Raw genomic sequence first — 72,089 nt, forward strand, 5'->3', positions numbered from 1 at the left:
GCTAAGCTTACAATTCTACCATGCATGTCATGCATCAATTATTGCAGATCTTTGATAATAATTATAGACCCTTGATAAATAAAAATACAACTTAAAATAAAAATCATTCTTCATGCCCTACTCCTTTGCAATTCTATGGAATATGTCAAGGTATGCTCATTTAGGTGCTCTTTATGGCTTCCAAATTGCATCATCATCTGTGCTAACTAAAACATAAATCTGCTCAAATGCACAAAGCACACAAATGAGATACTGTGGTTTGTCATAATCAAAACAGGGATCTAATCAAAAAGTCAATAAAAACATTCTTGGATAAAAGTATATAAAATATATAAAGTCTAATGAAGATTAAAACTTGTCCAAGTGGACTTTTCTTCAAATATAAGATATCTTTATTTATGAAAACACAATTTGAAAAATCATTTGATATCTTATATACTTAGAATGTCCTTTTACAAAAATATACTTAAATTTCTTAAAACTTTAAGATATTAACCATGCTTTGACAAAATCGGGATCGAGTATAAAAATGTTCTTAAAACTAGGATTTTAAAATTTTTCCCGTTGAAAACATATTTGAGTTTAGGATTCATTTGACAAACTCTTAAGTTTAACTTTAAAAATCATGAAAGTTGAGTTTGTAATTTTAGTGCAATCCTATAAACTCATGTGTCCTAGTATGCATGTGCATTGCTCAGTCTTGCTCAGAAATCATGTAAGAAACAAAATGCAAGAGTTAAAACAAGTTCTTACCACACACACAACCCTTATTACAAATAATTCAACAATAATCTTTCTTTGGTTGTGCTTGGGTCCTTTCCAAGTATGTGTCCATTTGATCTTCCTACTCGATGTCAACTCGGTCCAATCTTTGCCTCTGATCTTAGTACTTCATGTAATTGCCACTAAACTTGTACTAAACATGATCTGCAAAGATGGAAAACACTAAAAACCACATATAGGTTAATATCATCAAAACACATAAACCATGATAGTGTAGCCACCAAGGCTAACATTCTCCCCCTTTTTTATGGTGTCTAACCTATTGTTATTTTACTTAATCTTTGCATTTGTAATTATAATAACCATGGCTTGATATGCAAAGATAAGCTTATTTAGAACCACTAATGGGTTGTTATCATCAAAACAAGACAATTAAGCTCACGTAGCCTCTACGACTAACACTGATTTATCAATGCAACTCTGAAGGTTAGAAACTTGGACCATAGAGTAATAGTGGGTTCCTTGACAATAGCTCTGCAACCTTGTGACCTCTTGAATTCCATAGAAAAGGAAACCCCAACCGACATGGGAGAGCTAATAGCGTGAGCCCAAAAATATATCAACTTGGACGAGGTTATCACCATAAAAAGAAATATATCATATTTAAAGAGAAAGCATAGCTGAGATGCTGATGTAATTGTTGAGGGAGGAGTAAGAAAGCATACCTCTAGTAAAGACTTCCTTTCCAAGCGTGGAGAATAACAAAAAAGGGGGAGAGACCATTTATAGGAGAAAAGAAGGTGGCATGGACCACAAGGCTTTGCTAGATACAAGTCATGTTAGGTAAATCTACTTAGAAAGCGGGCTTTGCTCACCAAGATATGACTTATTTGATTAGCACTACTCATAAGGCTCCAAGATGTCTATCTGATGAGCATTGCTTATGAGGCAACAAGAGACAAAAACTACTCGATATAAAATTGGCCCATATAACGAGCACAACCACCCAGAAATGTCCATTTAATGATCACCGCTCATTAGGCAGCAAGAGAGGGACAGTACTAAAAAAAAAAATTGGTCCATCTAATGAGCACCACTCATGAGGTCGAAAAATTACTTAGCTTATGAGATTTACTCATGAGACAACAAAAGACGAACACTATTCAACAAAAAATTAGCCTATTTGAGAAGCATTGCTTGTGAGGCCCAAAAATTGTCCATTTGATGAGCACCTCATAAGGCAACAAGAAATGGACACTACTCAGTAAAAACTTGACCATTTGATGAGTACCATTCATGAGCCCCAAAAATTGTCTACCTGATGAGAGATGCTTATGAGGCAACAAAAAATGAGCAATACTTGACAAAATATTGACCTATCTAATGAGCACCACTCATAAAGCCCAAAAATGTCCATCTGAAAAGCACCTCTCATAAGGCAACAAGAAATGGGAACTACTTGGTAGAGCATTAGCTCATGTGATGAGCATCGCTCATAAGCCCTCAAAATGCTCGTCTGATGACTTAATCTGAATTTCCTAATAATGGAAGGACTTATGGAAAACCTTATATGCTCTCAAATTAAGAGATAGCTCTAAGACTCGAGAGTATAGGGGCAACTAATATAACATAAAATAAAATAAAACTTCGCGTTAACCTTAATAATGCTGTGCAAAAGACCAAAAAAAAGAAGAGAAACTAACATTAACATCCCCTAGTAAATGTTCCTAGTCGAAATGTAACTTTCACCATCCTAGTAACCTAGTAAATGTTCCTAGGTGAAATATAATTTTCACCATCCTAGTAACTACCCATTAAAAAGGAAGTCAACAAGGGCACACCTCTAATGCCTATAAAAGGGATCCTAAAATAGAGGTAATAAATTCTCATTCTCATCCATATTTTTACTATTGCAAACATACAATCCTTTCAGATTCCCTAACTTGGGTGTTAGCCTTGTTGGCTACACTATCATGGTTTATGTGTTTTGATGATATTAACCTAGTTGTTGTTCCCAGTGTATTCCATCTTTGCAGATTATGTTAGTATAGGTTTAGGGGATGAATACTTGAAGTATTGGTCAAAAGGAAAAGATCGGACCGAGTTGACAATCGAAGTAGGAAAGATCAAAAGATCTCGTACTCCGATGGACCCAAGCACAACCAAAGGAAGTTTAGTGTAGAATTTTTGTAATGGATGTGTGTTTGAGGTAGTACATTTTGTAACTCTTGCGATTTTGTTTCATTCACCATTTTTGAGCAAGAGTTTAGCAAATGCATGTATACTATGACACTTGAGTTTATATGGATTTAACCTAAAGTCACAAACTCATCTTTCATGGTTTTCAAAGTTAATTCAAAGAGTTTGTCAAAACATTCATAAATTGAATTCTGTTTTCCAAAGGGATATGTTTTCAATATCTTGGTTTCATAATCATTTTCATACTTGGTCCAGATCTTATCAAATCAAGGTTAATGTCCTAAAGTTTCAAAGAAGTCAAATACTTTTTATAAAGGACATTCTAAGCATATAAGATATCAAATGATCTTTCAAAGATGTTTTCATAAATCAAGATATCTTATATTTAAGTGGAAACTCACTTGGACAAGCTTTAATCTTCATTAGACTTTATATATTTTATATACTTTTGTCCAAGAATGTTATAAATGATTAAAAGGCTTTTTGGTTGGGTTTAAAACCTCAGTTATGCATTTATCAAATTTCTTAAACACCCTTCGATATTTGGGGCATAACTTTTACTAGAAGAGTCTAAAGAGCACAATCTTGGTGTCTATGGAAAGTTAAGAAAAAATCTCACAACTTATGTGTTAATGACTTTTTATGATTTGGGGTAATCGTCGACGTACATAGGAAACCGTCGACGGTTTCAGAGAGCCCAGAAAAATCGTCGACGGTTTGGGACGATGACAAAACACCAACGAGTGAAAAACGGATAGTTTTCAAAATAGTTTTTAAATAAAACCCCCCAACGGTCATAAAATGGCTAGTAGCCCATTTTTGTCTATAAATACAAGTTCTTAAACTTGTTTAAGAATGACTTTGATTATTATTACAAGCATTTTGTGAAAAATATCTTTCAATCCAAAACCTAAGCACTTTGCATCTTAGTTCTTCATTTCAAGTGCTCAATTCTCTCTTATTCATTTATCTTGTGTGAATCATTACTTGAGAAATTAAGTGTGAGGTTTGTTTTGTATTTGCAATCAGCTCATTTGAGGAGCATCATCTTGTATAGCATTTTCTTGTAAGGTTCTTTATGAACCAAATTTGGTAAAGAATCTTGGTGAACCGAAGGCTCTTGGTAAGCGTGGTAGGGATTTGTTCTCAAGTGTAGGGTTTGGTTCTCGAGTTGCAAGACATACTCTACCGGTGAAGAAGTTTTATAGTGGATTGTGGAATCCTTGGTTTGGTGCTAAGGCGTGGATGTAGGCTTGGTGTTGAACCACATTAAAACTGTTGTTAAGCTTTTCTCTCCCAATACTCTTTACTTATGTCTTGTGCTTTTCTCAAGTGTAGGGTTTGGTTCTCGAGTTGCAAGACTTACTCTACCGGTGAAGAAGTTTTATAGTGGATTGTGGAATCCTTGGTTTGGTGCTAAGGCATGGATGTAGGCTTGGTGTTGAACCACATTAAAACTGTTGTTAAGCTTTTCTCTCCCAATACTCTTTACTTATGTCTTGTGCTTGATTTACTTTGCTTATATTGTGATATAATTGCTTGAATTTTGTCAAGTATTTTATTTTGTAGAAAAAGCTCAAATATGCAAAAAGAGTCCATTCACCCCCCTCCCCTCTTAGACTATATACTCCCAGGTGGGATGTTTAACATTAGGCATCAGATTGATCCTCCAAAATACATCCTTAGTCCTCCAAACCCACCTTTTCTTGATTCTCGTAGGTGGTTAAGGTCGTGGTCGATTTGGTTAATCTAGCCAATATTTAGCTGCAACAGTATGTTATCATAATAAAATTCCTTATGTCGTATCATTTAAAATTATTCTATTTTTGTGATTCTCACATACATAATCAAAATTGATTTTCATTTGAAATTAACTTTCCTTATGTATGGAGAGATTTTAAATTTCGATTTGTATTGAATTTAAATAAGATATACTATAAAAATTGTATTGAAATTTATCTAAATCCATGCAAATCTAAATCCAAGATCCAAAATCTATAATCTCAAATATCTTTTTTTTTTTTTTTTTAAGAACTTTCCTTTTTGAAGTTTAAAGGACAAGCCATATCTATAACAAGAGCAGAAGGTGGCAATACGTCCAAAAGCCAAAACCCTAAAATGAAATAATATTATTTAGCTTTGAGATCCTGTAATGAGTTTAGTTAGATCTGTTGACATCCTATACTATGAATCGCCTAAACAAGAAATAAGACTATTTTTAGTAACAAATTATTTTGAAATATATATATATATATATATATATATATATTTCACAACATTCTAAAAAAATATGCAAATCCCAAGGCTAGGATGTATATTTTGTGCTGCCATATGAATCTTCCCTCTAGTGAAAATATGTAAAAGAATATTGTTTCATAATTTCAGCTCAATCAATATATTATATTTATATTTCTTTGAAAACGAACTATTTTAAGACCTTGTTTGGATAGAATATTTCAAAACACTTTGAAAATTTAAATCATTGGAAATTTCCCATTGTTTAAAATTCTTTGTTTTTTGGGCTAGCATCAAAAAGAAATTACAAACTCCCATTTCACAGTTAAACTCCAACACCCAAAAAAAAAACTCAATAAGAAAGATATCCTTTTAAAATTTATTGAGATTTAAAAGTTTTATTTGTCATTTGTTAAATTGAATTTCAAATACCTCTTTTAATTCAAATTCTCTATAAAAACATTCAAACCAAATGCACTCTAAAATCACACCTCAATATTTTTGAAAAATAAAATAAAGCATCAAAATATGTACATAAATGCTTTATGCATCTATTTTTTCAAGATAGATTTTGTATGAAAAAAAAAAAAACTACTGCACAAAATGAACATGAAATGTGAAAAGTGATTTTTATTTTTCTAAAAATTTCAACACATCTTTCAATTCATGGCATCTATATTTGAAAAATAATAAAAAATTTTAGCACTATTTACTTGTGAGAAATGTTTTTATTTTTTACTTCTAATTTTTAAAAATAATTACAAAAATGTCACATTATTTTTCAATCTTTTAAATGCGCATAGAAAAGTAGAAAGCTTACTTTTATTGTTTTCTATATATTTGACTTTTTTCATGATTTTTCAAAAATTGAAAAACAAGATGTGAATTCGCAATTACTTGAAAATCTAAAATTAAAAAATAAAATTTGCTTTCCCTACTAAACAAATCATTTATTCTCTACCTTTTTAACACAAATCTTGAAAAATTGAAAGATAAGCTAACACTTGTTTTTTTTTTTGTTATTCTTTGAAAAAACAAAAATAAAAATTAAACAAGTCCTTAATTTCTAAAGAAATAAAAATTATATTAAATTATCTCCTTCTATGAGCACATGAATTATGGTAGGGTTTCCCAATTCAACTTTCCATAATACAACAAATGACTCGGACAATTGGCTTAGAAAAAAAGTAAAAAATAAAATAAAATCCATTGTCAAGAATTAAATTTCTTTTAAATATAAACAAATATGGAAAACCCAAAAATCAATAGCATTTAAAAATTCGTTTATTGAGTTAATATATATTTAAATTTAAATTTTCTCATTTTCAATTCCTAAATTATCAAACAAGAAAGAGTAAATTTCTTGATTTTCTTCATGATTTCCAGATTACAGATGGAACCAAGGTTGGCACAATAAATATAACTTGCCTTTTAGGGCATGTGATTGAGATCACAAATTTGGATCTGTGTATATATTTAGACAAATTGTATTATAAAATTATATTAAATTTATTCTCAAGCAGCATAAAGTTAAATGCAAATCCTGAAGTCCCAAAGGCTTCCTAAGAAAATACAAGTTGATCAACGACTGGCTTTATAACAACATCAGTCCCATTACTACTCAAAGTGACAATGCAATATATCAAATCTTGTCCTGCCTCCATGCGGCAAGAGGAGTCTAAGTGAATTATTTCTAGGACTTGTTTTTGTATCAAACACAGCAACAGCCTTCAAGAATTTGCCGCCGAACACCACCTTTTCTAGGGGTTTCTTCATCAGAAAACTGAAGCTTGTATGGTGCTCACAATTTCTTGAGGACTTAAGGTACCATCAACCCGAAGTATGCCTTCGGAATCATCAAGCTGAAGCAAGTCTATCTGAGATTGCAAGAGTGCAGCTGGCATGAAATGCAGCCCTTCAGCTGCTCTCTTTTCAAGTCGAGCAGCAAGAACCTTGGCTGGAACATCCAACAAAACAAACTTGACCAAGCTAGTATACTTTCCAAGTTCATAATTAGGGTCAGCAGATCGAAGAATTTCTCGGTATTTCTTCTGGAGGGCAGAACATCCAAGAATCACAACTTTCCCACTGAGTAACTTCTCACGTAATGCATCCCGCAGTGTTTCAAGCCAAGGAATCCGGTCTTCATCCAACAAAGGAATCCCCTTCCCCATCTTCTCTGTCTTATTGTACAAAAAATCATTTCTAGTGAGACTAAATAAACATTAATTCTTTTCAACTGAAATAAAAAAACTACACACACAGCCTTCATATCTAAATTTATATATATACCTTTATTTGATTTAGGATGAAAGTCATCAGCATCGAGAAAACTAGAATTAGTGGCTCTGGCTAGCAACTCACCTATTGTTCTGTTTGAGTCGCAGATTAATTCCATGAGTATGAGCAGAAATTATGGTGCTGATACCCAAAGGATCATTAAAAAAGAAAAAGAAAAAGAGAAAAATGTGTTTGATACAGACCAAAATTAAAGTAAATTTCTACAGATATATGCTAAATTATTGACATGAAATTCAAATTCATGCATACGAGTCAACTGTATTCTCAACAATGATGTAACATGTAATAAATTTAGTTTGTTCAAGAATGAAAAAAGTAAAGGGACAGAAGAAAAGGTTAATCAGTAAAACTAAGGTGCTTATATGGGGAAAAAAATCTGTGATATTGCTTTCCCAAACATGCATTGGTGCCAACAAGAATTGAAACCTCATACTATAAAAATTTATGGAAATTTTGGACTTTTAAGTGGCCTAATCTAAGAAAAATTCAGGGTATGTTTGGTATCATTGTTGTTTTCTGTTTTCTGTTTTTATTTTCATATAATAGAGAAACAAATTATGAAAATATGGTTCTTTATTTGTTAATTTTCTTTTTCTATGGTCAGTTTTCAGCTGTTCACAAAAAAATTGAAAACTGGATGTTATAATTTCAGTTGTTTCAACAACCAGTCACGACAATATTAAAATATCCAGAATTAACTTCTTTTTAACTTAATCATTCACTTTATACATACTTTTTAAATTCAAATTAAAATGAAATTATCATATTAGTTTAAAATATAATCAAATTAAACATGTCCATAAAATTTCAAAAAATAACAATAATAATAACCATTTACAAAATTTTTCTACTATTTTTCAATTGTCGTGTACAATAAGATTATTCTTGTAAAGTGAATTATGAAACATAATGATTAAGTAATTATAAAGATTTTTATTTTTATTATAGTATTTCTAATTTGTATTATTTTTGTATTTCTATGATTTTAATCATATTTTTCAACTGTTATTTGATTCAAGGACAAAAATTTACATTTGTTTAATCAAGTTTCTAATTTGTTTTAGTTTTATAAATATTAACCAAGCAAGTTGCTAGTTTTCGAAGTATTTGTTTCTGGTTTATCGTTACAATTTCTAGTTTTTAATTTTCATTTCTAGTTTTGTTTTCATAATTTTTTATAGTGATACCAAACAGCCCCTAATAAGCATTGACATGATCTCCCAACAACTAGTTTCCAAAGAAGAGAAATCCAAACCTATTGGCCATCCTATAAACGATCAATTCCTCATCTGACTACTCTAATGATAAGAAAAGAACTAAATAAAAAGACTTCCTACCTATGTATCGCTATAAATGTAATACATCTAAACATCAGCATGTACACATCCATACATGCATGTGTTTGTATGTGTCTGATGTCACAGGGTGGTAGATATCCAAGGCCACAAGGAACCACCCTTACCTTTATCTACCTAAAGTGTGATGGAGTTACGCCCATGTGGCAACAGAAGACAAAACTACTCCAAGACCTATCCAAACATACTCATCCTTGTCAATTTAAACACTCCAATATTTAACCTAGTGGTCAAGTTCCAAGGCACAACAGCCCTTGTTCCAACTCAAATTGTCATAGAGGAACCATAATTCAAACAATAAGGGAATTGAATTCGCATATTCCCATCACTAAGGGTAACTCTCATCCCATAGCACAATCCTCATAAAAAGGCACTTGCCACGCACCACCCACTAGCCAAAGTTAAGAGAAGTCGCACCATGCACTAATTGAGTTAGACATACAAACAGTCAACATCCCTTGATAATCCAATCAGCTATAAGACGACACCACCCAAAAGCATACCCAAGGGCCAATGTAAGTGTAAGTCTCAACCTCTGGGCCAAGAGTAACACATGACTCCATTCTCCAATGAATAACCTATAGGACTCCAAATCCCAAATGGAAGCCCAAGACACCACTCGAAGATGTCAAGAGCACGCCCTTGTTCACTTAGTACCCAAGAGGATACTGAGGGAGGTAGGCCGCTCCCCTGGTGTTCCCTATAAAAGTAAAGTCTTCATCGCATTTTCGTTCACGTATGAGTACCCAACCGTGGATTTAATGATCATACATTACAATCCAAGAAAACCACCATGATTACTATATGGATCCAGCACAACGTTACAAAGACATCTAGTATGTGCCATATGACATCTCCATAATCGAATTCATGATAACAGGAACACTGTAACCATCCAAGGTTGTCCAATAAGCCATTTGACATGTGTCACGGATACAAGAATGTAGCACTGTGACATCTTCCCCCACTCCATCTTATCAACATCCTCATTGATTAGAACACACATTCGTCTTCTGTAGAAGCTTCCACAAGACCCAAGTAAAAGCTCTTAGAACAACCAAGTTCCTATAACCCATCTCCTCATGGCACACCAATTCATCTCCATTACTAGCAGTAAATCTGAACCCAATCCTCTTTTAGAGACCCTTGTGGAACACATTCTTGAACACAATAAAATCACCATGTCCAAGAATATTGCTCCTACTCATTGGCCATCAACAATCCTATTAACATAAGTTCCCAAAGGTAAAACTCAATCCTCTTAGAACTCAACCTTACTAATCCTTAATAAGGATTTGTATGTCATACTTGTCCTTCAAAGTCCAAACTCCAGCTTCAAATTGAGGAAGATTCATCATCTATTTTACCAAAGCAAAATCCTTCCCCAATGTCAACCTCAACTCTTGAAATCAACCAAAACCCAAATCAGTTCAACTTCAACCTATGGAGCTTAATACCCAAAATTCCATTCTAGTTGTCATTTGACTTCTCAATGTGTTTCTATTACAGTGATTTGAAACCATCACCTAGAGGTTAACAAAACTTCATTTTGCGGTAAAGAAGTCCATTATGAACCCCTCATTCTTCCAAGATTGTACTGATTCATTGTTTTCTTGTCCACATTTTCTCCCCTATAGATAAGGTTCCCACCCCTAATACACCATCAAGGCTCAATTCCAACATTATACTTAAAAGGTAGCTCCACATCTCGAAGACTTTTCAAATATAACAATTTTACAGATCTAAGGTTGTCACCCTAAGTACAACATCAAAGATCAATTACAACATTCCACTCTAAAGATGAGTCACAGCCCTAAAGTCTCAAAATCTCGTTTCCAACATTCAACTCCAAGGATGAGTCTACACCCTAGAGTCTTTGAAAATAAGACCAATCTTGTAATCAAGGGCTCCACATCCCTAACTTCTCAAATCATACCCTATATTCTTGTGAATCGCCCAATTCAAATGTCAACCATTCGGTCTACATAGCCAAATAATCATAGAAACAACCTCTCTAAATGTAGAGACAAGAATTTTATGGTAAGCCTTCCACAAACCACTAATAGTGTGGTGTACCTTATGCAAGAGGTTTTGCATTTTTATTTGCCTTAAAAGATCCACAAAAATGAAGCATTTATACATGCAAATCAATTCTTTAGAAATCGTTGAAGTTAAAGAACATTGTGCTTTGGATGAAATTTATTGCAGAACTTTCCTAGGCGAGATTAGAGACGGCTCATTTGGTTCGCAGAGTAACTATTACTTGGAATAAGATGGAATACAGTGAAAATTTTAGAAATTTAGGTAACGGTTATTCCTTGCATATCAGCTAAGTATCTTTACAATTTAGAAACCAATTGCTTGCATATAGTTGGGTTGTGAGCTCTTTTGGGGCACTGAATTTTGTACACGACTGGTCTTAATTTAGGATTTTATACTCGAGTGCATACACGTGTCATGTGTGCCTGTGCAGTATCAACCCCCTCCTCATGTCCAAGTCCAAACCAAACTGCACAAAAGAACATGGTACTTAGAGACCAAGACTTGTTTTATAAGCATGTTATGAAACTATGTTAACCAATTATCCTAGAAGTTTAAGATGTTAGGTGCAGATATCCAACTAGACAAATCCATTGCAATTCTTACTCTTTATTGATTTAGGATTAACCAACAACTAGAAAAAAGGGTAAACTCAACCACACAAGAATCCAGTGAGAAATAGAGAAATAATTGAAACTCTAGCATTAAATTGTTTTGAGTGGAAGTGCCTGCTCTGAACTACTAAGTCAAATATATTTTAGTCTCTATACTTTTAATTAGTACAATTAAAACTCATGTTTATTAATTTTCTGCAACTAAAGTTGCATCGGTAACAATTTAACAGTGCTTATGAATTTGCTAATATATATATATTGAAATTATTGTATGCTAAATGTACACCAGTTTAAAACATAAATACTAGCCTAAATTTTCCTATCCCTTGGGAATCCCTAACCAGACAATAAACAAGTGAGTGTGCTTCCTCACTAGCCATTTCAAACTGCAACCACTAACCACACTAATGTCTCATTTCCATTTTACATATATTTCACAATTGTTGATGGAATCCCACCACAACGAACCATCAAACTAGTTGCTGGTGAGATATTTGAGCTCCCCTTTGCTATCAATGAGAAGCCATAATCACTTCACAGCTAAAACTTCTTGTTTTATTTATTCATTTATGTATTTATTTTCCTAAGACAGTCAAATCTTGGTATAATTCATTATGTTCATTGCTTTACAATATTGCGGCATAAATAGCCACTATACATAAATGGAATGCTAAACTTTAGGACTAAAATCTGTCAGCCATTAGAGCATATCTCTAATCTAGGAAACATATTTACAAACAATCTATATACGAAAGTATACCAACTTGCAAAGTCAAAACTTCTAGAATCTTCAACACTCCCCCTCAAGTTGGTGCGTAGATGTCGCTCATTCCCACTTTGTTGAGATCATCATGAAATGCTCGACTTGATACAGCCTTGGTGAGTAGATCAGCAAGTTGTTCTTGAGACGAGACATGAGGTGTTTCAATGATCCTTGCTTCTAGTTTCTCCTTGATGAAATGCCAATCAACTTCCACATGTTTGGTTCAATTGTGTTGAATTGGGTTGTGGGCAATATCACAAGCTGCCTTATTATCACAATATAGCTTTATTGGGCTGTCACGCTTAATATTCAGATCTTCTAATAAATTACGGATCCATAATAATTTACATACTGCCTTAGCCATTCCTCTAAACTCAAATTCAGCACTAGATAGAGCAACTACAGCTTGCTTCTTGCTTCACCAAGTGACCAGATTTCCTCCTACAAACATGAAATATCCTATTGTAGACCACCTATCTTTGATTGATCCAACCCAATCTACATCAGTGTATCCTTTGACATCCAAATTAGTCCCCTTTTTAAACATAATCCCTTCCCCTGGAGATGACTTCAAGTAACGCAAAATGTGGGTAACTGCATTCATATGTTCTTCGCTTAGAGAATGCATGAATTGGCTTACGACACTTAGTGCATATGCCAAGTCAGGCCGAGTATGTGCAAGAGACATCAGTCTCAGAACTAATCTTTGATACCTCTCCGTGTTTGTCGGAACTTGATCCAGATATATGTCTAGCTTCAAATTTTCTTCCATAGGAGTGCTAACTGGACTACATGTTGTCATATCAGTATCACTTAGTAAATCTAAGGGATATTTTCGCTGAGATAGAAAGATACCTTCCTTTGATCTTGACACTTCAATACCAAGGAAGTATTTCAATGGACCAAGGTCCTTCATCTCAAATTCTCGGGCTATGTTGTTCTGCAATGTGCTCCTCTCTTCTGAATCATTTCCTGTTTCTATATCATCAGCATACACAATGAGACAAGTAATCATTCCTTTATTATGCTTCACAAACAAAGTATGATATGAGTTACTCTGCTTGTATCCAAAAGCTTTCATTGACTTTGTAAACCTTCCAAACCATGCTCTTGGAGATTGCTTAAGACAGTACAGGGCCTTTTTTAATCTGCAAACATGTTTTCCATCTTTTGACTGCATATTACATCCGAGGGCAACTCCATGTATACTTCTTCTTGAAGGTCTCCATGCAAAAAGGCATTCTTCACATCAAACTGGTGCAATGGCCAGTCAAGATTCACCGCTAAGGATATAAGAATAAGGACAGTATTGATTTTTGCTACCGGTGCGAATGTCATAATGTAGTCAATTCCATAAGCTTGAGTGTACCGCTTGGCGACTAGTCTAGCTTTGAATCGTTCAATGGTTCCATCTGCTTTGTATTTGATTGTGAAAACCCACCTACATCCAACAGGTTTCTTTCCTTCAGGCAGCTCAACAATTTCCCAAGTTTAGTTCTTTTGAAGTGACTTCATTTCCTCATTCATAGCTTCCTTCCACCTAGGATCTCCCAGAGCTTCCTGAATGTTAGTAGGAATAGATACAGCAGATAATTGGTTCGCAAATGACTCACTTTCCTTTGATAGTCTATGGTAGGATACATAGTTACTCATGGAATACTTAGGAGTGGAACTAAGAACAGGTTCATAGTTAACTCTAGGTATACCTCTAGTGGCTCGATTAGGTAGTACTTTTGGAAGGAACTGAGATTCAGAATGTACTTGGGTTGTTGAAGATTCTAGAAGTTTTGACTTTGCAAGTTGGTATACTTCCGCATATAGATTAATTGTAAATATGTTTCCTAGATTAGAGGTATGCTCTAATGGCTAACAAATTTTAGTCCTAAACTTTAGCATTCCACTTATGTATAGTGGCTATTTATGCCCGCAATATTGTAAAGCAATGAACATAATGAATTATACCAAGATTTGACTTGGTATCAGAGCCTCCCGAAAACCTCCATCCAAACTACCACGAACAACTACTGCACGTTATTCCAACAAGGAGGTGTAGGCACGCCATCGCCACCGAATCGAACCACCTGCAACTCCAAATTGAACCACCTGCAGCTCCGAATCGAACCACCTGCATCTCTCTCTCTCTCTCTCTGTAAACTGTAATCACCTTGAACAACCATTGCAGCAAACAACTACCACCATATGGCTCCCGAATCCTCTACTCTCGAACATCAACCCCAGTAATCCATATCCAATCCGAAAATTTTGGCTTTCATCCTGGAGTTGTCCTCACCGAAGTTAACTATGATGTATGGTCCCAAATATTAGAGATGCAAATTGCAGAACGTGAAAAGCTCGAATATATTATGGGTAAAACTAATCCACTAAAGGAAACTGATGCTACCTATGCAAAGTAGTATGCAGAGAATCAAAAGGTCAAGGGTTGGTTGCTAACCTCCATGTCGCTGGAGATAATGAAGCGTTATCTACGACTGCGTACCGCAAGGGAAATTTGGAGTGCTCTTGCCAAAGCATTCTATGATGGATCGAATGAGACACAACTCTTTGCACTAAATCAGCATGCCGTCACCACCAAACAAGCTAGTTGACCTCTGTCAACTTATTATGATGAGCTTGTCGAAATTTTCCAAGAATTGGATTATCGTGATAAAGTTATCATGAAGGATCCCGATGATATTGTCACCTATAAGAAATCCGTTGCACGGTTGAGAGCGCACATCTTTCTTAGTGGCCTAGATGCAGAATTCAAACAGATTAGAGGTGAGGTTCTTCGAAAGGACCCCTCGATGGACCTCAATGACACCTATGCCTATGTCCGTCGAGATGCTGTACGCCGAGCTACCTTAAATGTTGAACCCGATAATCCAGAGTCTTCCGCTCTAATGGCTCGACGTGCTAAGCCCCAGCCTCAACAATCCGCTCAAAATATTGATTCTGACCAAGCACGATCTCATAAGGGGAATTATGAGATAGGTGCTGCCAAACCTGAACGTTTTTGCACTCACTATGGTGCGACAGGCCATACAAAGGCACAGTGTTATGACTTAATCGACTATCCAGAGTGGTGGGATCCAACAAAGGCACCACGCAAGCGCAATTCGAAACCAAACCACCAAGCCTCTGTTGCCGTGACCAAACCTTCCAATGATGTTGCAGAAGCTTCCTCATTGATTGCTACTTCAGGTAACATTGGTAAGGTTTTCCATACTTCTGCATCAGGTAGTAGTAGTAGTACATGGATAATTGATTCCGATGCTACGAATCACATGACCTTTGATAGTCAGCATATTCAGTCTATGAAACAGTCCACAACACATATAGTCTCTACCGCCAATGGCAATCCCTCACTTGTAATTGGAGAATGTTCAAGGTTCCCAGCAACTAATAGTTTTATACAACTAGCAATGCCAGCTCAACAATTTATGTATGCCTCAATGAGTTTCACTAACATTGTTAGTATTAATTGGATGATGAACATAAATGCATGAAAGAAGTGAATACAACTTCTTAACTGTATTAATTAAAAGTAAAGGGGCAAAAATAAGTCTCACTTAAAATTGGAGGGAGTAACTAATGATTTCACTCAATTATTTTTACTGCTTTACTTTTGGAAGGGTACTTATTTGATACTGATATTCAATCAGTACTCTCTAATGTCTACAAATGATAACACAATGCACAACAAAATGCTTCCACTGGATGAGATGCCTATGGTCTGATTTTGTTCATGAAGTTTGAACTGTGTTTAATTGCGATCTAAGGACAGAAGACTTCTCTAGCAGCGGGGGACATTGCAAGAAGAATTTTTTTCACAAACATGGTCTCAACCACCAAAATTATATTCATGTTGTTTCTCGGAATTGAGGCCATTTAACATATGTAACTGTTAAATCACCACACCATCTAAAAGCTTAATCTGTTGGATTGTGGGACAACAATGTATATCAAGCCTTCACACTCCCCCTCACATGCAGCCAGATTGCGTGTGGAGATATAACAAACAATGAATAACACCTATATTGGGAACATGATACTTTTTTAACAAACTTTCATTAAACATAGGCAACAAGACTAGAACCCAGGACCTCCTAGCAACCAAGGTCTTAAATTTTATTTCAACTAAAATTTCAAAGATCTAAAAGTATAGGAATTTCAATTTCGATGTCAATTTTGATTTCAATTTGAAAAAAAAAAAAAATGGAAATTAGTAGTAACTCATAAAATTATTTTATGAAACTTAAGAAATGGTTAATAGACATAATAATGTAAATTTTAGGACTAATAGATTACAAATTAAATACATCTATGTTTAGTATGACGTGCAATAATTGTAATTTATATGTGTATTAAACATATTTGTGATATAATTGCTGGAGATGTTTCAAATTCCAGCAGTTTTTGGTTCTTTATTTTGCGGATTAATGGCAGCAGTTTTTTTTTCTTGGTGTTAATTTTCAGCTGTTTTTTTTTTTTTTTTTTTTGTTTAATGTTTTCCAACAGCTAGATATTAGTGGTGGTATTTGAACGGTCAAATACCACTACTCTGCTGCAATAACTGGCTGGAAGTTACTCCTCTATGCAGCCTATAAAAAAGCTATCTCCAACCCTTTATAAAACACAACAAAAGAAACATATCTCTTTTCCTTCTTACAGACCTTTTCTCTCCATCATCCAGTAGTAGTCTTTAGTAAATATCTTGTTATTATTTTCTTTTCTATCATTTTATTCTTGTTTCTTTTCCTTCCTCTACGTTGGGTAACCGTATACTATAGCTCCTAAAGCTCTGGAGCTTGTGAGTGCAGACGAACTCAAGCCTAGCTTAGTAGTCCTGGAGACCATGCTTGCTGTGACTATTTGCACCAAAAGCTTTTCTTCGTAAGCGTGAATAAGGATAGTGGTCCTACCATGCCTCAGCTTCTCTTTTTGTAATTGTCTTAGTAATTTAAGTTATTATTTTTATTACATCTTAATTCTTACAATCTTAAAACCAAAATGGCTGTCTTCAATCCTACACCGGAGAAACTACTAGCTGATCTCACCTGTGTGGAATTTTTTATGGAACCAATTACAAGCATTGGAAAGAAAAAATTTATTTTGCCTTGAAAATGCTGTTATTGGTTTATGTTCTAGAAACTCCCCGACCTCAGCCAAGAGGAAATAATAACCACATCATATTAAAGTGGGAGGAAGATAACAAGAGGTCCAAGAACTACATTCTCAATAATTTAGAGAATGAGTTTTATGCTGTTTATTGTAAGTATGACACTGCCAAGAAAATATGGGAAATTTTCAACAAGAACTACATCACAAAAGACACTGAAACCAAGAAATTTGCTGCAAGCAAATTCCTGCGCTATGAGATGACAGATGAAAAAATAGTAGATCTCCAAATTCAAGAATTTCAAAAATTTTTGCACAATATGTTGGCAAAGGGAATAGAAGTAAATGATGTATTTCAGATAGCTTCTCTAATTAATAAGTTGCCACCATCCTAGAAGGAGACTAAGGGAACTTTGATGCACAAGAAGAAGGAAATGAACTTAGAACAACTTATTGTCTACCTGAGGATAGAAGAAGCGAATAGAAAAATGGCGGTTCAGAATAATGAAGTAATGGGAAAGGCAAACTTGGTGGAAGATGGCCAGGCGAAATCTAGGGGGAACTTCAAAACTAGGAAACAAGCTAAGGGGAGCTACAGCAACAGAAGGTTCGACACTAGAGGAAACAACCAAACCAATAATCAACTGCACAACCAAATCAACAACCGAGGTGACGATCAGAATGGCAACTATTTTGACAATTGACTGAGATACAACTCCTCCAACATAAAAGAGGCATGAGGTAATTGTTATGTTTGTGGTAAACCTGGACATCATGCACCTCACTGTAGGTTTCGCCAGAGGTGTGGTAATAATAGGAGTAGTAGTAGAAGATAAGGTGATCGCTGTTGTGGTATCTGAGGTGAATCTTGTGGAAAATCCACTTGACTGGGTAATGGATACCGGTGCCACTAAATATAACGGTGCTAGGAAAGGATATTATGAACCTTAAGCTCACCTCTGGAAAAACCTTAAGATTGACTAACGTACATCATGTACCAAATATTAGAAGAAACTTGATTTTTGGATTCATCCTCAATAAGGTAGGTATCAAACTGGTTTTTGAGTCAGACAAATTGATCTTGATTCATAACACTGTCTTCCTGGGTAAGGGTTACTGTAATAATGGACTGTTTGTGTTGATTATTATTAATAGTATAAATAAAAATGTTTGTTCTTCTGCTTATTTACTTGATTCTTTAGATCTTTGGCATGATATTAGGACATATAAACTTTGCTTCTGTTAAAAGAATGAGGAATATAGGTCTAATAGCAATCTTAGCTTAACTCTAACAAAGAAAAATCTGAAATTTGTGCAGAAGCTAAAATTATTGGAAGACCTTTTAACTCTGTGACAACTAGAAGTATAAAATTATTAGAACTCATCCATAGTAATTTAGGAGTTTTTAAAAATCAGATGAGTAGAGGTGGTAAAAAATATTGACTTCTCAAGATATAGAATAGTTTATTTATTAAAATCAAAAGATGAAACTAAAGATGTTTTTATTAAGTTTAAAAGAGAAGTGGAAAATCAAAAAATAGGAAAATTAAAAGATTAAAAACTGGTCGAGGAGGAGGATACGAATCAAGATTTTTAAGTGAATTTAGTGAACAAAGTGGAATACATGTAGTAACAGCTCCTTATAAACCTTAATAGAATGGCATAGCTGAAAGAAAAATTAGAACATTGAAAGATATCATGAATGTAATATTGTAATGTTAGTAAGTTCAGGCCTGCCTTCTAATATGTGGGGAGAAGCTATTCTATCTACTAATCATATACCCAATAGAATACCACCTAAGAAAAGTGATAAAACACCTTATGAATTAACCTAATCTAAAATATTTGAAAGTGTGGGGGTGCTTAGCTAAAGTAGGTTTGCAAGAAGTAAAGAAAAGAAAAATTGGTCCTAAAACTAATAACAATGTATTTATAGAATATGCTTAAAATAGTGCTGCATATAGATTTATAATTATTAGATCTAATAATAATGTGTTACAACCAAACACAATAATAGAAGCGAAAGATGCAGAATTTTTTGAAAATATTTTTCCTTTAAAACATAAAGAAGAAATAATAGATAAAACATCTTGTGGAAAAGAAATTGTTGACAACAATGAAAAAAATCCTGAACCTAGGAAAAGTAAAAATGTAGAAAGGAAACAACTTTTGAATCTAACTAGGTGACAAATTTTCTAGTTGAAGATGATCCACTTACATATCAACAAGCCATACTTCACTAGATACTATGCTTTGATAAGAGCAATTGAAGATGAATTAGAATCTTTAAAAATAAATAACACATGGGATTTTGTAGATTTACCACGTAGACATAAAACAATAAGGTGTAAATGGGTATTCAAAAATAAGTTGAGACCAAATGATAGTATTGATAAGTTTAAAGCTAGAATGCTAGATTAGTAGCCAAAAGGTATAACCAAAAAGAAGGAGAAGATGTTTTTGATACTTATCGCTAGTTACAAAGGTCACAACTATTAGAGTTTTAATAGCCTAAGTTCTATATACAACCTATATATACACCAAATGGATGTAAAGACTGCAATCTTGAATGGTGATCTAGAAGAAGAAATTTATAAGGAACAACTTAGAAGGTTATCAAGTAGATGGTGCTAAGCATAAAATTTGAAAATTAGTTAGATCTTTGTATAGACTTAAACAAGCACCTTTACAATGGCATGAAAAGTTCCATAACATTCTTATAAGTGATGGATATAAAAATTAATGAATCGGATAAATGTTTGTACAACAAATTTGATGGTAATAGTGGTGTAATAATATGTTTATATATTGATGATATGTTAATATTTGGCACCAGTATAGAAATCGTCAACTCAACCAAATTATTTCTTGCCTCAAAATTTGAAATGAAAGGGGAAGCAGACGTATTTCTAGGTATAAAAGTTATATGTGAGCACAATGGGTATTTGTTTATCCCAGTCACATTATGCGGAAAAAATTTTGAAAAATTTTGGTCACATATTGACTGCACACTTGTTAAAACTCCTTATGATGCTAGTTTTCAATTAAAGAAAAATAAAGGCAATCATGTTGCTAAGATTTAGTATGCTGAAATGGAGGGCTCTTTAATGCATTTAATGAATTATAAATGCCCAAATATTGCATTTGCAGTATGTAGACTTAGTAGATACAATCATAATCCTGGGCATGACCACTGAGATAAGCACTAAAAAGGGTGTTGAAATATTCTAGGGGTACTATAAATTATGGACTATTTTACTGTGGATTCCCTGCAGTTTTTGAAGAATTTTCTAATGCTAATTGGATATCAGACACAACTGATATCAAGTCTACGAGTAGCTATGTTTTTACTTAAGCCGGTGCTGCTATTTCTAGGAAATCCCATAAATAGACATGCATAGCAAAGTCCACTATGGAGGCAGAGTTTGTAGCTCTGGAGAAAACAACTAATGAGGCTGATTGGTTAAGGAATATGTTCGCAGATATTTCTTTGTGGATTAAACCGATACCACCTCTGTCGATAATTGTGATTGCCAAGCAACAATAGCTCGAGCAAATAATAAGACCTATAGTGGCAATAGTAGGCATTTATGCCTAAGACATAAGATAGAGAATTAATCTCACTTGGAGTGATCACTTTGAGTTATGTGGGATAAGAGAGAAATTTAGAAAATCCTCTAAAACAAGGGACTAGCTAGAAAGCTAGTAGAAGAAACATCGAGGGGGATGGGTCTTAAGCCCTTAACATAAACTACTAATGATGGCAACCCAACCTATATGATTGGAGATCCCATGACTTAGGTTCAATGGGTAATAACAAGCCATTGAGTAGTTTGTTGAGCACTATTTTTTTCCGTTTTGCTCATCCCTATGGAGTTGGAATAGTGCAACTACAACGTTTATGAGGATGAGTTTATCTCTTAATGAATCCATAGCCTTTGTTAGGTGGTGTGTTTAGTTGTAGTTACATACTTAATGGATTCACCTATATGAGTGTAGAAATGGGGCTGCTTCCTATGAAAGTTTAGTGGGCTAAAACTTTCTAGAGCATTTATGGAAATCCAGGTATGGTGCATGGCCTATTCATACCAACCCGCAAGAGCCTTGTATTTAGAAATGTCATGTGAGTTGTGTGTTTATGGAGTTACACTAAAAGAGGTTGGTTCAAGATTATAAAATCCAACAAGTTCTAGTAGCTCGTAGCACACATTCTCCAAGTGCAATTCAAACTGAAAGGTATTGTCACCTTTGGCGTGACTTTTCATGGTTACCCAACCATTGTTTTTTTTTTTTTTTTTCCTTTGTTTTGTTTTGTTTCATAGTTTGAAACATGTGGGGGATTGTTTGATAGGTTTCAAATTCCATCATTTTTTCGTTCATTATTTTGTGGATTAATGACAGCAGTTTTTTTTTTTTCTTGGTGTTAATTTTCAGCTGTGTTTTTTTGTTTAATGTCTTCCAACAGTTAGATATTAATGGTGGTATTTGAACAGCCAAACGCCATTAATCTGCTTCAATAACCAGCTGGAAGTTACTTCTCTATGCAGCCTAAAAAAAGGCTATCTCCAGCCCTTTCCAAAACACGACCAAAGAAACATATCGCTTTTCTTTCTTGCATACTTTTTCTCTCCATCATCCAGTGGTAGTCTCTAGTAGAGATATCTTGTTATTATTTTCTTCCTATCATCTTATTTTTGTTTTTTTTTTCCTTTCTCTACATTGATTAACTGTATACTATAGCTCCTAAAACTCTGGAGTTTGTGAGTGCACACAAACCCAAGCCTAGCTAGGTAATCCTAGAGACCGTGTGCGCTGTGACTATTTGCACCAAGAGACTTTCTCCGTAGACGTGAAATCGGTTTCAAGGACAGTGGTCCTACCACACCTCAGCGTTTCTTTTTGTAATTGTCTCGCTAATTTAATTTAAGTTATTATTTATATTACATCTTAATTCTTACAATAATATATGTATTAAATATATTCGGTTCTATAAATAAAATTCATAAATCAATTAAAAATTATTTATTACACAGTTAAAATGGTTAGATAAAATGTTGTAAGATTAATTTTTCATACAATTTCAAAATCCCTTCTAATAATCTTTTGTTTCAATAAAAAATAAGATAAACAACGAGAGAAATTTCACTCTGCACCTAAATCTCACATTTTGAACTCCAATAAAATTTCATTTTGCAATTAAAATTTCAACAAGTTTCACTAAAATTTTGAGATTTCGACATATTTCAGATGATTCGACAAAATTCTGACGAAATTTATGTAAGATTTTGATTTCAAGAGTGATAGAAAGCGTAAATTTCCACAATTTCATAGAAATTTGAGACCATGCTGGTAACCATGGCTCAAGTTAAGATCACCACTTCACCAAAAAGCTTTAGTTGTTTGGTTGTGGGCCAACAATGTACATCAAGCCTTCATAGTAATATTGCACATCAATTGTTTCTTAACTCAGTCCATTGAGGCTGGACATTTGTAAGAACTCCCATCATTGAAAGTATATCTATTGGCTTAGTAACTATCAATGATGCTTTTAACTGAAGTCATCTGAGGAGAAGCAAATTGGCTTTAATAGTATATTTGGACAAAGACTCTGCTGGGGTATCTCAAAGGTTTATTGAAGCATGATCTGGGTTTGAACAGTAGAATTGACGCTTAAAGATGATTGTCTACAGTATTAAAAGTTGCTAGTTTTCTCCGTTCATCAAAGAAGACTGATGTTTCATGGTAATAATTCATGATGGGCTTGAATGGAGGAGAGACTTAGCACAAAAGGAGTTAATATGTTAGTAAAGATGGGGAGACTGTTATATGTTGGTCCTACTAATAGAGTTTAGGAAAAGGAAATTACTCATTCCAAAATTACATATTTAACCCTACATGGAAAATCACTAATGTTGTTCTGCTGGCTATTTTTGGTTGTGGGCGTGCAGTGTGCCACACCAAAATGCTTCCTCACTTGATATATTTTTAGTGGGTGTAAGATTAGGTACTTCGAATATGATGGAATTTGAGTGTATAATCTTGTCCTCTTGAGTGGAGTTATACAGACGATGGTGCCGCTATTATAGCAAATAATTGGATACAACAATATTTGAGGCAATGTCATTTCATGGAGTCCTATAATGATCCCCTAGCACCATGCATTAATCAATCTTTAGCTTCCATTCAAAAAAAAGAAAAAAAAATTATTTCATTTTCATGGATTTCCCATAATGCAGCCTGACAAAAGATGGTCCCTAGCCAGTCATTTGCTCTCCAACATCATCCCAACTGCTGCAAAATTTTACAGCAGCAACAATCCATATTTTAAAGAGTTCATACTAAATTTTTCTTCTTCCTTGCTTAGTAAACTTATTTGTCTAGAAAAAAATTAATATAAAAATGAATTATTTGATCACCCTACTCTCAGACAAGAGCTAGCATGTAACATGCTGGCAGTAGGACTCTAGTGTGTCTGCCAGCCATGGTTATCAAAATCCCGATCCGGATAATGCGATTCTAGGATCCTACGATCCATACTTGCCTAATTAATCCGGATCTTAAGTAGAATCTTAATAAAGTGGAATCCCAGTAGGATCTTATATAGATCATTAGAATCTTAGGATCTCAATCCTACTTGCAATCCAACCAATCCTACTTTTGTAAAGGGATATGGATCTTTCCTATTCAGGATTTTAAAGAAAAAGGCCCAACATATATTTTTATTGGCCCAAACAATTTACTTTTGCATAGACACAAATTTTGGTCTAGTTGGCTCAAATGCATCAAAATTAGGGCAACATAATGAGCATGTTCTAGGATTTGTTCAATCAAGTCAAGAGAGCAGCTGAGCATCTCTTGAAAGCTCTAGGGAGTTTCAGTCAGGCTGGGAACTTAAAGTTGCAGGCCTATAGCAGTTATGTGTTATCTTTGTAGTTCTTTCTACTTTCTTCCTCTCTCTTTTTTTTTTTTCTCTTATTATTGACAAACCAGAGACCTATCTTTTATCCCAAAGCAGAGAGTATATAACATTCTTTTTCCTCTTCTTTTCTTTGCCGCTAAGAAAAACTTCTTCCTCTTCCTCCTTTTTTTCCTTTTTCTCTTTCTTCTTCTTATGGTCTCATGACAAAACCACAGAAATGGAGAAATTTATATCAGTACATTGAATTAAGATTAGCAATTTCTTCTTCCTTCTTCTCTTCATTCTTTTTTCTTTTCTTTTTAATTATAATTATTAAATAAATAAGCTAGCAACAGTCTGCCCTTTGCAGAACACTTTGCAGTTAAGGCTATTTAGAATATTTTTGTAGGTTCAAAATTGTTGAAGGAAAAACCTGCTAGGTGCTAGCTAGCAAGCTAGCTACATTCCTGAAATTTGTTTTAATTTCTTGAACTTACTACCAAGTTTTAAGGATTATTTTATTGAGAGTTGTCACAAATTGTCAAATATATAAAATTTAATTTATTTTACATTATAAGTAGAATCTCAAGATCCATGATCCGATCCTACAATCCTATCCTGTGGACCCTCCCAACAATCCTATGTAGGATCCCAATTCTAACAACCTTCCTGCCAGCATGTATATATTTACTATGTTTGGTGCTCTCTTTGAGATTATTGTGTATTTTCCATAATAAAGTTTACTAAAAGAAGAAGGCAGAGAAGAAGAATGTGATGATCATGATGATGACAATGATCAATGAACTTAATGCAAAGCGTAGAATTTGGATAAGGTGGAACTTACGATTTCCCAGAGCCACTAACGCCCATAAGCACAACAGAAATTCCTGCACAAAAACAAAAAAGCGAATAAAAAGAAACAAAACAATATGAAATCAATAAAAAAAATCCAGTGAGTAAAGTATATGAGAACAGGAAAATTTAAAAAATAAAACAAGAAAAGGAATGTGAAAAACATGCACTTGGTTATATCAAACATATGAAGTTAATATCATGGATGAAACTTCACTGATAGAATAAATGTAGTGGGAAAATTAACCTTTGTTATTAGAAGCCATATCTGGAAAAAAATTTTCTGAAGCTTCAGTTGATGTGAACTAGCAAACTCCAACAGTCAATCCTTCCTCTATACACCAAAAAAACTAATAATAAGATATGTCTGCAATGCGCAGCCATGATTGATATCATAAACAACTCTTATTCAACAAGAATAAATATCTTCTTCAGAACTCTGTATATATGATGCTTTCAGATAAGTCTTTAGGCAATGTATGAAAAAGAACAACAAATTCACCCTACTCCCAAACATAGGGTGAGGGTCATGTTTAATTGGATAGAAGGTGCTGGGATGAAATCACGATTCTGGCCTCAATTTCTTCCATCATTCGGCTATGCAAAATAAGTTCAGAAGCACAATTTCTTCATGATTGATAATTTTCTCAATTAAAGGAATAGGCATTCTACCACCTCCCCATCTGAATGAGGATTCCATTACCATGTTGTTTTTTATAATGAAAAACATATATTTCAAAATCCCAATTAAGGGATCTATGAAACACAAACCTCATTTCCCTTCCTCCTTCCTCCTCTCTCTCCATTACCTGCATCAGCATCATTGTATGCTTCATCATAACTTTCAAAAACTTTGGCAGAATTGCAGACAGCAGTAGTATGTCATTGCAGATCTTCATTCTCCCTTCCTCACAATGAATGATTTCCAAAATTTTCAGAGATTTTCATCTATTAAGGCATTCAATCCAAATGGTAGCTCTCCCAACAATTTAAACAATCTAAGAGAGTGTTTACTTGATCTAAATGGCCTCTGAATCGGTTAACTAAATAAGTGAACTGTTCAAACATCGCAGCATTTAGTGGCAGCTATTAATTTTCCTAAAATTGGTCTGATAAATCAGCCATATTCCCATGTCTTCAGTACGAGGGAATACACACATGCATACACACACATGTAGGCAGGAGTAATGACAACATGATGATCCATGACTTGGAAATTGAAATATTGTTAAAATTAAAATAATACTTTTTATCTTTGGCTAACAAGAAATTTATAATTCTTATTTATAATATTTAACATACAACAAAAAATATTATATGAAAAATTTTTATTTATGCAATTACCTCTTAATTGTACCAAATAGTTTTTTCTCGGGTTAATATTGAAAAATAACACATATAGTAGTGCTACACTTACCATCCAAACATCATACAAATACTTACCTACTACTTTATAAAAGCAATGGGTAAGTATAAGTGTGATATTTATGATAATCCATATTAAGATATCAGACAGCTAACAATTAAAATAGTTTATTCTTCGAATTCAGTGACTGTTTCAAGTTAAGATGCAAAACTAGTTCATAGAATCAGACTTCAACTCAGTGTCTTGCATTTAACACCTTATTTTACCAAACCCTCCTTACACAAACTATTTAACACTCTACGCAAGGGCTGGTCAAGCCTTTTATTCTATTTCATTGGCCGGGGTAGTGTTGGTCCAACCTAAATCTCATTTTTCCCACCGGTAATCAAAAACCCTGTCAGAGTAGGCATTGCTGTAAAACTTACTTTTTCATTATGAATAGTATTGAAGTATACAGAGTATTTATACAGGGAGAAGAATAAGAGAGATTGTTACACAGTTGAGGAAAAAGACAAGAAAGAGGAGAGGTTCCCCTACGGCTACAAAGGGGAATATAAGTTTGTTACAGGGATGTGCAAATATTGTTATGCGCAGTGCTGATACGCCCCCTCGAGTCCAATGGTGTATCACGAACATTGAGGCTCGATCATAATCGGAAAAATGTGTCAAATACCAGGGGCTTGGTGAAGATATCGGCAAGTTGATCCTTGGAGCTGAGAAAGGAAATTTTCTGAGATTGAGCTGCGACACGGTCACGGACAAAGTGAAAATCGATGTCCATGTGTTTTGTCCGGGAGTGGAAAATTGGGTTGGCTGAAAGGTAGGTGGCTCCAATGTTATCACACCATAAAGTGGGGGGGTGGGCGAGAGGAATCTGAAGTTCACAAAGAACTTTTTGTAGCCAGATCGTTTCAACAGCAGCAACGGCAATGGAGTTGTATTCAGCCTCTGTGCTTGAACGAGCAACGGTTTCTGCTTATTGGAGCTCCAAGAGATCAAGTGTCTGCCAAGAAAAACACAATAACCGCCCATTGATTTTCTGTCATCAAGGCATCCTGCCCAATCGGCATCAGAGTAAGTGTGAATGGTTAAGGAGGATGTTGAGGAGAAGAAAATTCCATGATTAATAGTGCCCGGGAGATAGCGCAGAATTCTTTTTACAGCACTCCAGTGAGAAGCTTTGGGATTGTGCATAAATTGACAAACTTTGTTAACAAAGAAGCTAATGCCTGGCCGAGTGTGGGAAAGGTACTGAAGTGCACCAACACTGCTTCTGAAGAGTGTTGGATCGTCAAAGGGGGGTGAGTCAGAGGCGGACAATTTTAAGGAAGCGGGCATGGGTGAGGAGACAGATTTGGCAGTGGACATATGACTGCGATGGAGCAAGTCCTTGATGTATTTACTCTGAGTGAGCAGCACACCATCGTCTAGGTAGGAAACCTCCAAGCCGAGAAAGTAGGACAACCGGCCAAGGTCTTTGACAGGAAATGCTTGACTGAGGGCAGCAATTAGGGATTCTGTGGCAGTGTCATGTGACGAGGTGATAACAATGTCATCGACATACACGAGCAGGTAGATTTTGATAGTATCATTGGTGAGGAAGAATAGAGACGGGTCAGCTCTAGAGGCAATGAAACCAAAGGCGAGAAGCCGCGAACTCAGTTGAGCAAACCATGCCCTTGGGGACTGTTTAAGGCCATACAGAGCTTTGTTCAACTTGCATACGTAGTGTGGATGGACAGGTTCAATGAACCCTTGGGGTTGCTGCATGAAAGACAGTTTCGGTCAAATCACCGTGAAGGAAGGCATTTTGAATGTCAATTTGGCGCAGAGACCATCGCTGAGTAACGGCGAGCGAGAGGATCAATCGGATTGTGAGAGCTTTGACAACAGGGCTGAAGGTATCATGGTAGGCAATGCCCTCTTGCTGATGGAAACCTTTGGCGACCAGGCGAGCTTTCCGGCGGTGAATGGAGCTGTCGGAGTTGTTTTGTCCGATAAATCCATCTGCAACCAAGAATGTTAGAGGAAGGGTTGGGGGGAACTAAGGTCCAAGTATTGTTGTGAAGCAGAGCATTGTATTCCTCATCCATGGCGGAACACCATGCGGGAAACTTGGAAGCAGCGGAGAAGCTGAGGGGAGTGTCGAGAGATGTGGCTGCAGTGGTGAGACAGTGACGAGGAGGGTATGGGATTGTTCCATCGGTGAAGATACGTGGCCGAGAGGAAAAGGTGTGGGAGCGAGTGATGATAGGGGATCTGGGAGGAAGTAAGTCGTGCTAGGAAGGGCGCGTTGGGTGGGGGGAGGGGGAAACAAGGATGGGAGATGTTGGAGAGAAAGGGGAGAACACGCGCCGGGGGGGGGGGGGGGGTGGGGGAGGTGAGTGGGCCGGGTCAGGAGAGGGAAGGAGGGAGGGACTTGGGCCAAGAATTGAGGGAGGGAAGAAAGGTAGATGTGCAGTAGGTGAAGTGGCAAGGGCAGGAGTGGGCTGGGCCGAGATATGGGCTAGGGGAAAAGAGGATTCATTGAATAGGACATCTCTGGAAATATAAAGCCTATTTGAGGAGAGGTCCAGGCATCTATAGCCTTTGTGGGATGGGCTGTAGCCCAAAAAAAGGCAAGGTTTGGAACGAAAATGCATTTTTTGATTGTTATAGGCCCGAAGGTTGGGCCAGCATTCACATCCAAAAACTTTGAGAAATTTGTAGTTTGGGTCTTTGTTATAGACAAGGGAGTAAGGGTATTTGTTGTTTAGGGTAGGGGAGGGAAGATGGTTTATTAGATAAACGGCAGTGTCGAAAGCATCTGCCCAAAATTTGTATGGTAGTTTTGCATGCGCCAATAAGGCCAGGCCTGTTTCAACAATATGTCTGTGTTTGCGCTCCACATGACCATTTTGTTGATGGGTGTGTGGGCATGAGAACTAGTGTGTGATGCCAAGGGAGTGACATAGGGGGGTAAGGGATTTAAATTCGCCACCACAGGCAGTCTGAATAGAGATTAATTTGGAGCCAAATAATCTTTCAACATAAGGAACAAAGGTGGAGAAAACATGAACAACATCAGATTTATTTTTAATAGGAAATAACCAACAAAAACGGGTGCATTGGTCTACAATGGATAGGTAAAATCTGAAGCCAATCCTAGATAGACAAGGGGCGGGACCCCAAACATCCGCACAGATGAGTTGAAGGGGTTTGGAGGCCTGATACTGATTGGGAGAGAAGGGATGCTGATGACTCTTGGCGAGAGGGCAGGCCGAGCAAAAGGAGGACGAGTTTGAGCGACTGGAGGGTAGGTGATGCTGATGAAGAATGCGAGACACCAGACGAAGGGAGGGGTGACCAAGGTGATGATGCCACTGAGCAGGGGAGGTCCGTTCGCCGACATGGGTGGAGGGAGAAGACGAGATTGCTGACGAAGGTGGAAACACATAGAGGCCATCAATATTGGGACCGGTGAGGAGGATCTTCCCGGTCAGTTTGTCCTTCACAGAGAAGAAAGAAGAGTGAAATTCAAAATAGCAGTTGTTATCAGAACAAAACTTACAAACAGAGACAAGATTTTTTGTAATGGACGAAACATGAAGTAAGTTGTTTAAGGTGAAGGAGGAAGAGGAGGTTAGGAAGTTAGAGTCACCGATGTGTTGAATGGGGAGAGCATTGCCATCGCCTACGCGAACCTGATCACCGTCGGTATAGGGATGGGAGGACAGATTAAGATTGTCAAGGGAGTTTGTGATGTGGTGGGTTGCTGCAAAGTCAGGATACCAAGAGGTGTCAGGGAGGGAAGGGGATGGTGTGACGATGTTTGTGAAGTTGGCTGAGAAGGATGGAGGGGCTTCATATTGGTAGGAATGGTTAAAACGATGGCGACATTGAAGTGCAACATGGCCTGTTTTGCCGCAGACTTGACAGGTTGGACGAGTGGATGGGGAGGGAGAGAAGGAGAATGGTGGGGAAAATGGGTAACTGTTGCTGCGGCCTCCTTTGTTGGAGGAGAAGGGACGACCTCTGGCGTTGCCATTTCTCCCAGATCTGCCACCTCTTGAAAGGCTTCAACCACGGTGGTCAAGTCCACTGGATGTTGTTACATTTACTGAAGGTTCATAAGCGATCATGGATCTAGATGAGTGAGCAAGCCGGCCCTCATAAACAAGCAGAAGTTGAAAGAGTTCGTGAGAGGAGATTGGTGTAGATCTCGTGGTGATTGAGGTGACAAACGATTCATAGGTTGAACCAAGTCCAATGAGCAAATATGTAACAAAGTCTTGGTCCGGAAGGGGATTGCCAGTTGAGGCAAGGATGTCAGCCAGTGCCCGAACTTTTGAGAAATAATCTGTGATGGAGAGCTCTCCTCGAGTCAAGTTAGCAAGTTGGAAACGCACTTGAAACTGTTGAGCTTGGGATTTTGAGGTGAAGAGAGAGACGAGGGAACTCCACAGTTCATGTGCGGTGGTTGAAGAAAGAACATGGCGCAGGATAGGTTTAGTGATTGAAGAGAATAGGATGCTGAGGACAGATTGATCGGTTTGCATCCAAGCTGAGTATTAGGGGTTGACAATGAGTTGATCAGGAAGAAGTTGTGGAGGAGCTTGGAGGCTGCCATCGACATATTGATAAAGATCTTGGCCACGGAGATAGGCACTGCTCTGGACCCTCCAGAGAGGGAAATTGTCGGTAGTGAGTTTACTGGTGACAATATGGGAGACGGATGATGTAGGGGTAGCAGAAGGAGCAGCAGAGAGAGGGGTAGCAGGTGGAGAAGCAGCAGCTGTGGCATCGGCTATTTTGATGACTGCTGTTCGCTAGCTCTGATACCATGTCAGAGTAGGCATTGCTGTAAAACTTACTTTTTCATTATGAATAGTATTAAAGTATACAGTGTATTTATACAGGGAGAAGAATCAGAAAGACTGTTACACAGTTGAGGAAAAAGACAAGAAAAGGGAGAGTTTCCCCTACGGTTACAAAGGGGAATATAAGTTTGTTACAGGGATGTGCAAATATTGTTATGCGCAGTGCTGATAAACCCTCCCCTTTGTCTAGTTGGTCCTGCGAATTCATCTGTTTTCAGCTAATGAGCCCAGTTCCTCTGATTCGATGTTCCACTAGAGGATTATAGTACAACAGATTGATTTCGCAACAGATAAAGGAATAGTTTCTCTAAGGGCTTCATGTGCTATGCCCATCCGAACTGATCAGTGATGGTAAAAAGACCCCCATGAGAGATGGTGATGGTCCATGGTTCCGTAAACCCCATTCGATCCTTCCCAAGATGATCAATAATGAGGGTTGCCAAAAAGTTTGAGCTTCTCTTTGGATTCTTGCACTAGCAAGCTATTGTAAGTAAAATAAAATTAATTTTTTTTTACCAATACAATGATAAAATTGATTATTTTTAGAAATACAATGATATAAAATATATAATATGATACAATGATAAAAGAAAAAGAGCAAAAGGAAACTGGAGTTATTGAGTTTTACAATTATTTTTTTTGTGCATAAGAACATATTGTAAATCGAGTGTCGATCTAATTTTCTTCCTGTCTTGATTTTATGCTTAACCGAACATTAGAATCAAAATTCCATTCCACGAACCAAATGAGTTGTGAAAGCCAAATTCGGTAAATCGGGATGTCCAACAGGCAAAATGTGTTCACCACATATCCTAGTCTATCATTCCATGATTTCCTTGATATGCTAGACATGCAAATGATTGAGGTTTAGACTAGGCTTTCTTTTACCTTAATTTAAAGTAAGTGAAGAAAGGAGCATAACACAATTTTCATTTTCTTTATGAACCAACTTATTTTACAAGAAATTTGCTCATGATTCATTCTCAACACTTAACGAGAATACCTAAAGTGAAAAATTACACAGATGCACTACATGATTGCCAAAAAAAAAAAAAACACAGGAAAATGAAAACTTGTAACCATGTAAAAGATTCAAGTTGGAAGGACAAGAATTTCTTGTCAATCAAATGGGGCATTCTAGGAAAAATGGTAAAAATAAAACACCAAGAAGAAGCATATACACGATATTAAGTCACCAGATAATCCTGCTATTGGGAGCATAAATATGAACCTTACATTTGGATTTGTGAGGACGTAGTATAAAATTATCTTAAGCTTCTTCCAAATACAGGCAAATCAAATCTACCCAAAATATGACCTCGCAAACACAACCTTAATTTATAGATAAATAAATAAATAAATAAATATATATATATATATATATATGTTGAGTCATTTCCTTCTATGTGGAGGAAAGTCCAAGTGAGCTTTATTAAAAGCCCAAAGCCTAACCCTTTAGTGTGATAACCTAAAGGAAGTTATAAAAAGAGAGGGGAGAAGGAAGGAGCCATCACTTCTCAAAAAAAAGAGACAAAAACATGATTTTTCTCATGCTGCCCAGATTTCATTAAGACTTCAATCCCACTTCGTCTGTGGTCTGATCGAACTGAAATTTGGAGGAGAGGTTCACAATTCAAGGAGCTACAATCTGAATAGTGGAAATCGGATTTTGAGCTTGGGAGTTGGGATTTTTGCCCGTAAACAGTAATCGCGATTTTGGTATATTCTCTCCGATTCTCTTTATATTTACCAAGATTGATAATATCTTGATGAGATATATTGTAACCTTTAATTGTGATTAGAGAAGACTTGGTATACCCATTATTTGGTTGATAATAGAAGTTTCAACTGGATTAGGTCCCGGGTTTTTCTTCCTCACACTAAAAAATTGCTTGTGTTCTTGAGACTTGGTGTGATTGATTATTTTTCTTATTATTTTCAACACCTATAAAAGTAGAGACACACTATATTTGCTTGCATATAGGGAGAAGAATTATTCCGCTGTGGTTGTTTGTTATATCTCTCCCAACAATATATATATAACAACCAATTGCAAAACCGAAGAGCAAACGAAACCAACGAGAATTGAAGCAGCGTTTTTTGCAAACATAAATAAATCATTAACGGCTCACAATGCGCCATTTTTGCTTCAGCAAAGTAATTTGCTGACAAGGGTGAGTTCCCATTTCAACCTTCGCAGACATCCACAGAAGCATTTCTAATTCTAATTAATCAAGAGTAAACCAAATTATCTGAAATAGCGAAGTGAAATCATAGGGTTTGGATGTGGCAGCATACCTTTACTTGATTGGCCTACAGCTCAACAGCATCTCGATTCTTCGTCTTCGTCTCTCGTGGTTGGAGATTATAACATAGAAGGAAGAAGCGCAATCTGAAGAAGTTAGGCGCGGCCTTCTGCACTGTCCACAAGAAAGTATTGGGCGGTCGTGAACCTCTCTGACCAATCCCAGTTTGCCACGTCATTAGCGCTATATCCTTGACGAGCGTTCAGCTTCACGTGCGTTTTCTCCACTTGTCAGGTGCCAAAATTTTGGTAACGATAGATACATATGGTTTATAAAAATATTATTTTTGGTAATAGAATAATTATAGTAAATTTTATTAATAATGCGTAATTGTAATTGAGTTTTTTTTTTTCTTATTTTATATTTAATGATATAATATAAATTTTTATAGGATTTTTTAAATTATTAAAATTTTCTCTAATTTTTATTATATATTTTTAATAATTATTACGTAAAATAAATATAAACTTAAATGACTTATAAAATTAAAATGTCTCTCCTATTAATCACAAAAGAAAATGTCAATTCTCTTTCTCTCAACTATGTGTCACATTCGATCTCCATCCATATATTTGCAATGCAAATCATGGCAATTAGGTCTCGATGGTTTTCATTGAAAGAGTTTTTGGTTTATTAAAATATGTGAAGAGACTATAGCAAGAAAGGTCGTCAACCAAATAATATGTGAAAAAGATTTAAAGGAGAGGAGAAGAAATAGAATCTTGTAATACGCACAGGGATGGTGCTAGGTGTAATATCTAGAATGAGACCAAAACTTTTGATTAAATAAATTTGTTATGTCTTATTTCTTGCTTTGGTCTTTCTAAAATATATAACAGTTATTATTTTATAAAATGTGGAACTTCTAGAATGATGCTTGGATTTTGAAATTTGAGAAGCTATAGTTTTTGGTGATGAATGTAGGGGTGTTCAACCAACCCAACTTGCCCAACTTGAACCGAATCGAACTAATCCAAAAAATTGATTTCAAGTGGTTTATCGATTGGTTGATGGTTTTTCATTTTACATAGTCTGACTATATGGATTAGATTGTGGGTTTAGCGTCTAACCCACCCAACCCAACTTGACCCACCTTTCATGCATATATGAAAGAGGGCGAGTCTTAGATCAATGGTAAGGTTGCTCTTTTGTGACTGGTTGGTCATGGGTTCGAGTCTAAGAAAACAGTCTCTTTACATAAAAGTAGGGATAAAACTGTGTACACTGTGACAACCCTTCATTTACCCTCATAAAAGCGGGGAGCCTTATAACCTAAGGACGCCCTTTAAATAATAATAATAATAATAATGGTGAACAATTACTCATGACCTATGAAAAAATGCATAAGATGAACTATGAAATTGGCACATTTTGGAGTGTGTTAATTTTTATTTGTAACAATATTTATGAATATGAATTTTGGCCCTCTTAGAAAAGGAGTGACAAATTTTTAATTTTATGATTTAATGTAGTTGATAGTATGTTTATACACAATAGACATAATATTTTGAAAACAAATGAAAAATACAATTCCATTCCATTTCTAATTATCGAACGTGCAGCAATATAAATTGAGCTTTTTTTTGATTTATTTTTTAAAAAAAATATATTAAATAATACCCTATTTTGAAAAGTATTTCTTAATATGAATCTAGACGTAAATCTTACTACTTCGTCTTTATTTAAATGGACAAGCAGCAAAATTTGATTGAAAATTTTGAATGCGTGTCAAATTTGGCTAGTTCATCAACGAAATTTGCTTCACGGCAATCGTTGTGCTCAGCCCCCCGCGCCTCCTGCAAGATCCTCCGCCGCCGGTGTGCTAAGAAATGCATTCTGGCGCCGTACTTTCCCCCGACGGAGCCCCTCAAGTTCACCACCGCGCACGGGGTGTTCGGAGCCAGCAACATCATCAAGCTCTTGCGGGTATTTCATTTTTTCCTTCTATATTTTTTCTCTCCTCCCTACCTGATTGGCTCCATCTGTGTGAACACAGTTTGGGTTTTGAAGAGAATTTAAGGAAGAAGCAGGTCCTTCTCTTTGTCTGGGTTTTACTTTTGGAGCGCATTCCATGCGCAGCGGGATCCAAATTCAACTAAATTTCAAAATTTTAACAGTTCCTTCGCAATATTTAAATGGGCATCTTCCAATTCTCCTTCAGAGACCCTGTTTACGGATGCGCAGGGACAATTTGCCAGCTGCAGAAACAGGTGAGCGATTTGCAAGCGCAGCTGGCCAAAGCCCAGGCCGAGCTCGTCAACATGCAACTCCAGCAGGCAAATCTCCTCGTTAATCATGGAAATGGCACAGGACGAATCCGCCCAATCTCCAACATAGGATCCCATCGTCTCCTGCATCGACAACGCCGACACTACTACGACCACCGTCGGCAACTTCTTCTTCGACGACTCCAGTCTGGGCTCCGCCTGGGAACCTCTCTGGACATGATCAACGGATTCATCTCCGACGGCGGAGGATCTTGCAGACCAATAAGATTTGCCATAGGTACAACTTTCCTAACAAAATCTTGCTTTGTTTAAATCTCAAGATTACGTTAGAATTATCCTAAAAAATATTTCTCAAGTATTATTTAATATATTATTTTTTAAAAAAACATAAACTGGGAAAAAACTCGATGCCTACATTTGAATATTAAATTATGGATGAGAACACATTTGTTTTAATTTCCATTTAATTGATTAAAAACTGGCAAGCATCTGGAAGGGGAAGGAAATGGATGTTAACAAAGTTTGATGGGCGATGGAGAATGGTGTGGGACCTCCCTTGCTAAAGGAGTGGTCTATGTTGGGCTTTTGTGGAGCCTAACTGTGTTTTGATTTGAATGACAACTTGATCTTTGTTTAATTAGAGATTTTTATTTTAAGGCTTAGTCCATGGAGCGAAGGCTTGGGCTGCCCCCGGGGAAAATTTTTGGAGCCCATTCGGAACGGAACCCTAGGCGCAACATATAAAAAGGGTGCTTTCGGGTGATTAGGGTTTGTGTGGTTGTATCCGCGAGAGAGAGAGAGAGAGAGAGAGAGAGCGAGAGAATTGTATCGCCACACTCTCTGTGCTTTCTTCCTGACAATATTGAAATCCTTACAATTCCGTGGACGTAGGCAAAATTGTCGAACCACGTAAATATTGTCTTGTGCGTGTGATTGAATTTTTCTTTGGCGTTATTCTTTCTCTATTTGTTTCTCACAGGTTTTGAGAATTTGTTCGTATATTCCTAACAGTCTAGGGGTAAGAGCAAGCAACATTTTATCCAGCTCAACACCGGCCACCCTCATTCTGTGTAAAGCTTGCTTTGAATTTGTCAACATCTTTCATGGTAATAGTGCCTACCACTGTCTATCCAATTGCCTTACCATTTTTGCTTGTTTATGTCTTTGAGTTTTCTATATATTAACATTATTTATTTTGCTTGTTTTCTAAATTTACATTAAAAAAAGAAAGTTAAGACAACACTCTCCTCTTTAAATTATAATAATTTCTCTTTTATTTTTGAACGAGTGTGTTATTTCATATATATGAAATTTGTCAAGCAAGCGATTGATTTTTCATATCCATGCATATGTAGTTAGGAATTGGGTAATTATCAAGAACTGGCCTTGGAACCACCTATATATAATGGTACTCTTTAGAAAAAAAAAGTATTGAAAAAAGACTCATCTAAAAGTAGTATGTGATTTTTTTATTATAAGTACTTTTTCAAATGATTATTTTTTAAAAAATATATATTTTTTCAAAAAATACTAATTATTTTCCCTAAAAAATGGTTTAAAAAAGTACTTATTTACGTATAAATCAAACACTATTTATTGAAATAAGTACTTAATTTAACTACTTTCCATACTTACCATTTTTTAAGATGTTTCAAAGAGGGGCTCATGTTCTTCTCAAAAAATACTTATTTTTCTAGATGCTTCTCAAAAAGTACTTATTTTCCTAAAAAAGAATTTGTGATGATCTCAAAAATATATATACGAATAGAGCATGATAATAATAAAATAATAAAAATGATCATTTAGTTAGTATCAATACGAAAATATTTATTTGTTAGGATTCTTGATTTCATGTTTGATGCCTAAGAAAGACTTAATCTAAGTGAGTGTTCAGAAACCATTGCGGCTTAGTTGCTCCCAGAAGGTCGGCATGATCAAGGTGAAATTTCATAAGATAAACAAAATAGACACAGTTAGTGTACATATATAAATACATATATAAAATAATATTTTTAGCTGACATACATGGTAGAAATATATGATAAAATAATAATCATATAGGTGTTCTTGTATACACTTCATAAATTTCGCAATAAAGGTGGTCATCCCACACATCACTATACCCATTCTCACCTGCATACAAATATATAATTATTGTACAATACATTAAGCCGCCTCGTGATCTTTCCCACATCCAGCGCATATAAGGCCTATGAAGTTGTGTGAAGCCTATTAGAGCTATGTGGGGTCTACATGAGTCTCGAAATTGTGTGGGGCCCACATAAGGTCTCGAAGTTGTTTAAAGCTCACATGACTTGGCCCACATATGTGAAGGTTTGGAAAAGTAAAAAAATAAATAAATAATTAATTATTATTAAATTAAATTAAGTAATATGATAGTCATATATATATATATATATATATAAGTATATAATATAATATTATTATAATATATATTAAAGTAAAAGTGAAATCAAGAAGATTTCAATTGATCAGAGAATGCCCCTTGCGGATTCTTGCCAACTCTCTCTCTCTCTCTCTCTCCTTAACCACTTTTGCTCTCTCCTCAATTTCTTCCTCAATTCTCGATCGATTGAAGAACATAAAATATCATTAGGTTTTATTCTCGACTGCCAACATTTTAACCGGAATGGATTTGTGATTAGAGCGTCGTAGGCAACACTCCTAGGATAAGGTAAACTCTCTCTCTCTCTCTCTCTCTCCTCAATTTTTCCTCAAATCTTTAACAAAATCGACAATCGGACACCACCACAGGGTCCTAACTTCGATTCTCGTCACTTTAATTAGAGCAAATTTTTAATTTGGGTTTCCTAAGTTGTCACACCTTGAACCCACAGTTAGGCACCAAGTGTGAATTTAGTAACCTAACATGTCTCTGTATCAATTAAAACATACATGATACTATACTGAATGAGGGTTTGACCTCGTGGGGTACATGTACACCCCATACACATTCACATACACATACATACACATCACATACGCAGCGAAAATGTTTTTTCTAATACATACAACGTACCATACCAGAGTCTATACATAACTAGAATCTACGCTCCAGTATACGGCACGTACCCCGGATGTCTACAAAACCCAATAATGACAACCCAGTTACAAAATTTATACTTACACAAGTACTATACATAGCTAACCAACAACCACGCTCCTGTTACACTAGGACGCTAGTGACAACTACTCAAAGGACCTGAAAACATTTGTATAATCGGGGTGAGACACCTCTTAGTAAGGAAGAAACATGTTATATCAGTGTATGACATACAAGTGTTATTTCAACATAATACATAACACGATATAGTTCCAATATTTTCATAATCCAGTTCCAGTACATACGAAACAAAACATACGGTCAGTGACATCACACTCTTTGGTCGAAACTGGACACATTACACGAAGCACCCGATAACCCGGCATTAGTCGAAGCCCCACAATGATATTGTTGCTAATACGGTGTCAACTCACACCCATCGGTGATCAACCAGAACAAATAGGTGATATTTTACACTCTTGGATATAGAGTCAGATACTCTTGTCCACGATATTTAACCGAGACATGGCGTTTGCCTACGGTAATTAGCCGAGATGTGGCAAATTTCATAAAACCTGGAACAATTTTGGAACTCATGTTCCTATACCTTAGCTTACGGTAATTAGCCATCACGACTATTTTCACACACCTGGAACATTTTACATACAACAGTTCATTCCATACTTATTTGGTATACAACAAATCGTATCATTTTTAGTTCAAAAATACAATTTAATACAACTATAGGTACAGTCATCTCAATATCACAGTTTTATACAACATACGATTTTCCAACAGAAATAGAGATGATACCCGAAACCCCAAATTTTTCCTACAATAGTAACCCAAAAATCTCGTATTTTCACTCGATAGATTTTCCCAAATAAGTAGCCAAATCATACATACAATCGTAAATTACAGGTTTACCGATTCTGATTTAAAAAATAACTAATATAAACAGAATCCTCTTACCTTTCCTCGAATACCAAAACCCAAACTCTACGACTCCAAAACTACAAACTGAGTTCCCAAAACCTAAACATCAAAGAACTAAACTTCACTATAATTCTTACTACAACATATATACCGAAACGAAAACAAAATCGAACCCTTACCTCAATTTTGGGTCAAAACCGAAGTTCCTCAAAACAAAGATTCAATCTGCTATCCTCGAAGAGAGTCTCCTCCTGATCCACGTAACAACGTCGCATCGTTGATTCCGACAACAGACGGCTCGAAATCCTAGAGAGAGAGAGAGAGAGAGTTCTAGAGAGAGAGAGAGAGTGTGTGTGTGTGTGTGTATGTGTGTGTGTGTGTTTTGGTTTTCTTCTCAACTAAGCAAGCCAAAAGATATTTATAACTTGGTTGACCTGGCCAAACTCGTCGATGAGATGGCGTCCTCGTTGATGGGCCGCAGAAGGAAGTTTGTTGACACCAAGGTGGACTCATCAACGAGCCTGAGATTTTAGGATTTCCCAAAATCTCTCGGTATCTCCACATCGACGGGCCACTGAATCTCATCGCAGCGCTGTGCAAGAGAGTTCGTCAACGAGAAAAGAAGCCTCGTCGACGAACCCTGTTGATTTTTACCTTCTTTAATTTTCCTTCTCTTTTCTTATTTATTTAATACACCTATCTTGGGTTGGGTTCTTACAACCTCCCCTCCTTACAAAAATTTCATCCTCGAAATTTGTAATCTCTCATTTACCAACTCAACAACACACCAAAACACATACTTGATTCTAGAAACAGTCGGTGGCCACCCACATAGCAGCCCGTCCCAAATATATACATATCCTCACTTATGGGGGAGGAATATCGTGGTTATATACATACCATCTTGGGAGCTCACAATATTACAAAACTCTCCCCAAGACCAACCACACATCATTACTACGATAACATAATATTACCTACATACGCATACTGATCCTGTTACCAAAGCTACTACTCAGAACAACTGTGGATATTTTCGATGTATTTCCGTTTCCAATTCCCAAGAAGCTTCCTTAATCTCATGATTCCGCCACAACACTTTCACTAATGGTATCTTCTTGGTACGCAACTTCTGAACTTTCTGGTCTAGAATATGAACAAGTATCTCCTCATACGCCAAAATATCATCAATCTCTAAAGATTCGTAACTAATCACATGTGATGGATCCGGTATGTACCTTCTTAACATGAATACGTGGAACACATCATGGATCCGAGAGAATGCTAGAGGTAGTGAAATCCAGTAGGCCACCGGACCCACTCGTTCTAGTGCCTCGAATGGTCCAATATATCTCGGGCTCAGCTTGCCTTTCTTCCCGAACCTCATCACTCCTTTCATTGGAGTGATCTTCAGGAATATCTTACCCCCCCACCTCGAATTCCAACTCACGGCGGTGAACATCCGCGTAACTCTTCTGTCGACTCTAAGCTAATTTAAACCTAACCTTGATCAAACCAACCTTCTCAGAAGCCTGCTATACAAGTTTGGGACCCAATATTTGCCGTTCACCGACCTCATCCTAATATAGAGGAAACCAACACCTCCGACCATACAATGCCTCAAATGGTGTCATCCCAATACTAGCTTGGAAGTTGTTGTTATAGGCAAACTCCACCAATGGTAGAAACTGAATTCAACTACTACCGAAGTCTAATACACAAGCCCGTAACATATCCTTCAAGATCTATATCGTCATCTTTGATTGTCCATTAGTCTGGGGGTGGAACGTTGTACTGAAAGTAAGCTTCGTCCCTAGTGCTTCTTGTAAGCTCTTCCATAATCGAGAAGTGAACCTCGGGTCTCAATCTGAAACAATAGACATCAGTACCCCATGCATTATAACTATCTCCTACACGTATAGATCCACTAGCCTTCTCAAGGAGTAGCTAACTTTCATCGGTACAAAGTGAGTAGATTTTGTCAATCTATCCATGATCACCCAAATTGCATTCTGCCCATCAAACGCTGGTGGCAATCCAATGACAAAGTCCATAGAAATGTGCTCTCATTTCCACTCTAGAATACTCAATGGTTGCAACGGCCCTATCGGCCTCTGATGTTCAACTTTCACTTGCTGACACATCAAACATTGTTCCACGAATCGAGCAATCTCCCTTTTCATGCTACTCCACCAGAAAGATAAGCACAAATCCCGATACATCTTCGTACTACCCAGATGTACCGTATACAAAGAACAATGCACCTCCTCCAGGAACACGCAGTCTAGTCCCAAATCTTAGCACACTTCCCTCAGAGATGTTAAAATCTGCAGTCAACCCTTGTTGCACTTTCTCCACAGTCTTAACTAACTCCACGTCACTAGCTTGCGCAGCTTTAATTCTCTCAAATAACATTGGCTGGATCACCAGGCTAGCTATGAAAGCCTGATGATTACCATCTGCCAACTCCACGCCAAAACTTTCCAGATCCCATTTGATATGATGCTGACCTATTACCGCAAATACTAACGCGTGCTCTAACTTCCAAAGCTACCATATTAGCCCCCTCCGGGTGATAGCTAATAGTGCACTCATAGTCCTTGATCAGTTCAAGCCACCTTCTCTACCTCATGTTCAACTCCTTCTACGTGAAAAAGTACTTGAGGCTCTTGTGGTCCGTGAAGATCTCACACTGTTCACCGTATAAGTAATGTCTCCAAATCTTCAACTCATATACTACTGCTGCCAACTCTAGATCATGCATAAGGTAATTCTTCTCATAATCCTTAAGTTATCAAGAAGCATAAGCAATTACCTTCCCCTGTTGCATAAACACACATCCCAAACCCTTCAGTGATGCATTGCTGTAAATCACAAAACCACTGTCCCTAGATGGAATGGTTAAAACCGAAGCAATTACCAGTTGGTATTTCAACTCTTGGAAACTCTGCTCACACTCGTCAGTCCATTCAAATCTCTTACACCTTTCCTCGTCAACTGTGTCAAAGGGCCAAATAACTTAGAGAATCCCTCCACAAACCGACGATAATAACCTGCCAGTCCTAGGAAACTCCGAACCTCTTGCACACTCTTCGGTTTCACCCAATCGACCACTGCTTCAATCTTATTAGGATCAACTAAGATACCACCCTTCGACACAACATGGCCTAGAAACGCGACCTGATTTAGCCAGAACTCGCATTTCTTCATCTTAGCAAATAACCTCCTTTCCCGTAGTACCTGAAGTACCAATCTCAAATGGTTTTCGTGCTCTTCCGAACTCTTAGAATATACCAGGATATTGTCAATAAACACTACTACAAACTGATCTAGATATTCATGGAAAATCCTTTTCATTAGGTCCATAAATACAGTCGAGGCATTAGTCAACCCAAAAAGCATGACCAAAAACTCGTAGTGACCGTATCTGGTTCAGAAAGCAATCTTCGCAACATCCTCCATTCTAACTCTCACCTGATGATACCTTGACTGTAGATCGATCTTCGAAAAGACCTTCGTTCCCTACAGTTGGTCAAATAGATCATCTATATGAGGCAACGGGTATCGATTCTTCACTATTACCTTGTTGATCTTGTGGTAATCAATGCACATTCGCATCGACCCGTCCTTCTTCTTCACAAACAATACTGGAGCTCCCCAGGGCGAAACACTAAGTCTGATAAAGCCCTTATCTAGTAGTTCCTACAACTGCTCCTTCAACTCTCTAAGTTCAGCTGGAGCTATCTAGTATGGAGCTTTAGAAATTGGTGCCTTGCCTGGCAGCAATTTAATAACGAACTCCACTTCACGATCAGAAGGTAAACTACGTAAGTCTTTTAAGAATACATCTGGAAATTCATTAACCACTCAGATATCTTCAAGTTTCAAATCATCTCGAGGTGGTTCCTTCACACAAGCTAAGTACTCTTGACAATCATCCAAAAGTAACCTTCTCGCATGTATCGTTGATAGAATATGTGGCGTCGAACGCACACACGATCCCAAAACTCATACCTCTATTCCCTAAGAGGTTTGCACACTACTACCTTCCTATGACAATCAATCTCTTCATAACTAGAGAATAACCAATCCATACCCAGTATGACGTCAAATCCACACATGTCGTACACTACTAAGTTCACCAGTAGCGGCCTTCCCTGAATTACCACTGGGTAGTTTCCTAACATCTTACTTCAGATCGTTACACTCCTAGTCGGTGTAGCCACAAATAACCAGTCATCCATCACTTGGGTTTCAACCCCACACAGTTTCACAAACTTGCAGATATAAAAGAATGGGTTGCTTCTGAATCAAATAAGACAATAGCTCTATTCAAAAGCAATAACATGGTATTTGTCACCACATTTCCAATATGTTCTGCATCTACTGGAGTAAAAGAGTACACCCTCATCGGAGCCATGTTTGCTTGATAGTTTCCCCAAGGCATCTAATTACTTCCATGATTCTGACTCGATGTAGGCATATCACTCCTTTGTTTATGACAATTTCGGGATATGTCGCCCAGTTTGCCACAGTTGTAGCAGTTACCCCAGAATGGCTGGCGTTCACCATCATGCCATTTACGGCGCCTGGTGCATTACGTGAGAGATGGATCCCTCTGAGGACTCTATTGTTTGGTATTCTAGCGATAACCCGAACCATAGCTCTTCTTCTTCCACGGTCCCTACCGAGAACCAATCTAAGAACCAGAAGATACTGACCTCTTCTCCTATTCTTGTACCACCTCTTACCCCTGAAGGTCCGCCTCAACTATGGTGGTTTTATCCACCAGAACAGAGAACTTTCGAATTTACTGCATACCCACAAGCCTCCGGATGTCCTTTCTTAAACCCTTCTCGAACCTCCGAGTCTTCTTATACTCGTTCAAGATCAAACACGGCACGAAACAAGTTAGCTTAATATATCTGGTAGCATATCTCTGCACCGTCAAGGTTCCCTGAGTCAAGCTCGAGAACTCATCAGCCTTCGCATCACGAGTGGAAGTCAGGAAGTATCTCTAGAAAAATACCTCCTTGAAGCGGCTCCAAGTCATACTAGATGGACCAACTCTCTTCTTCTCAAGCAGACTCACAATTGTCCACCAACTTTTAGCTTCTCTTGCCATATGAAAAGTAGAATATAGAACCTTCTGTTGGTCAGTGCAATGCAGAACTTCCAATATCTTCTCGGCCTTCTGCACCTAGTTTTTTGCTACTATCGAATTGGGTCCTCTAGTAAACGTCAGAGGGTGCATGCGGGTGAACCTCTCTATGGTACAACCCGTAGCAATAGGAGAATGCTCACGTCTTCTAACCCTTCGCCCGATCTCCCGCATGATCTACCTTGTCAAACCCCGAGGCACAGAAGGAGATTCGTCACTCGCAGTCTCCTCAGAACCACTATCCAAGTTGTTATCCTTGAGCTCCATTCTGAAAGTAAGATAGGAATTAGTTAAAATTCCTATATCATACACAGCTAACACAATCATTGAAAGTTAATCATGTTAACTACAACTCTCACAGGTCTAGGTCTGTCCTACCACACTGATATGAAACCATCAATGGTTTGCCATGATTTTACTGAAATCGTCATTCTAGAAAAAACACAGAACACCACCAATGAGTCCCAATCTAGCTACAAGACAACCATCGACCTACTCTACCCATTTCCTACATTTTATACTATGGTACGTTCACATAACTACGCCTAACCAAGTCTACAAGACCTAACAACCTAGTTTTGCTCTAATACTAAGTTGTCACGCCCCAAACCCACGGTTGGGCCCCTGGTGTGAATTTAGTAACCTAACATGTCTCTATATCAATTAAAACATACATGATACTATACTGAATGAGGGTTCGACCCTATGGGGTACACGTACACCCTATACACATCCACTCGTAGACGGATGGGCAGTCTAAGAGGACTATACAGACACTAGAGGATATGTTGCGAGCTTGTGTACTAGATTTTGGTGGCAACTGGATACGGTATCTACTGCTTGTCGAGTTCACGTATAACAACAATTATTAGGACAACATAGAGATGACACCCTACGAAGCATTATATGGTCATCGGTTTCGATCTCCATTATACTAGGATCAGGTAGGTGAATGGCAGATACTAAGCCCGGAACTGATTTAGCAGGTCTTTGCAAAGGTTGAGTTGATTAGGGAGAGAATCAAGGCAGCTCAGAGTCAACAAAAGAGGTATTCTGATACTCGTCGACGAGAGCTGAAATTTGAGGTAGGATATATGGTGTTTCCGAGGATCGCTCCGATAAAAGGGATGATGAGGTTCAGAAAGAAGGGGAAGCTAAGTCCTCGGTATATCGAGCCTTTCGAGATCCTAGAAAGGATAGGTTCAGTTGCTTATCGAGTGGCTTTACCCTCAATACTATCTAGAGTCCATGACGTGTTCCATGTGTCAGTGCTAAGGAAGTACGTGTCAGATCCTTTGCATGTGCTCAGTTACGAGCCTCTAGAGATTAGTGATGCATTAGCATACAAAGAGGCTCCAGTATAGGTATTAGATCGGAAATTTTAGTAGTTACAGACTAAGGAAATACCGCTAGTGAACGTATTATGGTGTAACCATGCAGTGGAGGAAGCTTCATGGGAACTAGAGTCAGAAATAAGCCAAAAGTACCCATATTTATTTTATGGTACGTAAGTATGTATAGTAGTATAGATGGTTTAGATTAAATAGTATGGTCTTCGGGAGAGTTTGCTATGTATATGTAATCTTCCGAAACATCATGTTGTAACCACTGTATTCCTCCGCCATATATGAGGGTATGTAATAAACTTGGGCCGAAGCTGCTATGAGGGTGGCTGCCGACTCTTTGGTAGGACTAAGCCGTAAGTGTAGAATATGTGTAATATCTATTAGAAAATTTCGATGACGAATTTTTTATAAGGAGGGGAGATTGTGGAGACCCGAACCCGTAAATGAAGAAAATAAATAAGAAAAGGGTAAAACGGGAATCACAGCAAGGTTTGTCGATGAAGGCAGTATGTTTGTCGCCGAAGTCCCTTCAGTTCTTTGTCACCAAAATTCAGAGTGTCAACGACAAAGAAATACCGAACGAGCCAAAGAAAATATTCGGATGGGGTTCGTCGGCGAAGGCGCCGCCTCGTCCATGAATTTGATTTGGTCAAAGGCTCTATAAATATCATTTTTAGTTGCTTAAGGGTTAAGAAAACCCAAAATCTCTCTCTTTATCTCTAGAACCAGCGAGTTCTCTCTCTCTCTCTCTCTCTCTCTACGATCCTTCACTGTTCGTCGTTTGTTTCTACGATCAAAAGTTTCAGCGTGGATCAGGGGAAGAAACTCTACAATTATAGCAGATCAAATCATCGTTTTGAAGATTTTCCGGATTGTCCCTAAATTGAGATAAGGATTTGATTTCATTTTCCATTTGGTAGTTATGTAGCAATCGAGATTATAGTGAAGTAATGTTCTTCGATTTTTGGGTTTTAGAGATCCTGGATCATTGTTTTGGACCAATCCGTTCGTATTTCTATTTTTTAGATTAAGGTAAGGGAATTTGGTTATATCGGTCATTTTAGAAAACTAAACCGCTAAAAAGTTAGCTTATGTTTATATGTACATATTGACTGCTTATTTGCAAAGTTTCACTGGGTAAAAATGTCGGTTTTACGATTTTACAATTTTAGTAAAAATAAGGGTTTTGGCGTATGATCTCCAAACTTTTTAAAACTTCTTTATTTGGATGAATCTTAACGTAGGAGATGCTTGAACCTTTTATTTTCCATTTAAATGATATTTATTGAGTTATATACTATATAGCGGATTTTTTATCAAATGAGTGTGACATATGATATGAAATGGAATATGTAAATTTGTTTAAATACGTATATGAACTATGGGAACTGGAGTTCCATTTTGTTATTTGGAAAAAATGTGGAAAACAGGTGTTGATTGTATACCAAGTTATATACGTAAAAAGGTTAAACCAAGAGGGTGTGTGCCGATTTATACCACAGTGTGATTAAATGAGTTTGTAAAAATACTAGAATTGTACAGGTGAGCCTTAAAAACCTCACCGTTATATCAGAGCCTTAAAAATCTCACCATTATATAAGAGCCCTAAAAAGCTCACTATTGTAAGAGAGCCTTAAAAAGCTCAGCGTTAAGGGTGGTTCTGTTGCTTTATATATATTGGATATAGTGCAACCACACATATGATTTTCAGTGTGGGTATCGAGATAGTTGGCTGGATATTGCAGTGGCCATTGGTGGATTGATGGACCAGGTGGTTCCAATCGGACTATAGTAAATTGCATAACCTGTAGGCCAAAGGGTAATGTGTTGGCAGTTGTTATTATTGTATCTAAGTTGGACAGTCTAAATATGCATATTTAGTATTTGAAAACTAAAATAGGCAAAGTCACAGGTTTGAGTACCGAGCGGAGAGATCGTACAGTGTATGACCTTACTCTAACCTCGAGAACTCTCACTTGTTATGATGCTAAACCATCTATCATAGGATTTATGTCTATATATCTCCTATATTACAGTATTGAGAATACTCATTATATGTATTTGTTTTCAATTGAAATAAATGCATGCGGTCACACATTGATGTAATATCTTCCACCTTGTCGAGAAGTGTCTCACCCCAATATACAACCTTTATTTCAGGTCATACAGGGCATCGGTGCTAGTTGCTAAAGCAACCTAAAAGGGTCGTTTTGTCTTTAGCTTACATAAGTTATTTTGTATATGCTATAAATTAGTTTGAAACGTTTTTGGGGTTGTAAGAACTAATTATGTTTTAAGTATGGATGTATGTATTTGCGGATACAATTAGAAAACTCTAGTATGTCTTTTAGATTCCCAAATAGATGTTTATGTTCTCCGCTGTGCATGAAATTGCAAATCAGTATAAAACACTTGTATGTCCCTATTCAGGGCAGGTCGTATATGTATGTTATTAGGGACAGGTGTAATATACGCATGTAGTAGCACTCTGGAGCCGTATAATGGGTCGGGGCGTTACATAAGCGGTTTGTATGGACTGAGATAGTTTTCTTTCATTTTCTGGTTTGTAATATGGGTATTTGGAGACCTCTATGTATGATGGTAGTTTAGAACTATGGTAAAGTATTTGAGGATGTTTACATTATTTTTGCAGCTTTTATATGAGGATTATGGTATTAGGAATACAAATATTACTAAAATAGCACCCCGGGCCCCACATGGTGGGTTGGGGCATTACATAAAGAGTACCATATGCTAATGCAATGGGTTGCTTGATGTATGTCACGGTTTGTACTCGCCTAGATCTTGCACATGCAGTTAGTATGGTGAGTAGGTTTATGGAAAATATAGGCAAGGAACTTTAGAGTGTTCTGAAATGGGTACTCAGGCACATGAAAGACACTACAGATTTGGGCATTGAGTTTGGTACAAGATACTATTCAACTTTAGTACAAAGATTCCTTGATGCTGATTATGTAGGAGATTTGGATGATAGAAGGTCCGTTATAGGTTATATTCACTATGGCAAGTCAGTCTATTTGTTGGAAATCTATAGTATAGTTAGTTGTTGCATTATCTACCACTGAGGCAGAGTACGTGGTAGTGATAGAGACTGTAAAAAAAAAAAAAAAAAGGCTATATAGTTGAAGGTATTGGTAATTAAACTTGGCAAAGAGCAAAAAGCTATTCATTTGCATTGTGATAGTCAGAGTGTTATTTAATTAGCAATGAATCAAGTCTATCATGTTAGAACAAAGCGTATTGCAGTCAGATATCACAAGATATGAGAGTTGATTGGTACTAATGAGATTCAGTTGGTTAAGGTAGCTACACAAGAAAATACAATTGACACATGTTATGAAGGTTGTTACTAAGGTGAAGTTCTTGCATTGCTTGAGCTTACTCCATATTAGTAGTTACTGAAACAATGATGTGCAGCTTCAGGTGGAGATATAAGTTTGAAAGCTTCAAGGGGATAAATATTCGTCAATGTGAAGATTGTTGAGTTATGGTTCATATTCGAAGGGGTTCTATATCCACTTGAAGCATATTACAAGTGCGAGGGCTCAAGGGCCGGTAAGGCCTATGAGTCCTCCATAAGGGAAATCTCCATATGCTTAAACTAAGCCCAGTGGGAGTGTGTTGGGGGTTCCCACAGTACAATATAGTAAATTTGATTCAAGGTGTAATGTAATTATATTATCATGTGAAGGTATTTTGGGGTTTTTCATATGGGGTTTGACTCACTCGAAAAATGAGCAGCTCGGAAGCTATCCCAAGTATAGGAGTTCTGTCGTGTAATATTAAGTCCAAGGGATAGATCGTCTCCTTAGGGAATGCGTTTTAATTTCAAACTTCACGTTTTTTCAATCAAAAATAAAAATGGTACTGAACTTGGTTCAGATTCAAGATTTTCAAAATTGTTTGATTTTACTTTTAACAAATTAAATAGCACACAAATTAAAGTCCTAAAACTAACATGTATTGAACTAAAGAACAAAAACGGAAACTCTAATCTACTCATGGAAACATTGAAACACGTGTTAATGAAATATGGCAGCCTAAAACATGGAATCAAAGATGCGCAATGGAAACTTAATTAAACACTCACGCGCGCAATAAAAACCGGATCTTTTTTAAGCTCAAATCACAACTACAATCTAAAATTAAACTTTCTTGAAAAACAACTAATTAAATAGATAGATAATTCTAACACAGATTTAATTGAAAGAAAAAGAGAATAAGTAAATAAATAAATAAATATTATAAGAAGAATAAAGAACCTAAATAAATAACCTAATAAAAATGCGTACTTTAATAAAAAAACAAATTCTAAACAACAATCAAAGTCTAAAACAAAAAAAAACTTTAATACAATTTAAATCATTTTAATCCAATACTCAAGCAATTAATACTAATAAAGTAATCATAAAGAAAAGTTGAGAGAGAGAATAAGAGAGAGAGAGAGAGAAAGAAAACAAAACATAGCAGGAAGGTAGAAGAGCTGTAGGGGGTATTCGGGCTACTGCTGTTTCATAGGACAGCGGCTGGCTGTGTGGTTGCCTTGGGTTCAGCTGGTGTGGCAGTGGCTTGCGAGAGAGACTTCAATGGTTGCTGCAGGTTGGTCCTCGGATTTCAGCAGATGAAGGAGCTAGAGCAAAGCGTGGAGATGGCCTCTGGTTCGTGGTGTTGTTGCAGCAGGAAAGATGGCTTCGTGCTATTGTGGAGTCTGCTGTTCGTGGTGGTCTGCTGCAGGCTGTGATGGCAGAGAGTGGTGATGCTGTGGGTGGCTCGGGTGTTGCAGAGGCTGTGGAGTGGGAGAGTTGCTCGGCTGTGCAAGAGTGGCTGTAGAGGAATGAGGGAAAGCTAAGGGAGACTTGGGAAGAAGGAGATTGAGGAGGGAGACTGAGCAGGGAGCTAAGAGGATAAAAGGAAAAGAAAGCAACAAAGAGGGAGAGAGCAAGAAAGAAAGAAAACAAAGTAAGGGAGAAAGAGAAGGGAAGAGGGAGAGTTTTAGGGAGAGAGAAGGGTGCCGGAGGCACACCCTGTGCAGGAGAAGAGGGGAGGATTAAATAGGAGAGGTAGACTGCTGCCCTAGGATCTGTGAAGCCACGACCCGACCCGTTTGGAAAGGGTTGACCTGTATTGTTATATTTTTTTTTTTTCATTTTTTTCATTCTCTGTTCATCACAAATCTGACTCTTTTGGAGCCCGTTTCTCATAAAACTCAAAACACAAAAGTTGTAGATAATCCTTTCCTCTTTCTCCAGAAATTTGAATCGTCTTGATCGGAGCTCGGACGGAAAAGTTATGCACGAAATACGAACAGGTGTCGGTTTTGGTTTCCGAGATTTTTCCTGCAACAAAAAATTACCAAAACTTCATAAATAGTGCAATAAAGTTCAAGAATGATGATTTTGGAACTTTATTAAAATATTATACAATTTTGGACATTTAATTAAAAATATAAATCGTAAAGCCCGGGTTAAGATGCCCAATTACGCAGTTTTCACACGTAATCAGGGTTATATATACATATTGTAGCCAAGGGTTGAATCCTATGGTAGTTTTTGTTTGATGATAATGGAAATTGCACAGTGGCTTTGTGGATATAGGCACATTGTCGTACCATGTAAATTTGTTCTTCTTCTCTCTTTTGATTTTTTCTATTTTTTGTAATTGTTTTGTGTGTACAGGCATAACCTCAAGGCGTGATTTCGCAACAGAAATTATTCATTTGTATTTACATTTTTATTTTATTTTATCATAGTTTCTATTTTAATATTGTTTTTTAAATATGCATGATTTTAGACATACTAGTCCTTATTCAAGAAAACACTCAAATGTCTAACCTAATGGCCAAGTCTAATGGCTTAAAAGCTTTTAATTCAATCCGAGGTCATCTCTGAGGTACCCAAACTCAAACATTAAAGGAGTTAAACTTACATTCTACTAGGATTGAAGGCAACTCTCATCCCTACAGTATAATCATTGTAGTAAAGTATCCATCACTTACACCTCCTAGCCAAAAATAAGGGGAAGTGAAAACATACACTATTCAAGAAAGACCCATGAAGGATTATTACCCCTCAGTGGCTCAACTGAGGTCTTGGATGACACCACCCAACTGCACAGGCAACAACCATGAAAGGCGCACACCATAACCTACGAGACAAGAGTATCGCGTAACCCCATTCTCAAATGGATTGTCCATAGAACCTTCAACCACACATAGAAACTCAAGACACCCCTCAAGGATTTCAAGAGCTTGCCTTTGAGCATTCCTCAAAGTACTCACATAGTACCCAATACCTGGTGTTCCTCCCAAAAATCATGTATTTGAAAGATTCCCCTTTACAGATAAGCAACCATTAGGGATCTAATGATCATACATTTTAAATTTAAGAATTAGGAACATCATGATAAGCAGTATCCAAAGCTACCATAACATCACAAAGACATACCAAAGTCATTCCCAAGACATCTCCATAGTTGAATCAACATTAACCAAGTGCCCTCCATGTCAGAATCATACACCAAACCCTGCATCCATGTCACAAGATTCTTGAGGCCGTGACACATGGCTTATAATTGAATATACAATACACTTCGTGATTAGCTTGAAACCCATTGCTTTTTTTTCTTTAACCAATGCTTATTCATATGCAAATCCTTTTGGGTATGTGACTAATCTACGAAGTGGAAGATCTTTCAATCCTTCAAGCTCCAAATAAATTGTTATAGTATATTTTTAAATCCCTAATCAACTGCAAAAACTATGCAGATCTTTGCCAGTGAGGTAATTCACAACAGTTATTTAAGCAATCACCCAATAGTTATTTGACTTTCGATCAAATAAGTAAGAGATGGCACCAAAATTGTTATGTCGCATAATTGTAAATTCATATGTTATTTTTAATTTAGTAATTAATACAACCACAATCAATGTTATTCATCATGGGCAAAACCATTGTGGGGTTATCACAGGAGTGTAGAGAAAGGGACGGCCACTTAAGACGCAAAGGGCTTAGGGCATTTTTCACACGACCACTCTCGTAAATGTCCACTTGAATACAAATTTACTTTCATAAGAAAACAAAAACTTACAACACTTTTTTTCTGATTTCACCTTTCATGCAAAATTATTTGTGAGTATTATTATTATTGTTGTTATTCTTAATATTACGTAAATTATTTTTAAAAACTACTATAAAATTCTCCGATTTAATTTTATTGACAAAATAAATTTTCCATTAGTGGACTATTAATCAACCATTATATAAAATTCTCTCTCTCTCTCTCTCTCTCTCTCTCTCTCTCTCTCTCTCTCTCTCTCTCTCTCTCTACGATCCTTCACTGTTCGTCGTTTGTTTCTACGATTGGAAGTTTCTGCGTGGATTAGGGGAAGAAACTCTACAATTATAGTGGATCAGATCGTCGTTTTGAAGATTTATGGGATTGTCCCTAAAATCGAGATAAGGATTTGATTTCATTTTCGATTTGGTAGTTATGTAGCAGTTGAGATTATAGTGAAGTAATGTTCTTCGGTTTTTAGGTTTCGGAGATCCCGGGTCGTTGTTTTGGACCAATACGTTCGTATTTCTATTTTCAAGATTAAGGTAAGGGAATTTATTTACATTGGTCTTTTTAGAAAATTAAATTGCTAAAAAGTTATCTTATGTTTATATGTACGTATTGATTGCTTATTTATTCACTGGGTAAAAATGTCAGTTTTACGATTTTACAATTTTGGTAAAAATATGGGTTTTGACATATGATCTCCAAACTTTTCAAAACTTCTTTATTTGGATTAGTTTTAACATAGGACATGTTTGAACCCTTTATTTTCCATTTAAATGATATTTGTTGAGTTATATACTATATAGCGGATTTTTGATCAAATGAGTGTGACAAATGATATGAAATGGAATATATAAATCTATTTAAATACGTATATGAACTATGGGAACTGGAGTTCCATTTTGTTATTTGAAAGAAATGTGGAAAGCAGGTGCCAGTTGTATACTGAGTTATATACGTAAAAAGGGTTAAACCGAGAGGGTGTGTGCTGGTTTATACCACAGTGTGATTGAATGAGTTTGTAAAAATACTGGAACTGTACAGGTGATTTTTGAATGTGAAACAAGTTAATTCGTTTTATAGTAAATTGTATATATGATATTTGGAAACCACAACTTGTTACTATTAGAGCCTTAAAAAGCTCACCGTTATATCAAAGCCTTAAAAAGCTCACTGTTATATGAGAGTCCTAAAAAGCTCACCGTTATAAGAGAGCCTTAAAAAGCTCAACATTTAGGGTGGTTCCATTGCTTTATATATATTGGATACAATGCAAGCACACATATGATTTTCAATGTGGGTATCGAGATAGTTGCTTGGATATTGGAGTGGCCACTGGTGGATTAATGGACAAGGTGGTACCAGTCGGACTATAGTAAATTACATAACCCATAGGCCAAGGGGTAATGTGTTGGCAGTTGTTATTATTGTATCTAAGCTGGACAGTATTCTAAATATGCATATTTATGATTTGAAAACTAAAATGGGCAAAGTCACGGGTTTAAGTACCGGGCGGAGAGATTGTATAGTGTATGGGCTTGTACCTTACTCTAACCTCAGGGACTCTCACTTGTTATGATGCTAAACCATCTATCATAGGATTTATGTCTATATATCTCCTATATTACAATATTGAGAATATACATTATATGTATCTGTTTTCAATTGAAATAAATGCATGCGGTCACACACTAATGTAATATGTTCCACCTTACTGAGAAGTGTTTCACCCCAACATACAACTTTTGTTTCAAGCCATACAGAGTGTCGGTCCTAATTGCTAGAGAAACCTGAAAGGGTCGTTTTGTCTTTAGCTTACGTAAGTTATTTTGTATATTCTATAGATTAGTTTGGAACATTTTTGGGGTTGTAAGAACTAATTATGTTTTAAGTATGGATGCATGTATTTGACGATACAGTTAGAAAACTCTGGTATTGTTGACCTTATAGGTCACACCTGATTTTGATAATGACAAATACTCTAGTATTTGATAGCTTTTAAGTTTGTGTGTAGGTTTATATTAGCAAATCAATTGATGGCACAAGAAGTGAAGCCTGAAGACCCTAAAGATTCTATTTCATATTGTAAATTCAATTAATGTAATATGGTTCTGTAAAAGTAACTAGGGATATGATCTGTAATAATCTCTGCATGTCATGCATATAGGTTTGTATGCTCAGAAATGACGTAGATTGACCTTAGGGACTGAATGACCTTAGGGCACCCTTTGGTCGACTGATACCAGGTTTTTTGGGCGTACTTGAAAAGACCTTAGTTCCTAGGTCCCAAGACATATGCACTAATCAATCCCTATATCACTTACATAATCAGGAGAAACCAAGCACCCGAACCTACGAACAAAAGCTTTCTGACTTTGGTTCAGCCAACTGAGCCTAGACTTGGGCACCCGAACCCTCAAGAGTGGGTTTTCTGACTGATTTTGTTCGAGCAACCAAACCAAGGTTTAGCCACTCGAATCTTCTCGGGTTACTCATTTTTTATCGGGGTTAAAAATTATTAAACGAGGTTAATTTTCCTAATTGGTTTTAAAACAATTCTAATTATGACCCCTATGTCCTCAACGGTTATATTTTGGCCATTGTCTATAAATATGAGTTCATTTGTGAGGATTAGTATGAGATTAGCCAAAATAATTAGCAAAATCTTCTCTATCTCAAAATCTCATTTTACCCAAAATACTCTCAAATATTCATTCCCTTGATACATCTTGATATTGAGAGAGTTTATTGATTGTTCTTGTGTTTATTAGATTATGCTAATACTCCAATTTGTTTGGTTGATTGTTTGATTCATTTTTTGGGAGTGTAGCTAGGTTTATCCCATAGATTTGAACATCATAAATCTTGTGTTGGGATAAACTAACAAGCTTGAGGATCTTCACATTGTCATTAAAAGACTCCTATAACTTTGATTTTGGTGTGCAAAATATTTTTCTACAAGTTAAAATATTTTCAAACTACTTTTGTGCTCATTACATTGAAGGAAAATATTTTGAGTTAAGTTTGAATATTTGATTAACATCTTTGAAACCCTGATTTGCTATTGAGATTTCATTTAGCTCGTTTCAAAGATACAATTTGCTTAGAACACTTTTGAACATTATTGTGATCATATCTTGTTGAGTGTTATTTGCACATATATTCACATCATTGAACTTACATTACCTATATGGTTGATGTGTATGTGATTGCTTATATTGGGTACATATCTGCTTTACTTGAGAAACATAATCATTGTACTCATTATTTTGTGAAAAATACTGTTGTATTCTAGGCGTCGCCTGAGGGGGCGGAATGTAACGACCTCAAAAATTATATCATTTTTTAATATATCAATATATATATATATATATATATATATATATTACTTAAATATCTCTGCTATAGACTCTCAGACCTCCGATAGACGTTGAAGTATTTCTATAAATAGTGGGCACACCTATGCAGCGGAAAAACATAAATCACATAACCACAAATATACATACAATACCAGAATCCAATAATTTTCCATATTATATTTACATATACTACTATCACTTCCCCAAAACTCAAACCTCCTTGTACCAACTTACCCTTAGTATAAAGCAACCAAGGGCCTCTCTAACCATGAGCCTGATCTGCTCGCCTAACTAGCTCACCTGAAAAATGTTAAAATGATGGGATGAGTTGACGCTCAGTAAATGGAAATATGCTATTACTAGTGTGTGGCAACCAAGTTGCATATCAATAATAATAACATTTGAAACTGTAAAGCTGGAAAATCAGTATAAATAAATTTTACGTTAATCGTAGCTTAAAATATAACTGTATCATCTGAACTTTCTATCTTTTGTACTGCTAATATCATACTATATACATTAAATGTTGTAAAACTGTATAAATATATATAACTATGCTTTTCCTTAGAAATCTGTATGTCATGATTTGACCCTTTATGACAGGGTTGTGCGGCCGGTGGGTAGGACTTAACGCTGGTCGGCCCTCCAGGTAAGTCACTATATTCTACACTACCTTAGTCCGACCAAATTACATCCACTCCTAAGCATAGAACTGGAACTGCTACCTTGTCAAACCAACCCCCTCAACCCAACTAGGGAGTGCCATCCTCTCTGAACATGATTTGACGGTACCCACATACTATCTGAGATATGTGGCTGCATTCTAGTCTGTATATAGTAACGGTACCGTGCTTTGTAGGCTGTATCTGTCTATAATATCTCATCAGGGATCTAATACTATATAAATATATATATATATATATTATAATTATCTTTGCTGTTTTTATCATGTTTCCAAAATAACCATAACATTATAATTCTGTTCTATAAATATTGTAATATCTGAACAACATGTCTGTAGCATCTTGATGTTATAACTATATATTATGTCTGTATAAACTGTCTGTATAAATTGAGTGTTATGATATTAGGAAAACATGACATTCTGTAAATATTGTATATATCGATCTGAGTAAACATTTGTGTACATGTATATATATATATATATATCTGTCTGTATAAATATCTGAATATATACTTATATGAATAAAATTGTAGATTTACATATGCTCGTATATACTATATAACATGATATTCTAAGAAAAACTGCATAAGATTCTATATCAGATAATATCTACTCAGGCCACACATTCTTAAATACTCTTATTCAATAAAACTGCATAATAACTGGTATACATGCATATAAAATCTCTAATAATATTAGTAAAATCTCCTAGCATAGCATATTTCCCTTACCTAGTTTCTGAAAAAACCTTCACTGAACTCTGACCCTACACCCGCAGGGTTCTCCACTCAACACCCTAAAAACAACATTCCTCAGAACAAAACATCAATATTTTCTTACATACAACATTTCCTATAATTGTATGGAAAGCAGATTCTGAATAAAATACCTTATCCTGAATTTGGGATGAATTCCAAACTAACTCCACCAACGATTAGCTCTAGCAATCTTGCAGAAAACTTCACCAGGAACATTGTGGTGGCCTCAGATTTTTGATCTGGCAAGAAACGGACCCAGAATCAAAGAGAGAAGGAGAGAGGGTCGTTTAGAGAGAGAGAGAGAGAGAGAGAGGAGGTTTCTTGTGCTGAATTTTCATAAAAAATCTGGGTTTTGGCAATTTGTAGCCCCGGATTCGTCGACGAGACACGTCATCTCGTTGACGAGTCCTTAAGGAATTTCGTCGATGAACTTCCTCCCTCGTCGACAAATTTCAGACTGTCCCCAAAACCTCTCTCGGTATTTTCTCGTCGACGAAACCGGTCCTCGTTGACGAGCTTCTCTTATATCCTCGTCGATGAATTCCCCTGTTCGTCAATAAGATGCTGAAAATTCCTCAAGTTATGACATCCAAAGTGTTTTTGTTTCCATTTCCCTCCCTCTTTATTATTTAAATATCATTATTCTTCGGGTCATTACATTCTCCCCTCCTTATAAAATTTCATTCTTGAAATTTACTTTTCATATAACTCATCATTCTTTAAAGGCAAAACGGTCTACTTATTTTATTACCTGCCCTTACTTATGGCAGAGGAATACCGTGGTTACATTCTATGTTCTAGGAGATTACACAAATAAAATTAAAAACTACTTACTAACTAAATAATACATGTACCTACAAAAGAAACATTATCTAACTATTCACATTACCTGATTACTCTTGGAAAAAATGTGGGTATTTCTTTTTAATTTCATCCTCGAGTTCCCATGAGGCTTCTTCCATGGCATGGTTCCTCCACAAAATCTTCACTAACTGAATTTCTTTAGTATACAGTTCTTGTGTCTTTCTATCTAAAATCTGTACTGGCGTATCTTCATAAGCTAGTGAATCCTTAAGTTCTATCTCTGCATAGCTGATTATGTGGGATGGGTCTGGGACGTATTTCATTAACATAGCAACATGAAACACGTCATGAATTCGAGCCAAAGTTTGCGGCAAAGCTAGCCTATAGGCAACTGACCCTATTCTCTTTTATCTCAAAAGGGTCAATATACCGAGGGCTCAACTTGCCCTTCTTTCCAAACCTCATAACTCCTTTCAGATGAGCTACCTTTAAAAATACTCGATCTCCTACATTAAACTGTAGCTCTCGGCAGCGAGTGTCTGCATAGCTTTTCTGCCGACTCTGCGCGGTGCTGATTCTTTCTTTAATTAGTCGAACCTTATCACACACCTACTGCACAATCTTTTGACCTAACACTAGCCTTTCACCTATTTCATCTTAGAAGAGAGGAGAACGACATCTCATGTCATACAGTGCCTCGTATGGAGTCATGTCGATACTAGCCTGGTAGTTGTTATTATAGGCAAATTCAACTAATGGTAAAAACTAAGTCCAGCTACCCCTAAAATCCAGCACGCAAGTACGAAACATATCTTCCAATGTCTGGATCATCCTCTCAGTCTAACCATCTGTCTGGGGTGGAAAGCAGTGCTAAAGGCTATTTGTGTATCCATAGCCTCTTGAAAACTTTTCTAGAATCGTGAAGTAAACCGAGAATCTCTGTCCGAGACTATAGATATTGGCACTCCATGAACATGAACTATCTCCTGAACATATATCTCTGTCAGTCTGTCCATGGAATAGCCGAATTCAATCTAAATGAAATGAGCGGTCTTCGTCAAACGATCTACAACCGCCCAAATCACATTCAACCCATGTCGCGCTGGTGGTAATCCCGTAACGAAATCCACCAAAACGTGATCCCATTTCCACTCGGGAATAAACAATGGCTACAACTGCCCTGCTGGTCTCTGGTGCTCAGCTTTAACCTGCTGGCACGTCAAGCACTGCTGTACAAATTCAACTATCTCTCTCTTCATTCCACTCCACCAGAAGCACTCCCACAAATCTCGATACATTTTAGTGTTACTTGGATATATGGTGTATAGGGATCTGTGAACCTCCTCCAATATATTTCTCCTGATATCAGTATCTGTAGGAACACAGAGCCTTGTACGAAACCGCAGGGCTCCATCATTTGATATGCTAAATTCCTCACCATGACCAGCTCGCACCCTAGCCATTACCTCTGCCAACTCTACATCATCACTCTAGGCTGCATTAATCCTCTCGTATAACGTAGGCTGAACCACTAGAGTGGCAACAGATGCCTGAGGACTTTCCTCTATTAATTCTATGCTGAGCCTCTCCAAATCTATCAAAATTGAATGCGAAATCTCCATGGCTGCTAGTACTAGTCCCATTGATTTCCTACTCAAAGCATTAACTACCACATTTGCTTTCCCTGGGTGGTAACTAATGGTGCAGTTATAGTCTTTAATAAGCTCTAGCCACCTTCTTTGAATCATATTTAGTTCCTTCTACGTAAAGAAATACTTCTGGCTTTTGTGATCCGTGAAAATCTCGCACTTTTCACCATATAGGTAATGCCTCCAGATCTTGAGAGCATACACCACTGCAGCAAGCTCTAAATCATAGACAAGATAATTCTTCTTATACTCTTTAAGTTGTCTAGACGCATACATAATAACCCTGCCGTGCTGCATTAATACGCACTCAAGTCCCTTCAAGGATGCATCACTGTATATCATAAATCCATCCTCCCCTAAAGGAATAGCCAGTACTGGAGTTGAAACTAACCGCCGCTTTAACTCCTGAAAATTCTGCTCACAGTCGTTGGTCCAATCAAATTTCACATTTTTCCTTGTAAGTCGTGTTAATGGACCAGACAACCTGGAGAAGCCATCCATGAAGCGTCAGTAATAGCCTGCCAATCCCAGAAAACACCTAACTTCTTGAACATTTCCCTGCCTTTCCCAATTTAATACTGATTCTATTTTACTCAGATCAACTGACACTCTCGCTTCAGAGATCACATGGCCGAGAAAGGTAACTTGCTTTAACCAAAACTCACACTTTTTGAATTTTGCATACAATTTTCTTTCCCTTAATACCTGCAACACCAGTTTCAGATGATGCTCGTGCTCCTCAAAACTTCTCGAATAGACCAGTATATCACCAATGAAGACAACCACAAACTTGTCCAAATATTGATAAAACACTCGATTCATTAAATCCGTGAATACTGCTGGTGCGTTCCTCAACCCAAATGGCATCACCAAGAACTCGTAATGCCCATATCGAGTTCGAAATGCGGTCTTTGAAATATCCTCTGCTCTAACTTTCACTTGATGGTAACCCGACCACAAGTCAATTTTAGAGTAAACTTGGGTCCCCTACAGCTAATCAAATAAATCATCGATCCTAGGGAGAGGATATTTATTCTTGACTGTCAGTTTATTTATCTCCCTATAATCGATACACAACCTCATGGTCCCATCCTTCTTTTTCACGAACAGAACTGGCGCACCCCAAGGCGACACATTAGGCCTTATGAAACCTTTATCCAGTAATTTCTACAACTGTTCTTTCAATTCTTTTAACTCTAATGGGACCATAAGGTAAGGTGTTTTAAATATTGGTGCAGACCCTGGCAACAGATCTATAGTAAATTCAATCTCACGGTCAGGCGATAAACTAGGCAATTCTTCTAAAAAGATGTCTGGGAATTCCCTTACTACTGGTATGTTAGCTTGTTCCAATTCTTCTTTTGGTAATTCTTTTATGTATGTGACATACCCCTAACTACCATCTTGTAGCAATCTCCTCACCTGAATAGCCGACACTAGCTGTGGTGAGGCACGTACGCATGAATCCACGAATCTGAATTCTGGCTCACCCGAAGGTCTGAAAATCACTTCTCTCTGATGACAAACAATACTGGTGTGATGAGTTGCTAGCCAATCCATACTCAGTATCACATCAAACCTCTACATATCTAGGACCACGAGATCAACTGGTAGTATTCTTTGCTAAATACTTATTGGGAAATTCCAAAACACCTTCCTACATCTCACTACAGATCCCATCGGCGTACCCACAGACAATTCTTCACATAATAATTGTGTCTCCACCCCAATTATTCTAACATATCCCACTGATATAAAAGAGTGGGTAGCACCTGTATCAAATAAAATAATAATTTTATATGGTAAAACAATAATGGCACCTGTAACTACATCTCCAGCCGTCTCAACGTCACCCAGAGTCAACGCATAGACCCTCGCTGGCGTAGTATTCCTCTACTGATCTCCACGGGGCGCCTGATATCCACCTTGAAACGGTTTGAGAGCTGGTGCATAATTCGACGGCATCCGACACGATCGAGGCATATGGCCAGGCTTCTTGCAATGATAATAGACATCCTCCCCCAATCAACACTCACCTAGGTGTCTCCGTCCACATCTAGTGCAGATGGTGGGAGGCTGACCACCCTGAAATTCACCCTGCTTTACCATCTGTCTCTGACCTCCACTAGATCTACCTCCTTTCCAAGGGCCTCGGCTGAGAGCCACCTGAAAGCTCGAGGGTGCGGTCGTCTTCTTCTGACCTTGTGTCTCAGTCTCTTTCGATATACTCTCCTCTGCTATAAAGGCCCTGTCAACCAACTCTACAAAATCTTGGATCCTCAATACCGCCACCTGCTTATAAATATCTCGCCTTAAATTCCTCTCGAACATTTGGGCCTTCTTTACTTCATCGGGGACAATAAATGGGAAGAAACGCGAGCGCTCGATAAATCTCGCAGCATACTACTGGACAGTTATTGGCCCTTGGGACAAACTCAGAAACTCCTGTACTTGAGCCTAGGTAGGATAATATCTATCAAAGAACACGTCCTTGAATCGAGCCCAGTTCAGGGGTACTAGAATCGCCCTCTGCTCATCCAACAACCCGGTGGCTGCTCACCATCTCTCGGCCTCCCTTGCCAGTCTGTACGTGGGATATAAGACTCTCTGCTCGTTGGTGCAGTGAAGTACCATCAGAATCTTCTTTACCTCTTGCAACCAGTTCTCCGCCACTGACAGGTCAGCTGCTCTAGAAAACACCAGTGGGTTCATCTTCATAAATTTATCTATGGTACATCCCTGAGATAGCGATGGACCCCCCTGTTCCCTAGAGCTCTAAGCAATCTCAGCCATAACTTGCTTAGCCACACTACGTAGCAGAGCATCTAAATCTCCATTGCCTACGCCAGAAGGACCCACTCCATCATCTCCACTAACGTGAGCGCTACTACCCCTTGGGTCCATCCTGCAAACACACAAAACACCATTTCAGAATCCTATTTCCCATATATATATACCTAACTTATTCTATTCAACTAGAACTTCAAATCCTCTATTAATCATCCCTCCCGATCCTAATCCCAAAATCCAATTCTGCAACCCAACTACACAACTCGTTGATCATTTACTATGGTTTTCCTAAAATCATCACCCCAGGAAAAACACAAAAACCACCACAAAATCCTGTATCCAGATCACAGAACAAAATCTCAAATCCTTTTTCTTATATTCTGATATTGTTTCCCGCTGCACTATAGAGTCTACAGAACCTAGCAACCGAGGCTCTGATACCAAATTGTAACTACCTCAAAAATTATATCATTTTTATATCAATATATATATATATATATATATATATATATTACTTAAATATCCTTGCTATAAACTCTCAGGCCTCAAATAGGCACTGAAGTATTTCTGTAGGTAGTGGGCACACCTATGCAGCGGAAAAACATAAATCACATAACCACAAATATACATGCAATACCAGAATTTAGTAATTTTCCATATTATATTTACATATACTAGTATCACTCCCCCAAAACTCAAACCTCCTTGTACCAACTTACCCTGAGTACAGAGCAACAAAGGGACTCTCTAACCACGAGCCTGATCTGCTCGCCTAACTGGCTAACCTGAAAAATGTTAAAATGATGGGATGAGTCGACGCTCAGTAAGTGGAAATATGCTATTACTAGTGTGTGGTGACCAAGTTGCATATCAATAATAATAACATTTGAAACTGTAAAGCTGGCAAATCAGTACAAATAAATTTTACGTTAATCGTAGCTTAAAATATAACTGTATCATCTGAATTTTCTATCTTTTGTACTGCTAATATCATACTATATACATTAAATGTTGTCAAACTGTATACATATATATAACTATGCTTTTCTCTAGAAATCTGTATGTCATGATTTGACCCCTCATAACAGGGTTGTCTGGCCGGTAGGCAAGACTTAACGCTGGTCGGCCCTCCACATAAGTCACTATACTCTACACTACTTCAGTTTGGCCAAACTACATCCACTCCTAAGCACGGAATTGGAACTGCTACCTCGTCAAACCAACCCCCTCAACCCAACTAGGGAGCGTCATCCTCTCCGAACATGGTTTGACAGTACCCATATGCTATTTGAGATATGTGGTTGCACTCTATTCTGTATATAGCAACAGTACCGTGCTCTATAGACTGTATCTATCTATAATATCTCATCGGGGATCTGATAATATATAAATATATATACTATAATTATATTTGTTGTTTTTATCATGTTTCTAAAATAACCATAACATTATAATTCTATTCTATAAATACTGCAATATTTGAATAACATGTCTGTAGCATCTTGATGCTATAACTATATGTTATGTCTGTATAAATTGTTTGTATAAACTGAGTGTTATGACATTAGGAAAACATGACATTCTATAAATACTGTATATACCAATCTGAGTAAACATCTATGTACATGTATATATATCTGTCTGTATAAATATCTGAATATATACTTATATGAAATTGTAGATGTACATATGCTCATATATACTATATAACATGATATTCAGAGAAAAACTGCATAAGATTCTATATCAGATAATATCTACTCAGACCACACATTCTTTAATACTCTTATTCTATAAGACTGCATAATAACTGGTATACATGCATATAAAATCTCTAATAATATTAGTAAAATCTCCTAACATAACATATTTCCCTTACCTAGTTTCTGAAAAAAACCCTCACTGAACTCTAACCCTACACCCACAGGGTTCTCCACTCAACACCCTAAAAGCGACATTCCCCAGAACAAAGCATCAGTATTTTCTTACATACAACATTTATATAACTGTAGGGAAAGCAGATTCTGAATAAAACACCTTACCCTGAATTTGGGATGAAATCCAAACTAACTCCACCAACGATCAGCTCCAGCAATCTTGTAAAGAACTTCACCAAGAACGTCATGGTGGCCTCGGATCCAGCAAGAAATGGATCCGGAATCGAAGAGAGAAGGAGAGAGGGTCGTTTAGAGAGAGAGAGAGAGAGAGAGAGAGAGAGAGAGAGGAGGTTTCTTGGGCTGAATTTTCATAAAAAATTCGGATTTTGGAAATTTATAACACCGGATTCGTCTACGAGACACGTCATCTCGTCGACAAGTCCTTAAGGAATTTCGTCGACGAACTTCCTCCCTTGTCGATGAATTTTAAACTACCCCAAAACCTCTCTCGGTATTTTCTCATCGATGAAACCTGTCCTTGTCGACGAGCTTCTCTTATATCCTCATCGACGCATTCCCTGTATTCGTCGACGATATGTTAAAAATTCCTCCGGTTATTACATCCAAAGTGTTTTTGTTTCCATTTTCCTCCCTCTTTTTTATTTGAATATTATTATTCTTTGAGTCATTACATAGTAATCTAGCTTGTAAGGATTGTTAGGACCTTCTCCTCTCCGTAAGGAGAATTTGTAAAGGTTGAGGTGAGGCCTGTGCTAATTGACCTAGTTGTATTAGGTGTCGCTCCACCTGTTAAGTGAGCATTAGTGGAATCATCGGGCTTGCGAGCTAGAGGCGAGGACATAGGCATAGTTTGCTGAACCCCGATAACATATATGGTGTTGATTTTATTTTCACAATTTACTTTATGCACTTGTATGTTTATGTTTATCGTTTAAATATTTGATTAGGACTGTCAATACATAGAAAGATCCTAGGTTTATGAAATAGTGCTTGCTAGATTAGTTGAACCTAGGGGATTAATTTTTAAATACCCAATTCACCCCCCTCTTAGGAATACACCAAGGCTAACAGGTATGTCTTTTAGATTCCCATATGGATGTTTATGTTTTCCGCTATGCATGAAATTACAGATCAGAATGAAACACCTGTATGTCCTTATTAAGGGCGGGTCGTATATGTATATTATCAGGGACGGGTGTAATATACAAGTGTAGTAGTATTCTAGGGCCGTATAACAGGCTGGGGCATTACATAAGCGGTTTGTATGGACTGAGATAGTTTTTTTTCATTTTCTGGTTTGTAATATAGGTATTTGGAGGCTTCTATGTATGATGGCAATTTAGAACTCTGGTAATGTATTTGAGGATGTTTAAATTATTTTCACTGCTTTTATATGAGGATTATGGTATTAGGAATACAGATATTACTAAAGTAGCACTCCGGGCCCCACGTGGTGGGTCAGGGCATTACATAAAGAGTACCATATGCTAATGCAATGGGTTGCTTGATGTATGTCACAATTTATACTCGCCTCGATCTTGCACATGCAGTTAGTATGGTGAGTAGGTTTATGAAAATATAGGCAAGGAACCTTATAGTGTTTTGAAATGGTCCTCAGGTACATGAAAGACACTATAGATTTGGGCATTGAGTTTGGTACAAGATAATATTCAACTTTAGTACAAGAATTCCTTGATGCAGATTATGTAGGAGATTTGGATGATAGAAGGTCCATTATAGGTTATATTCACTATGGCAAGTGGATATATTTGTTGGAAATCTATATTATAGTTAGTTGTTGCATTATCTATCACTGAGGAAGAGTACATGGTAGTGATAGAGACTGTAAAAAAAAAAGGCTATATAGTTGAAGGCATTGGTAATTAAACTTGGCAAAGAGCAAAAAACTATTCATTTGCATTGTGATAGTTAGAGTGTTATTTAATTAGCAATGAATCAAGTCTATCATGTCAGAACAAAGCGTGTTGCAGTCAGATATCACAAGATATGATAGTTGATTGGTACTAATGAGATTCAGTTTGTTAAGGTAGCTACACAAGAAAATACAGCTAACACATGTTATGAAGGTTGTTACTAGGTAGAAGTTCTTGCATTGCTTGAGCTTACTCCATATTACTAATTGCTGAAACAATGATGTGCAGCTTCAGGTAGAGATATAAGTTTAAAAGCTTCAAGGGGATAAATATTCATCAATGTGAAGATTGTTGAGTTATGGTTCATATTCAAAGGGGTTGTATATCCACTTGAAGCCTATTACAAGTGCGAGGGCTCAGCGGCGGGTAAGGCTTATGAGTCCTCCATAAGGGAAATCTCCATATGCTTAAACTAAGCCCAATGGGAGTGTGTTGGGGGTGCCCACAGTACGATATAGTAAATTTGATTCAAGGTGTAATGTAATTATATTATCATGTGAAGGTATTTTGGGATTTTTCATATGAGGTTATATATACATATTGTAGCCAAGGGTTGAATCCTATGGTAGTTTTTGTTTGATGATAATGGAAAATGCACAGTGGCTTTGTGGATGTAGGCACATTGTCGTACCATGTAAATTTGTTCTTCTTCTCTCTTTTGATTTTTTCTATTTTTCGTAATTGTTTTGTGTGTACAAGCATAACCTCAAGGCGTGATTTCGCAACAGAAATTATTCATTTGTACTAACATTTTTTTTTAATTTTATCATATTTTCTATTTTAATATTTTTATTTAAATATGCATGATTTTAGACATACTCATCCTTATTCAAGGAAACACTCAAATGTCTAACCTTGTGGCCAAGTCTCATGGCTCAAAAGCTTTTGATTCAATCTGAGGTCATCTTTGAGGTACCCAAACTCAAACATTAAAGGAGTTAAACTTACATTCTATTAGGATTGAAGGCAACTCTCATCCCTACAGTATAATCATTGTAGTAAAGTATCCATCACTTACACCTCCTAGCCAAAAACAAGGGGAAGTGAAAACATACACTATTCAAGAAAGACCCATGAAGGATTATTACCCCTCAATAGCTCAACAGATGTCTTGGATGACACCACCCAACTGCACAGGCAACAACCAAGAAAGACGCACACCGTAACCTACGAGACAAGAGTATCGCGCAACCTCATTCTCAAATGGATTGTCCATAAAACCTTCAACCACACACAGAAACTCAAGACACCCCTCAAGGATTTCAAGATCTTGCCTTTGAGCATTCCTTAAAGTGCTCACATAGTACCCAATACTTGGCGTTCCTCCCAAAAGTCATGTATTTGAAAGATTCCCATTTACAGATAAGCAACCATTAGGAATCTAATGATCATACATCTTAAATTTAAGAATCAAGAACATCATGATAAGCAATATCCAAAGCTATCATAACATCACAAAGACATACCAAAGTCATTCCCATGACATCTCCATAGTTGAATCGGCATTAACCAAGTGCCCTCCACGTCAGAATCATACACTAAACCCTGCATCACTATCACAAGATTCTTAAGACTGTGACACATGGCTTATAATTGAATATACAATACACTTCATGATTAGCTCGAAACCCATTGCTTTTTTTCTTTAACCAATGCTTATTCATATGCAAATCCTTTTGAGTATGTGACTAATCTTCGAAGTGGAAGATCTTCAGTTTAAATTTCACAATCCTTCAGGCTCCAAATATTGTCATGGTATATTTTTGAATCCCTAATCAACTGCAAAAACTATGCGGATCTTTGTCAGTAAGGTAATTCACAACCGTTATTTAAACAACCACCCAATAGTCATTTGACTTCCAATCAAATAAGCAAGAGATGGCACCAAAATTGTTATGTAGCATAATTGTAAATTCATAAATTATTTTTAATTTTGTAATTAATACAACCACACTCAATGCTATTACCATTGTGGGGGCACCACGGGAGTGTAGAGAAAGGGACGGCCACCCAAGATGCAAAGGGCTAAGGGCATTTTTCACACTACCACTCTTGTAAATGTTCACTTGAATACAAATTTACTTTCGTGAGAAAACAAAAACTTACAACGCTTTTGTTCTGATTTCACCTTTTATGCAAAATTATTTGTGAGTATTATTATTGTTGTTGTTCTTATTGTTACGTGAATTATATTTAAAAACTACTATAAAATTTTTTAATTTTATTGTATTGACGAAATAAATCTTCCATTAGTGGACTATTAGTCAACCATTATGTTTAATGAAAAAATAAATTTGATCATTAATAAATAGCAATTTTGCCCTTCCTTTTGATAAGATAAATTTAAAAATTGACATTCATTTAATAAATTAAGAAAAATTAGTCAATAATTACAATATGTTTTAAAAATTAAACTTATAAGTGAATCGAACACTTAGCGACAAGACCAAATCAACTTGAAATAAGTATGACAATATAATTAAATTATTAAAACTAAATGAATAATGCTAACAAGTTAGAAAAAATTCTTAAATAATTATATTGTTACAAAATTTTTGCTATATACATTTCATGAAACATATAAGACTAAACATATCTTTAACAAATAAAACATGATTTAAAAAATCGACTCTAATCGAATAGTTGGGTGAATTGTGACTTGTTTATTTTGGGTATGGTTGAATATCATATTTAATAATATGGCAACTTGAATAAAATCAGGAAAAGTTGGTGAATTGTCACGAACAATGATCAACCAGTCAATATGAACTTGATTTTTCTTTATCAACTTAGCAATCATATTTTACATGTAGAAAAACTAACATCCAATTTTATAATTCTAATTAATAATAATGAATTTTAAAATTTTAGTTTAATTTTTTAATACTATGTTTGATAAGTTACTTAAATTTAAAAATACTGAATTATGTTCTATTTGTTTTATGACGTATTTAGTCATTAAATTTCTATGAAAATTACATGTCACGAATATTTTGTAGTATTATAATTACCTGATATTTGTATGATTTATTATTAATTTTTATTTTTCATATTTTTTTTTAAAAAATAAAACAATAATAGTTTGTTTATGCTGATGTCTGGAGTGGATAAACAAGTTATATTGAGAATCCATTAGGCCCTCAAATCGCTTAATTAGTAAGGCATTATATGATCAATTTTTTCAATTTAATTTATTAAACAGGTGTCATTTTAAAATATTATTTTATTATGGCTAAAGTATTTTTTTTTTCTCTCACATGTTCACAATGGAATGTTTATTTTGTCAATAAAATTAAAACTCAGGAAATTCTTTGGTAGTTTTTGAAAACACCGAAATTGAATGTTATTTTTTGAAAACCGAGGGGTGTTGCCATACGGCAAAGCTCAATGCTAAAAGAAGAAAATGGACTTTTTGTGATGACTACCATCATGGTTTAATTTGTCTAAAATTAAGTATTAGTCATTTTATTAGATTTGTTTTGTAATAAAACCTAATCTCTTGTTTGGAAACATAAATTTTAAATTTTAAATTTTAATTTGTATAAATTTTGACAAAATGCAGGGTAAAATTACATTAAATTTCATTAACATTCACACAAATCAAAACTCAAGATTTAAAATTAATGCACCCAAACATTACTTACAAGATATTTTTAAGACTGAATAGTTTTGTAAATCTCTAGTAGTTTAAATAAAGAGTATGAAATAGAAGTCGAGCTACCTCTTGCTATGGTGAATTTCTAATTGACCAAAAAATAAAATAATCTTTTGATGTTTTCTTTATAATTGAACTAAGAAATTTGTTTGAAAAATAGAAAGTAAAATAAAATAAGAAACAAATATTTTATTTTATTCCATCTATATCAAATATTATTAAAAATAAAAAACATTATGTTATAATACTATTAAATTTTTAAAAAAAATAGACTATAAATCAACAATGTGTATAATCAAATATTTTCATCAGTTTACTATAAATTTTGTTTTCCATAAATGAACTTTGTGGTAGCAATTGACACAATATAGCGCCCAGATAAGGAAAAATTGATTTCAACAAAAGAATCAAATGTAGCCATCAATTATTTGACTATGCAATGAAGGCTAACATAATGGATGACCAACCTCACCACAAACAAATATCTCCAACCAAAATCATCATCGGAAATTATGAATTGAGGATAAGCCAAAAACAAAGAGAAAACGAAGGTATTCGAAGCAACGCAGTATCCGAAAGTGTCCCCTCATCATCTAACTAAAATTTATTTCTTCTTGAAAAACTTGCCAGATTGATCAGTGATGATCGTTGTCTCCGTGGCCATCGGGAGATCCTCCAGGCCCAACCACCTCCAACTGTGAAATGAATTGAAAAACTTCATAGAACGAGAATTCAAAATAAACACCCAACGCCAAATACCCCACTCCCCAAATAAAACCCAGAAGACAAACAGAAATTACTAAAGAGGCTATGACAAACACCAAGCTAATATTTCTGACCACTGATGAGAGAAGAGGATGGAGGGATCACAAAACAACTAGCATTGTGGGAAGAAAACATTACCTTAAAATATTGGGAACAGACTGGGCATTCATGTGGTTTGCCTTTCTCTAGCCAAAACCAAACAACATCATGCTCGTCTTCTGCAAATTTATACAGTCCACACATGGTTAATCATCAATGGTGTCAAATATTGTCCAAAAGAAAAAAAAAAATTTTGTCAACACACAAATCAAAGTCAAGATCTGAATTCCATGCTCCCCAAATGCAGAG

The 72,089-nt window shown here is 36.5% G+C and overlaps 3 protein-coding genes across 11 annotated transcripts in view; 1 reads left to right on the forward strand and 2 right to left on the reverse strand.

Annotated features, from left to right (window-relative positions):
- Positions 1-6,632: 6,632 nt before the first annotated feature.
- On the reverse strand, positions 6,633-33,786 carry LOC131151924 (gluconokinase). 3 transcript variants are annotated; one of them, XM_058103428.1, is made up of 6 exons: positions 33,622-33,754; positions 25,870-25,907; positions 25,346-25,432; positions 25,091-25,133; positions 7,450-7,529; positions 6,633-7,336 (listed from the first exon to the last, which is right to left on the reverse strand). In XM_058103428.1, the coding sequence occupies exons 3-6, from the start codon at positions 25,362-25,364 to the stop codon at positions 6,933-6,935; spliced, it is 546 nt and encodes a 181-aa protein (XP_057959411.1). In that variant the 5' UTR covers positions 25,365-25,432; positions 25,870-25,907; positions 33,622-33,754; the 3' UTR covers positions 6,633-6,932. The 3 variants fall into 3 exon arrangements, with proteins under 3 accessions (XP_057959411.1, XP_057959410.1, XP_057959412.1); XM_058103427.1 differs by lacking the exon at positions 25,870-25,907 and having other exon boundaries at positions 33,622-33,786; XM_058103429.1 differs by lacking the exons at positions 25,870-25,907; positions 33,622-33,754 and having other exon boundaries at positions 6,633-7,340.
- Positions 33,787-35,271: 1,485 nt separating this feature from the next.
- On the forward strand, positions 35,272-57,473 carry LOC131150872 (uncharacterized). Of its 6 annotated transcripts, XR_009135629.1 has the most exons (4): positions 35,339-35,555; positions 35,814-36,134; positions 36,869-36,963; positions 48,525-48,799. XR_009135629.1 is itself a non-coding variant. In XM_058101919.1 (3 exons), the coding sequence occupies exons 1-3, from the start codon at positions 35,459-35,461 to the stop codon at positions 48,545-48,547; spliced, it is 441 nt and encodes a 146-aa protein (XP_057957902.1). In that variant the 5' UTR covers positions 35,272-35,458; the 3' UTR covers positions 48,548-48,799. The 6 variants fall into 6 exon arrangements, 4 of the variants coding, with proteins under 4 accessions (XP_057957902.1, XP_057957899.1, XP_057957900.1 ...); XM_058101919.1 differs by lacking the exon at positions 36,869-36,963 and having other exon boundaries at positions 35,272-35,555; XM_058101916.1 differs by lacking the exon at positions 48,525-48,799 and having other exon boundaries at positions 35,299-35,555; positions 36,515-37,097.
- A 13,882-nt stretch (positions 57,474-71,355) lies between these two features.
- The window catches only part of LOC131150873 (cytochrome c oxidase subunit 5b-1, mitochondrial-like), a 15,270-nt gene continuing 14,536 nt past the window's right edge, over positions 71,356-72,089 (reverse strand). The window contains exons 5-6 of one of the 2 annotated variants that reach the window (XM_058101921.1): positions 71,880-71,959; positions 71,356-71,671 (exon numbers count right to left, since the gene is read on the reverse strand). In XM_058101921.1, coding sequence (XP_057957904.1) covers positions 71,612-71,671; positions 71,880-71,959 — 140 coding nt within the window. In that variant the 3' untranslated portion in view covers positions 71,356-71,611. Of the gene's footprint in view, positions 71,960-72,089 lie in introns of both variants that reach the window. The other variant, XM_058101920.1, reaches the window with a different exon arrangement.

This window comes from Malania oleifera, chromosome 3, assembly GCF_029873635.1.
Source record: "Malania oleifera isolate guangnan ecotype guangnan chromosome 3, ASM2987363v1, whole genome shotgun sequence".
NCBI lineage: Eukaryota > Viridiplantae > Streptophyta > Magnoliopsida > Santalales > Ximeniaceae > Malania > Malania oleifera.

What these genes read in the sequence shown, in the direction of transcription:
- LOC131150872 (XM_058101916.1), top strand. Translation starts at nt 35,459, where the DNA reads ATGCATTCTGGCGCCGTACTTTCCCCCGACGGAGCCCCTCAAGTTCAC. An exon ending in ACATCATCAAGCTCTTGCGG is followed by an intron (nt 35,556 to 35,813) that starts GTATTTCATTTT and finishes ACGGATGCGCAG; the next exon opens with GGACAATTTGCCAGCTGCAG. An exon ending in ACCAATAAGATTTGCCATAG is followed by an intron (nt 36,135 to 36,514) that starts GTACAACTTTCC and finishes TTTTATTTTAAG; the next exon opens with GCTTAGTCCATGGAGCGAAG.
- LOC131151924 (XM_058103427.1), bottom strand. An exon ending in GTTAGTGGCTCTGGGAAATC is followed by an intron (nt 7,530 to 25,090) that starts GTAAGTTCCACC and finishes CGACTCAAACAG; the next exon opens with AACAATAGGTGAGTTGCTAG. An exon ending in TCATCCTAAATCAAATAAAG is followed by an intron (nt 7,337 to 7,449) that starts GTATATATATAA and finishes ACAATAAGACAG; the next exon opens with AGAAGATGGGGAAGGGGATT.